The sequence below is a fragment of the Lacerta agilis genome, chromosome 10, assembly GCF_009819535.1.
Source record: "Lacerta agilis isolate rLacAgi1 chromosome 10, rLacAgi1.pri, whole genome shotgun sequence".
NCBI lineage: Eukaryota > Metazoa > Chordata > Lepidosauria > Squamata > Lacertidae > Lacerta > Lacerta agilis.
The window spans coordinates 27,847,332-27,900,825 of NC_046321.1; the positions used below are offsets into that span (position 1 = coordinate 27,847,332).

A 53,494-nucleotide genomic window follows, 5' to 3' on the forward strand; every position below is an offset into this window, starting at 1 on the left:
TCTTATGATCAAAACAAAAAACAACAACACAATTTCTACTGACCAAGCTTTCCTTAGGATGTGTGCTTATACCTTTATGGAAGTGGCATGCATGTTCTCCATATGATGTCTGGCCTGTGGTTACCCATTCATACATGACAGCCATCATTGGTGTTACAGTCCATACAGTGGTACCTTGGTTCTCGAACTTAATCCATTCTGGAAGTCCGTTTGACTCCTGAAACCTTTTGAAAACCAAGGCGTGGCTTCCAATTGACTGCAGGAGCTTCCTGCACTTAAGCAGAAGCTGCGTCAGACTTCAGCTCCTGAAAAACATTCACAAACTGGAACACTTCCAGGTTTGCGGCATTCGGGAGCCGATTTGTTTGACAACTAAGCCGTTCGAGAACCAAGGTACCACTGTATTTGTGCGCAGAAACCTGCAGGCATAAAAAGTACCTAAACTATATAGAAGCTTGCATCTATGGAAGTAATTATAGAGAAGACAGAGAGAAGTTGGGTGGGTGAGATAAAGTTGGCTTTGTACCTCCACCCCAGTGTATCGTCTTAGCTTTAATTCCCACCGTGACTGGGCTCACAGCCATCACTTTTTCCTTCACATTGTGATGGTTGAGCAGAACATTCATTAACTCATAGTGAGCAGGTCACCTAATTCATTAACTATGAACCAAAACATCCAGTTTTGGAATCTTTCAATGTGGGTTTGTGGTAGTAAGCAAATATAGCAAACTCTGTCTGTGCTAAAAACAAAATAAAGACAAGCCACATGCCATAAGAAGAGAGCTAACACAAGCCCAGCAGCCACATGTGAATCAATTATTTCATAGAAATTCAGATCAAAAACAAAGTGTAAAAAGAAAGGTGGCAACCCATGTCTAACTCAGCTGATGCAAACAATACACTTCTTTCTTTACTCATTCGGTTGTGCAGATAATTTTAATGCTTCCAGATGCTTGTGTCTAGCCTGTCCTGGTGAGAATGATCCCATGGAGAGGAAAAAGGAACAGGCCAGAGGTGGTAGCAAAACCAAGAGACCAACAGGCAGAAACTGCACATCACTTTTGCAGAGTTAGTTCAGAACCTTGGACAGGACCCAGAAAAGAAAGGACTTGTCCCAAGAAGGGCAGCTTGCTGCTAGGCCTGATTATCACCACCTTCTACCCTCTAGGGTCCACCTCCTTGCTGAAGAATGGAGGTCCTTAAAGGGGCAGCTCTCAAGCTTTCCATGATCACCTCTCTGCTCACTTTTGACAGGCACAGTGCTTGTGGTCACACACAGACTGAATAGTATGGGAGGAAGTTGGCCTCTCAGTGGGGTCTGATTGAGGGGCACATTCACTAGTTTTGGAAAGTCCCCAGTTGATGGGGTCCCTTCTTCCTCCAAGTGAGTTCCAAGTCACTGTTGGTCATGATGACACACTCTCTCCTGAATTTAATTCCAAGTTACACAATCTGGAGGGGGTAGTGACGGACCACTTACACATAGAGATTTATCATTGTATTTTTTAGCCTTTTCCACTGTAAATAAGCAACTAAAAACAAAGACAACTCACATAGTCAGCACCATCATGTGACCATAAAGCTGTCCTCAGTTCACCAGTAAGTTTTACACTGAGCAACAACAGTATACAAACAAAAGACAGCTTAGAGTTTATGCAGGATACCAGACCTCAATGCAATATCAGTAAGCGGGGAGGGGAGTTGTAAACACTTTTGTATTCCTCCTCCTCCTGCCCAAATCAATGGCAAACCAACATAAAGAGAAGAAGCCAGCATCAGATGGGTTCATCGTACAAATATGCCCTGCAACTAGCACAGATTAGCTGCTAGATACACCATTTGGAAAAGGACCAGAAGCATGGAACACCAAGATCCTTAATACTGTAGCTTAATAACTATTGAACGTAATTATTTTGGCCTTTACAACATTCTTCTGCAAACTCGGAGAAGAAAAGCTTCATATATCTACCTCAACAGCTCAGCTTGTCAACAGAGAAGCTATCAGGTGTTGGTTCATTTTGGCCCTCCAGATGTCTCAGGACTGAAACTTTTCACCTCTAAGAGGCTTGCTTCTTGATTAAGACCTTAATGGATGGAGCTAATGTCAAAGTGCACTTCATCTTAAAGACATCATTTGCTTTGTTATTCTTTCAAGCCCTATGAATCCCAGGCGGCTGGGCAAAGCAGACTGGTTGGACAACCCTTCCTACCTCCAGCCTTACTTTGCCAGCTGCTTGCTTTATTAAGAAGCATCGAATATTTTAGCACCTATGGATAAACCACCACAGACGGTGGCAGCAGCCGTTGCTAGGGAAACATTCCCAAAAATAGCCCCATTCCGCCAACCTTTCCTGCTGCTAATGTTGTGGGGATGGGGGAAGTGAAGGAATGGAGGAGAACTAGTAGCTCCACAGAACCTGTAAAAGAAGAATATCTCCATCAACCTGTCCTATGCTGGAATTGGAAGCTACCTTCCAACTTCTGACATGAGGAGACTTACTTAGAGATGGGAAGCAGATGTTAATGACAGTTTTAAGAGCTCAGGTTTTCTGCAAATGAGGCTACTTGAGTATTGCTTAGGTACTAGCTATACATTTACAGATTAAACTTTCCCCTTCAGAATCTCTTTGTGATTATCAACTTTTCCCTTGATAATCTCTTTACAGTCCTCAGTACTTCCTGGCTGGGAAGGTGGTTCAATTTTTGGTTTTCTCTCTGTCTCCTGGCTTTCCACAGTTCCTCTTCAGTTATAGAAATCAATAGAATGGGAAGGGACCAAGGGTTCATACACACAACCATCTGAGCACCTGGTAGTCATGTTGTTAATTACAACTCTTGCTGACTTGCAATGAGCTATGGTGGTGATGTGGCTGTCAGATGTTGCTGCCCACTGCACATTTTAGTGCAGTGTTTGGAAGTCAATCACAACCACAGCTTGTCAACACACTTTTTTGTGATCAACTGCAAAAAGCTACTGCATATGGTTCAGTTCATAATAAAGCAAGCTACAATGGTTGGTAATCACACAGCCATCTTCCTCCTTGACAGCACGGGTGAAGTCAGTATATGGACTACTAAAAACTGCAGCTGCTTTGTGTTAGACATTCATGTTATTGAATTCTTAGACCTTTTTTTAGAGGGCTCTGACCATTTTGGAGAACTACCATCCCTGGAATTCTCTACTTGGCATCCATGGCAATTAAACAGGTTTAAAACTAACTTGGGTATGTAGAGTAGGTAGACTAGTGCTTGCAAGAGGGGGAAAGTCTCCTAATAATTCTCAGCATCCTTAACAAACTACAGTTCTCAGGATTCTTTGGGGGCAGTTGTGGCTGTTTAAAGTGGTGTGATGCTTTAAATGTATAGTGCAGATGGATCCCTAGTCCTAGACCAGCCTTCCACAAACTGTGGTGCTAGCTAGAGCTGATGTGAGTTGCAGTGCAAAACATCTGGAGAGCACCAGGTGGGAAGGGCTGCCCTAAGCAGTTTAGGACCAGAAGAAGAAGAAGAGGAGGAGGAGGAGTTTGGATTTGATATCCCGCTTTATCACTACCCGAAGGAGTCTCAAAGCGGCTAACATTCTCCTTTCCCTTCCTCCCCCACAACAAACACTCTGTGAGGTGAGTGAGGCTGAGAGACTTCAAAGAAGTGTGACTAGCCCAAGGTCACCCAGCAGCTGCATGTGGAGGAGCGGAGATGCGAACCCGGTTCCCCAGATTACGAGACTACCGCTCTTAGCTCACATCTGCATCCCAGCAACAGAGGTACATCTGACTGGCGTGTGGAAGACAGCATTTTCCGTGGTCTAGCTCATGGAGCTTCCTTCCTAGGGAGTCATTGATGGTTAACAACATCAGAGGAGCTCACCAGATGAGACCAATGACCCATCTAGTCCAGCATCCTGTTTTCACAGTGGCAAAAAAATTGATGTTTCATTTTAGGGTTGTTGTTTTTTTTTGCCACCTCAAGAAGACCTTTTGTATTTCAGCAGGTATCTAGCCATCTGCTTGTTACTAGTGTTGTTGTTTGTTTGTTTTTGTTTTTTTTTTAAAAAAAAGTTATTGTGCCTGTAAGCCATTTGGATTTTCATCTGATGTATTTGTTTTTCATTCTAATTTATTTTAATGGTTTTGTCTTCTTAATTGTTAGCTGATTGTTATACTGAACTGTTGTAAGCTGCCTTACATGGCTCTTTTGAGATTAAAAAAAGTATACAATTCTTTAACTAGCTTGCTATTTAGCTAGTAGATAGTATAGGAGAACGATAGTCTCTATCTGTCTACTGGATTGGCCAACATATTGACTGACTGGCACTTGGTCTGATCCACCAGGGCTCTTACGTTCTCACAGGGACACTAGTAAGAATTCAGGAACGCTTGTTACATATGTTGGCAGACATCCTATTGATTTGCGGCATAAGTTTTTTGGCTAAAGTTTCACATGTCTCTGTCAGTTATAAAATATTATCTATTTGGTACTGAAAAACAAGAATGGGCCTAAAAAACTATTTGTGGAATTGAATTTACAGCTTGTCAAAAATCATTCTGTGATAGAGGATTGGACATCAGTTGAACCCTCTATTTCATATGCAGGTTATGAGTATTTATCTTGGTTTTGACTAGAAAAGTATTTTCTGGAAGAATTATGTCTTTAATTGTGAAAAGCTTGTAAGATAGATGCTTAATTGTCAGTGGATATCAAGGGAGATAAAGTATTGCCTCCCCCCCTTTTTTTCAAATTCTGGTACATAAGATAAAAGGCTCTTCCCTTTGAGATTTCTGGTGATGCCTGGCTTTAAACACTTTATCAGAATAGTAGTGATGTTTTATGTATTTACTTAGCACAATAATATATCTCCTTTCTTCTACCATAGATTTCAAGGTGGCATATACAATGTACTGTGGCTATCTCACATCCAAGCACTGCCCAGACCTTGCAAGGTAGCTGGCTGCATCTTGTGTTGTTGTTGTTCAGTCGTTCAGTCGTGTCCGACTCTTCGTGACCCCATGGACCAGAGCACGCCAAGCACCCCTATCCTCCACTGCCTCCCGCAGTTTGGCCAAACTCATGCCAGTTGCTTCGAGAACACTGTCCAACCATCTCATCCTCTGTCGTTCCCTTCTCCTTGTGCCCTCCATCTTTCCCAACATCAGGGTCTTTTCCAGGGAGTCTTCTCTTCTCATGAGGTGGCCAAAGTACTGGAGCCTCAACTTCAGGATCTGCCCTTCCAGTGAGCACTCAGGGCTGATTTCTTTAAGGATGGATAAGTTTGATCTTTTTGCAGTCCATGTGACTCTCAAGAGTCTTCTCCAGCACCAAAATTCAAAAGCATCAATTCTTCGGCAACCAGTCTTCTTTATGGTCCAGCTCTCACTTCCATACATTACTACTGGGAAAACCATAGCTTTAACTATACGGACCTTTGTCGGCAAGGTGATATCTCTGCTTTTTAAGATGCTGTCTAGGTTTGTCATTGCTTTCCTCCCAAGAAGCAGACGTCTTCAAATTTCGTGACTGCTGTCACCATCTGCAGTGATCATGGAGCCCAAGAAAGTAAAATCTCTCACTGCCTCCATTTCTTCCCCTTCTATTTGCCAGGAGGTGATGGGACCAGTGGCCATGATCTTAGTTTTTTTATGTTGAGAAGGAGAAGGAACTGGCAAGCCACTCCAGTATCCCTGCCAAGAAAACTCCATGGACAAAGACAACAGGCATCTTGTGTTAGGCAACCCCTATTCCTCTCACAGAGCTACAATTTCCAGATCAATCTCTCTTCCTAGGAAACTCTGAAATCTGTAGCTCTGTGAGAGGAATAAGGGTCTCCTAACTATTCTTGGCACCTTAGCAAACTACAGTTCCCAAGATTCTTTGGAGGAAGCCAAGGCTTTTTAAGTGGTATGATTCTGCTTTAAATGTATAGTACAGCAAAAAAAAACTCTGTACTCTGGAATGTATTCAGGTTGATACTGCAAACTAGAGGGCACCCTTGATCCACAAAGCCCAGTCAGCCCTTATTGTTGAACACAGGAATCTGCCTTATACGGGGTTAGAACTTTGGTCGATGATCTAATTCAATATTGTCTGTACACATGGGAGAGACCTCTTCACTGTTGGATTAGGATTGGCTGAGTGGTGCAAGACACCTGCCTAGTCAAAGAACAGCAGATTGGCATAAATGTTTGCAGAACTCCTCTAAGTTCAAACAGAAGTATAAAATGTGTGTAGGGAAAGAGTGTGTGGCTTTCAGATTTGGCAGGGGCAGTAACTTCTTGTCATTCCCCTTGGGAAGGCTGTGCCCCAGTAGCATCAGGGGACCAGCTTCCACTGACCTCATAAGAGGGAAGGCACCAGAGACAAACAGCTAGAGGTCTTTGTTCCAAAACTACTCTGGCATCTTACAGTTCTGGATTTTCACAGATGCATGCCAAAGAGGCTCAAATGCACTTCAAGTGTGAAATTGACCTACACGTAACTCATAAAGGGGAAACTAAAAGAGGGAGCACCGTGGTGGTGGTGCTGGTGGAGTCCTCCTATGGGGCCTGCCCTACCATTGCTGAGGAGAGACCAGTATCCCCCTTTCTTTCTTTCTTTCTTGCCCTCGCCTCAGTCTCATCAAAGCACTGCTGTGGTGGTGGAAAGGAGACCTGAAGGGACAACATTTTATGAAAATGATGAGGTCCCAACTTGGGGGCAGGGGGGAGAGAATAAGCAACTCTCTCAACTTGGAAAAAAATGCAATAAAACCACACAACAGAACAACTGATAATCAAGAACCCCTTCTATTTTTAAAAAAACATTTCTTTTCCTTGTCACCCTAGCGACATTGCTTGCAGTCACCATGGAAACCCAAGGCACTAGTGGGGTGGCGGGTTGGGTGGGGGCATCACAGGGAGAGAGAGAGAGAGACAGTAGAAGCATCTTGGATTATTTTAGGAGGCAGGGAGACACCTGGAGCGAGGCTTTTCAAGCTTATTTTGCAGCAAAGGAGGAGGTGGGGGGGATGAGGTTTATTTTTAATTGTTCCCACTTCATGTGCCAACTTTTTCTTTTTCAGTTATTCCAGATTTGGAAGCCTCTTCCCCCTTCTTTCAAGCCTCTCCTCACCCACATCCTCCCTCGACCATTTTGATGGCACATGGATGTCACATTCTGAGTATTCTCGTTGCTCATTCCCCAGCTACTTCCTCTGCATAAGGCCTCTCAGCCTGGCGAAAAGGGGTACGTTTGCATGGTGCTTTTCAAAGGCAATTATATGTGTGTGCCTTTTCACCTCATGCTGTTCTGCTGCACACTTGTCTGGTTCAAATTGCAGCTAGCAGCTGCAGGACTCTGTAGCATGCAGTGTTGGATTTACTTATAAGCTATAGCTTAGGGCCCCACTCTCTTGGGGGGCCCCAAAAAATTAAAAGAAAAAAAACATGGATGTACATATCCAAAATATAAAAGACAAATAAAATATAACCTACATACAGCAACAGTGTTTTGTGTTGTGTAGGCTCCTATGATGTAAGTACCGGTAATAGGCCCCACCAATTTCACTATTAATATACAATACTTCTTCTTAATTGTATTTCAGTTCAACGATTACTTTGATAAAATTCTTATTTTGTTATGTGCAAATGGCTTTAGATACCTATTAGGGAAGCAGAGCTGAGGGGCTGTGTCCGCTCAACTGCCATAGCTGTCAAATTTCCCTTTTTTTGCGGGAAATTCCCTTATTCCAGCGCCATTTCCCATTGCAAAAAAAGGGAAAGTTGACAGCTATGGCCATTTCCCAATGCCAAAAAAAGGAAGGTTGACAGCTCTGTCAACTGCCCACATTGGTGGACCTTGACTTGGATGCTCCTGGAACTCTATGGGACTGTGCTTTGGGTTTGACTCTGTACTGTATCCTGACAGCTGGACTTCAGACTTGGCCTACTTGGATTGACCCTGGATTGCATTTCCTGACCTTTGGACTTTGTTTGCATGGATTGACCCCTGGTCTTTGAACTTTTGACTTGTCGCCAGATAGGCCATGGTTTCATGACACTTACACTGAAACAAATTCGCCATTTTAATGCATGCTCATCCAATGAGCGTTTGTTCTGAATCTTTTACCACCCTGAATTCACTGGATGATCCCAGGTTCTAACATGTGGGACAGAATCAATATGAATTCTAGAATTGACAGTTTTACTTTAAAAAAAATGAAGAAGGGGAAACACATGGTTTTTATAAGTCTATCGAAGGTGCAGTAACATCTAGTTACGACATTGTAAGGCGTACATACACATTGACAGTTTAATGGCTCCTTTTTGGAGCTTGGCAAGGGTTCCTTGAACCCCGTTTAAAATTGGGAACTGTTTTAAATTCCCCTTCAGTTTCCTAGTTTAGTTGTGTGTGTGTGTGTGTTTGACAGCCCACATGGTTCCAGCACTTTCAAGAGGCTTTGTGGTTGTGTGTCATACTCCTTCACACTCATTTGTGCTCCTGGAAAAGCTGTGGGGGTGGCAGGAGGAATACATGTGCAGGGTGCAAAACAGGGGGAAGGTATATGAGTCCTAATAATGGACTCACCATAGGAGGCAGCTCAGAAGGGAACTTTGGCTGTCACAGAGTCAGACTCTATTGTGTTGCCATGACGCCAGTGTGGCTTAACTCATCTTGTGGAGCTAGCAGGACATCTCTTATTGGCGAGGCCAGGTCATGATGATCACGGGTACCTCAGTTAAAGCTACCAAGCTTGACTGGCCCTGTTCTAGAAGGTTCTACCTATTTACTCAGTCATGGTAAATGCCAGGAAAGTGAGGCCTAGTGCTAGCATGCCAAATGAGACATCTTTCACCCATATTTGGGTGGTGGGGAGGAGGGTGATATTAATATACATATGTGAATGTGTGTGCATGCCAATAAGTGAGCAAACGTGAAGCAGATAGTGAGAGACTGAGAGAACTCATGTTCAGATTTCCCCTGAGCTAAGAGTAAAGTGGGTGACACACCCATCCTTATCTGAAGGCTCAGTTCACTGGTGCGATAATACATGTGAAGGAGTGGGGGGGGGGAGTGTTCCTGGCAAGTCCCTCACGCTCTAGAACATCCCATTTCCCTTCCATAGACAAGTTGAAGGGCAGACGTCTGAAGCAAAGAGCCACAGCAAGTGCAAGTTGCTTGTTAAGGAACCTCATGTTCTTGTGGGGGGCTCCATGCGCAGTTTAGAGCCCTGGTCATGTCTCCACAAGAATAGGAGGGAAGCTTCCAATTTGATAACCTTGCCCTTAACTTGGAAGAGGGCTGTAAAGAACAGAAGGGGACACACTTCAGCAAGGTGGCAGCTGCACTGTGGACAAGCCGTTACAGTGGCCATCCTGAAACAAAAGCTCACTGAGGAGAAACTCACAAGTGAAAATGCTGAACAGTAACTTAGCAAAAAGTTCTGCTCTTTAAATTTGGGTTGGAATAGAAACAATGGTTTCCACTCTAGGTGTTAATTTATTCAGCTACAATAAGACAATTTTGTTCTCACCAATTACTGCTGCTGAGGTAATTTTCCATATATTTTTATTCTAACTGATTTTCCAGAGGCTGTGTACTTTCTGCATTCCATGGCCATTTAACTCTTTTACATTTGGTTACATTTCCCCACTTTGCCTGTGTGTGTCTGACAACCGAGGTTCATGCTCCCTGCATCTGGGCTCTAGTCAGTGAAAGTTGATGCCATTATAAAAAAAAAGTTGCCGGTTTATACGGTGCCACAAAACTCTTTTATGTCCCCAAAGCGACTTGAGCAAGGGGGAAATGCCTGGCAGAAATACTTCCTGACAACAAAAACTGGAACATAGTGAAGGAAAGCAAATTAAAATGAAGAAAGCAACCTGTGACCCTGGTCCTACAAATCTCTTTGCAGACTAAATAGGTCTGCAAAACAACACTGAGGGTTTGGCGACACTACCGGTACTTTGCGTTGGGGTCCTGAGTAAGGAATACATATTCTAACGGGCTCCCCCACCCCCCATCTCTGGAATCTGGAGCAATTCACATGAATTTCCCCCTCAAGCTGGCAAAGGGGTGTCTGCCCCTCTTAACTGTCTTTTCCTCTTTAACGACATTCAAGGTTGTAACTTGAGAAGTTGGAAGGATGCAGGAGAAAGTTTAACTGGGCCTAGTTGCTCCCGCCTCCTTCTCCACCCTCAGTACAAACAGCATCCACGCCACGTCACCCAGTGCCTGTGCTGGGACTGCAAAGCTTCGGCTGTGATGTTCTTCCACTCCTCTGTCAGAGGAAGCAGAACGACTTAGGAGGAGAGCCAGAGAACTAAAACTTCCCTTCAGACAAAGTGATCAAGAAGAAAAAGCAGAAGTGCACCAAAAAGTTCAAGTTCTAAGCTCATTGCAGAATCCTGGTGAAGACAAAGATAGGCAGTGTGAGTGTAATCCTTCCAAGAGAGAGTTAGCAGAATATACAATTGGAATAGAAAGGAATCATTTGGCTGTTGAAGAAAGAGGAAGAGAAACACCCTTATCCAAGTGAGGAATCAGAAAGCATTTACTAAGAAAAGCGAAGAGGCCTGCTGTAGGGCCACAATCCTTCTCAGGATATAAACTAGCTGGTTTTCCTTCAGGACTCTCTGGGACATTCTTTGGCCAGCATGAACATATTTCGGATCCTGGGTGATGTGTCTCACCTATTAGCCATGATCATGTTGCTGGGGAAGATCTGGAGATCAAAGTCATGTGCTGGTAAGTTCTTGTTCTCCTTCCCTCTTCATCCTGTTGACAAGGTGCTGGTGCAGAAACAATGCAGAAGGAAAAGAAGGGAGCAGACAAAGCTTCTGGGAGTTACTTATCACCAGAGCATAAACTGTGCCCCAGAGACTGAGGATTTGGGTTTGGCCTCAGTCTGCATGGGTCACACATCTGTCCTAAGGTGTGTTCACATTATCACTTTCAAGCGCAGTGAGTTTGTTCTCCCACCCCTGCATTTCACAACTCTTTGCCCCTCTAGCTGTTCACATCAGCACGACTTCATCAGTGTCAGATTTGTTGGTGTACACACCAGGGAGCACGGATGGGGCACCCTATGCAAAGGTGCTAACACATTTGCTAGAGATAAATTAGGAATGGTTTAAGGACTCAAATTGGACTGAGTAATAGCACATCCAACATTAGTATTTTGCAAGGAAGTATGGAATGCATATGCATTTTGGGTACCGGTAACTGTTGTGTGAGCACAGATTAAAAAAGCAGCACTGGAAACTGTGAGTGCACAGTAAGTGGGAGTGTGACCACAGCCTAGACTACTTGCCTAAGAAGCTGGATGTTTTAATCTTTCCCAGTAGCTTTGTAGGACAATGCAGCATAAATGAATTAACATGGAATACTGATAGGAAACAAGAGAACCAGCTATTAAAGCAAATAGCACTTGATAACTCACTGAGGTCAACACTTTCCCCATGTCTCATGCTAGACACCTGTCCATTGTCTTGACAGGCAACCAGGGACGTCTTAGCCATTGAGGCTACTGGCGCAAGGTGCCATGGCGCCACAGCCTGAGGAGGGCGCCTGTGCCCTCCAGCCCCACCAGCAGCGCCGCTCTCGCCCACCTCTTCTCGGGCTGCGGACGCGGGAAGGCCGTCAGTGAGCCTCCCATCAGCGCTGCAGCCAGGGCTCCCTGGACGGCAGCACCACACCGCCACTTCAGCCAAGCAGGCGGAGGTGGAGGTAGAGGTGGAGCACAGCTAGCAGTGTCCCCACCTGCCCCTCTGCGCCCTCCGGCTGCCCGCAGTGCCTGGCCCTGCCCGGCGGAATGTGATGGGCACTAGAGGGATCTTCGCGCCAGGGTGCCGGATTTACTTAAGACGGCCCTGCAGGCAACCCTGCCCAGATGAGGTCATTTCAATGTCACGTAAGGATGCTCCTACAATATCTCTTTATGCAATTTTCAGTCACCATTATTTTCTGCAAATTTTGAGATTTGTAGCCACTTGTGTGGGTTCCTTCTGGGCCTTTTCTGCCAACTAAAACACATTTTGTAAACCTGAGCAAAGTAAATGCCCTGGGGTGTGTGTATGTGTGTGTGTTTTTGTGTGTGTGTGTGGATAAGACAGGAATCCTTCTGCATTTCAGACAGATTATTTCCCCAGGGCAGAGGGGTGGGGGTGAGGGCTGGGAAGCACAATACAGCCAGAAAGCCTCTGCCCAAGGATTTAAGTAAACTGGTAAAGAACAAAGGAACCTTATGACAGGGAACAGAGAAATGGATTGCCCAGGACAACAACTAGTCCTTTCGCTCCCACACAGCACTCTTAAGTAAGTCTGCAATCCTATGGGTATTTACTTCGAAGTAAGCATAGGACACTTTTGAAGAAACATATAGGACAGTGCTGTGCGGAACTGAAAATGTGAAACTGCATGAAATGCAGAAAAACCAAAAGTGCTGTTTAGGAGGTGCATTTATGAACCCCCCATCCATGTCTCCTATATATCTAATCTTCTAAGTTTAGGTCCTTGTGGTATTAAAAAGCAACCACAACAAATGGTCTTAATATACACTGCTTGTTCTCAATTTAATCTTGATTGTGAACAACAGTGGGCCTTTTAATCTTCTTCCCCACCACCTCAAAGCCTGACTGTGTTCATGGAGAAAGCTTTTAAGAGTCCCAGAGTGTATGCTGCTAACTCCTTTTACTTTCTTGGTTTCCCCTCTCCCCACTCCTCTTCTGCGGCAGTATTTCCATGGCCTCTTGTTAAAAAGGCTCCTTCCATTCCTAGTTTCCTCCTTACAAGCCCATCCCACTCCATTAAACTCCCCCCCCTCCGCCCACTCTCTTTGTGGGTGGAATCCAAGATTCGTTTAGGAGTGGTGTTGTGATGTGGCAGTTGAAGTGGTATAGGCACATCACAGTCCCTGGCGTGGTGTATGTGTCTATCGACATATATGCTGGGGTATGGCGACTGTTTAAGTTAGTAGCAGGAGGAGGAATGAACTTTTGGAAACGGGTTTTGTTCTGTACGTTCAGCATAATTTCTATGCGTCCTGCCTTTTTGCACTACCCCCGTTGAGGCTGAAAAACAAGACGTATAGAAGCATCACTGTAAAAGGAAACTGCAGGGCCACACAATGCACTGCTGATTAAACACTGAGACAGGAATACTCATCTTTGGTCTCTTTCACCTAAAGATGCCTATGACTGTTAAATGTTTGCAACTGCCCACAACATTTATCCAATAAACAGCATAATTTTGCTTTCTCATTTTACTGCCTTGAAAGAAATAATGACAGAGGAGTGGAAAACTTTTGCTGAGTAGAGGGGAATTAACTGTGCACAGTAGAAAACTCTGGCAGCATTAAGATAAATTCAACATTTTAATATTTGAGTGATGTAAGATGGGAGAACTGACTTAAAATGGTTATAGTAAAATATGCAGGAATGATAGACAACTAAAATGAACCATGGATATTCTTGCTGATTTGTGTTCATGATAGTATTGGGGCATTTATACGCAGCTCTACTTTGAATACTGTTTGTGTCTTCCAAAGTTTGGGGGTGGACATAATACTTCGTTTCCAATCAGTGCATCACCCATACATAGATACCGGTAGCTTCGCACCATGGCAGTTCTGTCTGGCTTTTGTTGTGCTGTAGTGCAAGAGTGCCCCTCCAGATGGCAATAATGCCACCAACCGGTAAACCAACGATGACTCCCTAATCTACTTTTCTAGCTTTGATCTTCCAATCTGTTTAATCTTGTTTCTGTGCATTTGGGAACTTGTTGCACCCTCAACACAGAAGAGGCTGGTCCAGTGAATATTGCCATTTGAACTGTTCAAGGTGAATCAGTATGGAAAATGTTGAGGGCAGCAAAATGACTGAGCAAGGATTCGTCAACAGAGTCGTCAACAGGTTTTCCACACTTATCAGCCTATCACCCATTCCCACCACCCTTCTGAGTAAGGATCTGGTGACTTCTGTTTCAGTGTATCTGAAGAAGTGTGCATGCACACGAAAGCTCATACCAGGAACAAACTCAGTTGGTCTCTAAGGTGCTACTAGAAAGAATTTTCGATTTTGTTTTGACTATGGCAGACCAACACGGCTACCCACCTGTAACTGAGCAAGGATTGATAATGGTCTCTTAGTTTGGCAAGATACATTGATGCGAGCAGTTTGAATAAATCCAATTTTGGGGAAGGGGGGGGGAAAGAACAGCCATGCTGGCCTGAATTGCAAACACCCCTACCTCAAGTGACATGCCACATGTGTAACATGGAAAAACCAAGCACTTACAATTGCACACCATGCAATATTTGTCTTTTTAGCTGGGTGGGAAGAGGGTGATCTGAAAATGGGGGATATTGACATCAGTCCCATGTCATGGTCAGAGGACTTCTTGTTGAGCTTTAGGTTTTCAGCACCTTTCCCTCTCTGAAGAGGCGGGAGACCTTTTAGGATGGTCTACCCTCAGAGGTTGATGGATCCAAATGGTTTCCAGATGGCTGGGGGGGGGGCGGTTTGGCTGTTATGACCGGCACTCCTGTTAAATATCTGGATGGCTGGGCCTTTGACACAATCGCTCCCAAGTGCTTCGTAGAGCCTGTTTGGCTCTGTGGTATCCTACCAAACATAGGGCAAAGAAGCAAGCTGGGAGATAGCTTGAACACATGTGGATGGAAACTCCATACAAAACAACTGAACACTGGTGAGTGCACATTTTTTTAGCTTACTCAGTGGCAGAGATGGCAGGAAAGATGTATTTGCTACCTCCACTTCATCCTCACTGTGCTATCTGGCAGAGCTTTTCTGGTTACTGTGGGGCCTGTGGCAGACTGGCCCCAAAGAGGTGGCAGACTGGCCCCAAAGAGGTGGTTGAGAGATGTCCAGAACATTGTCAAAAACATTCCTCTTTATCCAGGCCTTTGACCATTAAGTAATCTATGGCTTGTTAAATGTGTGGGAGGGGACTGTTGTTGTGATTATTTTATCATTATGTGCATTGTTTTTATTGTACTGCGTAAATTATGTTCTTAATGTCATACACTGCCCTAGGATCTTTGGCTAAAGGGTGATATATAAATTTAATAAATAATACTAGTGTGTTCGCTAGCAGCGCTAGGGCTGAGAGGGTTAGCAGCGGCTATCTGTGAATCTTGCTCTGGCTTCCTCACTTCCCCACCTGCTGCCCCCCCCTTCCCACTTTGCTGCCTTTCTTTGAGCTCTACATAAGGGAGTATCATAGAGAAAAGCCTACAAACAAAATCCAGATGGTAGCCATGTTAGTCTCCTACAGGAAAAAGAGGCTTGTGGCTTCTTAAATGTTAACAGGCTTCTTGTGGCCTCCAGCTGTACAATAAATCTGTTAGTTTTCAAAGTACCAGAAGGCTCTTTTTGTGTTTCCATGAACAAAAACTGCTGCCACCTGGGCCTCAATTACCTTTCGCCTGCACTGCCCCCTGTCAGGAAACAGCCTACCTTCCAAGTAGGACCCTGCCAGAGACACATGCCCGACTGGCATGTTCCCTCCTTCCTGGATGATCGTTCGGGAGCTTCTTAAGCTTCTTCAGCCCAAACATCACTGCGACTGATGCCAGAAGACATCAGCATGCTCTTAGGATCCGCAGAGGTTTGCACAGTTGCATAACAGACCACAGCAACTCAGCATGTAAGCTAATCTAGTTTATTTACATATAATACACATGGAGCACTCCATCATGGCTCCCTCTCTTTCTAGCATCACACAGCAAAGAGAAATGACAAAGGACAAAAGTCCCACTTCAGGGAACACAGTAAGACAAACATCCTGTCTTCCATCACTTCCCACTCTGTGGAATGAAAACACCGTCATGTGAAAGACAATAAACCCATGACTGCACACAGGGAATGAATCTCCAATACCCCACACCCCCTTTTCTTTCATTACCATTTATTTTGTACATTCATTTTGTATATTTGCCTGAAGTTTCTAGACAATATACCGTAGGTCAGCTTGTCTTTCAGAAAAGAGAGGCAACACTGCTCACATCCGCACCACACATTTAAAGCACATGGCTTCCCCCAAAGAATCCTGAGAACTGTAGTCTACCTAAGGACTCTTGCTTATTTATTATGCCTGTGCCAAAGGCCCAGGCACTTCTCCCGCTTGTTTATTTTCCTTTATCATCTGCTCATTTAATTTCCCTTTTTGGCCTGCAGGTATCTCGGGAAAGAGCCAGATCCTTTTTGCACTTGTCTTCACAAGCCGTTACCTTGACCTGGTCACAAGCTTCATCTCCATCTATAATACTGTCATGAAGGTAAGGGCAAGAGTTCAAGTGCTCTCCATCTAGTCAGTCTGAGATGGGAACAATTCTGGTATGTTCAGACCCTTATTTATAACTTTTTTTAAAAGGCCATTTTCAGTGGAGGGTAGAGGGTTTTCTATTAATATTTTACTGAAAGAATTTCAATTATAAAGAAATAAAATGATAAATCACTCAGCATCTTGCTTCATTGAGATTGAACAAGGCAGTCCATTCCCATCCCAAAGCCACAATGAACTTGTTTATGAATGCAGAGCTACAGCGCTCAAGGCTCTTAATAGAATAGTGCCAGTGCACACTAGGTTTTTGTTGTACTGGGGAGGGAAAGCAGACTGTGTCAGAGAAAGATGACATTTTAAATATGTGCAGTGCAGCCTCTTCCCTGTTCCACCATTGCTTAAGCTAGAGCAGAGTGGTAATGACCCAGTGAGTCTGATTGGAACAAGTTGCACCAATTCTGAGGCTTGTAATGCCACTCTTACAGCAGGTTAAGCAAGGGTGGCTAGGGAAGAACAAGAAGAGATGTAGTTAATGGGCTTCCTACACGTACGTGTGTGTGTACATGCATATAATATAAAAAAATACATGCTGCTGCTTATCATCTTAAGAGTGCATTAAAGATGCCAAACCAGAGTACCTTAGGCAAAATATAAGGGAATGACAACAAATTGAATCTTGTCTGAAGTCAGCCAAAGAACAGCCAGCAAGCACTTAGGTTAGTGGGTTCTAGCAAAGGCATGGCTGTAAAAGTTTTAGCAGACCAATCCTCAAAGATTTGCACTATGAGAAAGAAAGTTGATTTTTGTATTCCTCTGCAGGTTGTTTTCTTAAGTTGTGCCTATGTTACCGTGTACCTGATCTATGGGAAATTCCGGAAAACCTTTGATAGTGAGAATGACTCTTTCCGCCTCGAATTCCTTTTAGTTCCAGTTACAGGCCTGTCGTTTTTAGAAAACCACAGTTTCACCCCATTAGAGGTAAGAAAGCCATTCATATTAAGTGGAAGAAGGTAGTAATTGCATCAAGTTTCCTTGAACCTTTGGTGTCTGGAACTGAACTTTATTTTGCCCAATGATGAAAGGTAAAGGTGGCCCAAAATAAAATTGTCATGTTTTTCTCTGGACCGATTCATGTACTACTAACATTTAATGTGGACTTACCTTTATTCTTTCCATAGATTCTCTGGACTTTCTCAATTTACCTGGAATCAGTGGCTATCCTTCCACAACTTTTCATGATTAGCAAAACAGGTGAAGCTGAAACTATCACGACACACTACCTTTTCTTCTTGGGCCTCTATCGCGCTCTCTACCTTGCAAACTGGATCTGGCGCTACCACACAGAGAACTTCTACGATCAAATTGCTGTGGTGTCTGGAGTAGTACAGACCATCTTCTACTGTGACTTTTTTTACCTCTATGTCACGAAAGGTAAGGATCACAGAATGCTGGCTAGTCAGTGGCTGAAGCTGACCAGAGTTGTGGCAGAGATTAGGCAGGTTAGCTATAGCTCTGCTCTCCCCACACACCCCGCTCCACAGAACCTTTTGGCTTTGTTTCTTTTCCAACCAAAAAAAATTAAAGAGTGGTTGTCTGAAAGACCACCACCTCGTCCTGTACAGATGGGCAAGAGCACTTAGGTCATATAGGAAAATTCTGATTGCGGTACTGCTGCTTGCAGAATACCATGGGACAGTGAGCTGCAAATTGGCATTCAAAAATGCAGCTTTGCACATTCTCCAGCGGGAGGGCCCCCAGCAGTAAAAAAACTCTCATAATTAAGTAGCAGTATATGCCATTCGTAAAGCAGCAACCATCAGTTGCTTTCCAAAATCTTGTAACTTCCCCCCTGACCGGTAAGATAGGGCCATTTTATGTGCTTGAAGCCTCTGAATTTTTATTTTATTTTTTAAAAATACTATTTTTATATTGTATACTACTTACAAATACTGGAAACTATGCAAAACACTCCAAAAACTATTGAGTATTTTAGCATAGGACTATTTTAATTATCTTTCACCATGTTACTGCTTTAAATGTTCTGAAATTCTAAGGCACTGTGACCCTACACGTGTAGGGTTTCTTGCTATTAGTAACAAAGATTTGTACACAGATGACAAGTTTATGGAATCTTCTCATCCTAAAGGGGTTGCATACAAAACGCTTATTGCTGTGTTAGGGTTTTTTGTAATTAATGAGCTAAAAGCACCATTAAAAATGTCACCATGGCAGCATGAATGCATTTGGTAGAGGCAAGGTGGCATTCTTTCTGCCAGAACAAACAGTTGAAGTCTTAATTCATTTTTCCCATTTAGTATTAAAAGGCAAGAAGCTGAGCCTCCCAATGCCTATCTGAAGACACACACAAGCGAAGCAAGCTCCTGAAGACCCTGCTCCAGGACTGGAGGATGTCCTCTTCAGCTTTTTTCCCATATGGCTCAGCTCACATTCAGAGAACTTACCTGCTTCTCTACACTGTGACTAGCAGACTGTGCCTGAGAGATTTGAGGTCCAGGTAGCTAACACTTTAGGCTTAACACATTCTAATTTAGTATTGGAATAGTATCTACGTTTTCTTTTGTATGGGGATGTTTGTTGATGTTTGAACTGTGCTTATAACAAATAAAATAGTGTGAAGTATCTTTTGGTATAATTTTTCTCACAATTATCTGTTTCTCTCTGTAGAATACTTGAATATGACTATCAAATCTCTTTTCCAGGCTAAACATTCCCAACTTCCTTAACCATTCCTCAGAAGGCTTGGCTTCCAGACCCTTGATAATCTTGGATACCCACCTCTGCACACATTCCAGCTTGTCAACAACCCTTTTAAATTGTGGCACCCAGAGCTGGACACAGTACTCCAGGTGGGGTATGACCAAGGCAAAGTAGAGCAGAACTATTACTTCCCTTGATCTGAACACTATACTTCTGTTGATGCAGCCTAGAATAGCAATAGCCTTTTTGGCTGCTGCATCACACTTGACCCATGTCAAGCTTATGGTCCACTAAGACCCCTAGACCTTTTTCACATGTACTAGTAAGTCAGGTGTCCCCCATCTTCTATTTGTGCAGCTTGTTCTTCCTGCCTAAGTGCACAACCTTACATTTGTCCCTCTTAAAATTCATTTTGTTAGTTTGGGCCCAGTTCTCCAATCTGTTATGATAATCTTGGATCCAGATTTTGTCTTCAGTAGCATTAGCTGCCCCTCCCAGTTTGATCCATCCAGGTCAGTTATAAAGCCCTTGAGCAACAATGGGGGCCCAGGAGAGAACCCTGTGGCACTCCACGCTGAGGAACCATTAGTGAGCACTCCTTGGGTTCAGCCAGTCAATCAGCTACAAATCCATTGCAGCCTACTATGGACAATAAAATGTTCATTCCTATACTTGTTGTATAGAGAAATTAGGTATTTCTTACTGGAAAAAGAGCATATGAGGTTCTACCTTTTAAATGAAAGAGAGTTCAGTATTTATTGACAAGTATTTTTATTCATACCTACAAAAGAAAACAAGATGGTATCAAAAGGACAATTTACAAACTAATAGTAACATAGCTTTTTAGTATGCTGTGCCTGAATACCAGAGCTATGAATCCTTCCATTCAAGTCTTTGTTAAGACAACAGGAATGTGTTCAAATACCAGTAAGGGTTGAAACAGAGCACTGATCCGACCCAAAAAGCCTCTAAAGTTTAGAGTTTAAATCATTCAACTTAAAGCCCACACTGTAATTTATTTGGAAGGGAAGATGCTGGACTGGCATTTTGACAAACGTTTACTGGAGAAACAATGGAAATCACCGCTTTGTCAACGGGGCTCTTTAGCTGGAAAGTGGAACCAAGCAGCACCAAGTGGGACATGGCCAGAACATACCAAGTATTCAATGGTTGTTAATATTCTGCATGAGCTAACAAGATATTCCATGATACGTTTTTTTAAATGAACGTTCATTTCTCATCTTTTTAGCATTGAAGCTTACTACTAGACTTCTTATTTCTCCAGTGTACAATTACAGAAGTCAAATGAAACAAGAGCTATTTGAACTGGCGATTTTCCCTCTCACAGTCTGTGCCAACAACCTACCTGTATGTTGTGTGCAGACACACAATTTTTTATCGATCCCCGGGCTGTTCTCTACTGAGGAATACAAATGTAACGGCCCCCTTTTAAAAAATAAACGAGCCCCACATTGCAATAAAGTAACTGGGCTGTTGTACTTATTTGAACTATGCATTTCCCATAACAGAAAACACTGTAGCACATATATTATGCCTCTCAATCAGTACAGTACACAAGTGATCTCCTGCCATGTTGTCTAAACATGGCAGGTGATACACTAAAAAAGCCAACTACTTGTCAACCCTTCTGCTAATAAGTCACAGGACATAAGCCTTAGTACTTGAAGAATTATATCCCACTCTCCCCACTCACTAACCTACAACCTTGCTCAGCCTGGGGGAAAAAAATCAACAAGATTGAATGGAACTGTTTACTAAAGTTCCATCCTTTCCTAAAATGCTACCTACCTGTAAAAGCTGAGTGTAAAAGACAGTTGAAGAAACTCACTCAAAAAGCCAAGGAAAGCCCTAGTCAGATCAGGATGTGAATGCAGCTCCAAGACTTACTAGCCATCTCTTCCTCCTCCCCACTAAAGAGGGGGTTAGATTACATTTGGCCTAACGTAAATCTTCAAAATTTGAAACAGAAAAACTGAACCATTTTACACAGTACAGCAGGATCCTGAAATCTGCCCAATGAGAAGCAATATTAAGGACATATACACCAAGTAAATGGTGACTGCTTAATTTTCCTCAGTATTTTCTGCTGAAGTGCAATTTGGAACTTGAGGTGGGGAGGCATAAGGTTTTATTATCATTGGGTGAAAAATCTAGCTGGTAGTAATTTGAGTACCACAGAGAAATCCAATTAACTATTAAGAATGAAATGATTTAGTTATGAAAACTGGGGTGAAGTACAGAAAAGAACACTCTTTTTCTAACACTCTTTCTTTAAATCCCTTACGCAAAGGGTTGATCAGACATCCAGGTGCTGCAAAAATGCTAGCCAAAATTAAATGGGTTCTTTTCCTGTCTGTAGAGTAGAGGTTTGGAACAACTGTAAGATGAGTCAAAACAGCTAATTATATTTTCAAAATCCACCTATGTCAAATCCAAGGACTTGGGTTCAATTGTCCTTGTGGAAAGTCTCAATTTTAATAGGCAAAAATTACACCATCTCAAATATTCTGTTAAGGAGCATTACACAACATCTTTCTTGTGGTCTATGTGATGGATAATTTGTTCCTCTCTGCAGCAAGTTTTCATACACAAGCCTCAGACACAATGACAATTGGGCTGGGACATATCTGCCCTGTAGGGGTTTTTTTTTGGGGGGGGGTGAGAAAAAAATATCATTTCAGGTTTCTTAACATGCAAGGCCAAAACATGTAAAGAGAAGTTAGTTTTCCAGTCAGCTCTAATTTTAAAAACAAAATCTGAAATGTAGACTGGGGCCAATGTTTATGGACAGTATCCGATAGTGAACTCTACATCTAACCTGCATTAAGGGAAAACACCACAATGGGGATGGCAGGAGTGGTGAGGGAAAGGGGAGAAGAGGTTCTTATTTGCAAGTCTTGACTGGTCACCGATAAACCAAATGGTCTCACTTGCGTGCAGGGGGAGGGGGTGGTGGAGGTGGTGGATACTGGTAGTTGGCAGTCTGTCCCATATAGCCCATCACGTTAGTGCCTGGAGGCTGAGGAAACTGTTGCGACATGAGAGGCTGAGGCTGCTGGCCGGAACGGCCCATTCCTGCATACTGCTGTTGGCCTGTGCTCTGTGAGTTTCTCCCGGCATTGGCAGCATTTGCTCCACCATAGCCAGCGGCACCATATTCTGCCCCATAGCCACTTGCACCGTAAGCAGCAGCTCCATAGGCTCCCTGGGCATAGCCATACTGGCCCTGCTGTGACCCAAACGCAGAATTTGCACTCCCATATGCACCACCGTAGGCCTTGTTGGCTCCATTTGCAAAGCTCTCGCCGCGTTCACGGTCTCGGAAGCTGCCCGAGTCTCTCCGGCCATCTTTAACACCCCGGAGCCGTCGTTCACACTCCTCCTGGTACATCAGATTAGGATTGTTGGAGGTGTTGCTCGTACGGTAACGAGAGCGACCGCCTGGTGGTACAGATGAATGAATATGGTGTCAAGCTTACTTAAATGCCCTCTAGATCAACTGAGCTTACACTATACACTTAACCTTATACATGAGTTTTTTGCATTTGCATGTAAGGGCAATGCCACAGCAGGGCCACACTTTCTGGCTCGCCTCACACTGACCGTGCATCAAGTGTTGTTATCTGCCAAGATAGCCCTATGAGGCAAGTGGTTGCTCATGCACAACGGCTCCTTGCAGATAACCACATCTTGGAGGTCAGAACTAGCACAGCAGTGTGGTGCCAGGCAAAGGACAGTAGACAAGGCATTGGGTACAGTGCTGGATAGCATTCGATTAAATGTAGCTGGCAAACTAAAGGCAACCAATATGGAAACTGCAAAAAACAAAACACGCACATGTAGAAAGAAGCCTCTTACCTCCTCCACCACCACCACCTCTATGGTCCACAAGCTGCATCAGTTTGGGATTGATAGCCTGATTGGCTTCCTCTAGGACTTTTATTAGCTCTCTAGCCTGCTTCAAATTCCCTGGTGTGAAGAATGTATAGGCAGTGCCTTTGTTGGTGCTACGGGCAGTACGGCCAATTCTGTGCACATAATCCTCCGAGCTGTTTGGATAGTCGTAGTTTATCACAAACTTGACGTCTTCCACATCTTTGTGAAGCAACCAAAGCACAGTGAGGGGTTGAGGACAGGATATGGTGGAAGGATGTGCCAACAGAAGGTGGGGAGCACAAATGCAGGTGACAGTAACAAGAAAAAAGAACAAAGTTAATAGTTGTAAAGAATAAAGACAGTACAGACTCTTCCCAACAGAGCGAAAGGCTAAATGGAGATATATGCCCATGGACATAATTTATGTTCAGAAAGTCAACAAGTCAAAGCAGTTCGTTCTTCCTCTAAAATTCATCCATCCTTTGCTGCAGGCATGCTATGAACACACACACACATAATATTAATCTCCAAACATTTCATTTGTGGAATTCAGGCAACTTTACACCAGCATGTCATCAAACAAATGTGCCATTCTTTTTACGGACACAGCAACTGGACTGGATGTAGGAGAGAACTGCCACATGCCTTTAACTCTGTTAGGAGAAGTCTACAAAGTCCAGCAACGCTGAAACCACTTACCTTCCAATCATTACAAAAATGGGGGGAAATGCTTTCCCCAAAAAATTGATAGCTTAGATATTTTATTCCCCCTCTTCCTGGTATCTATAAATTACCCGAGTTCTAAATTTGAAGTACAGTTTGGCCAATGGACATTCAGATCATTTTAATTCTCCTTTAAAAAGGTGTATCACACTAACATTTGATATCACCAAGACTATCTTGGTGAGATTTCTAGCATAAACTGCTCGCAGCTAACTTGAACAATGGGAATAACCCAATATTTAAACATTCAGAACCTTCGAGGAAACATTTTAAAGTTCACAGGTGCAAAAGGCAGAAAATAAGTAAATGTTAGTGTAATGCTTTGAAAAAAATTGCAATACATTTTAAAGAGCAAATTTACATTAAAACTTAACAGCTCTTACAAAAAAATCTGCATTTTACAGAGAATATTCAGATTATATCCAAGATAAAACACAGATTGACTTTTCTCGTAAAAATTAGAAACATTCCCTGTTTTGTTACCAGACCGATGCACACTCCCTCCTCCTGTGGGAAATCGCTGCAGACGATCCCGTCTCTTTGCCTTTTATTTTTGGCGGCCTCCTTTCGAAAACTCCGCCTTCTGACACGGGACCACTGGAGCGCGGGGAGCATGCATCAAGGGTCCATGGCAGCGAGAAGTCCCCACACACGCTCGCTCTGTGAACTGGCATGGATGCTTCTCTGTAGCCCCATTTGGCTGTCAAGCGCCTGAGAACCTGGGTTCACGTAAAGGTTTCAGGTCCTCCAACGCTTGTTGTCCCCTCACAGGGCTTAAAGGGGGCAACTGTCAAAAATGCAGATGCTAAAAATTACATCCAAAAGGTCAGGCTGCATCTATTGCCCAGACTGCATCAATTTCAAATAAAAGGATGGGGAGAGGGGCAAAAATAAAAGTGGGTTGTAGTGGTGGCAAAGGGGTTATTACGTCTGTTTCTTATTACACCAAGGGGGGGCTCCTCAATCTTTCCAGACTCCAAAGTCCTGAATCACACCAAAAAGTGAGAAGGCAAGATTTCACAGGGGGCAGCGCGAGTCTCCAGCTAGGGTCCTTGGTGCAAAGATCTCAAAGGGCAAGAGTTGGGTAAGGGCAGGGTAACACACCAAGTGCATTCACATCTTCATAGCTAGGATTTAACTGGAGTCTGACAAACAGCAGGCTATGGGACCTCAGCCAATCCCATTCTGTACATCCATTAGTTAGGTAGCCATAATGAATACCAGGACGCATATCCTTGTTAGATAGCAGAGACTGCCAGTTAACAATGAAGTTCTCAATGACTGGATTTTGGTGGAAATCCATGGAAGGGCAAGAAGGAAGAGAAAAGAGGTGGGGTCAATTTCTACCTTAAAAAGGTGTGTATCAGAGCCACATTATCTGAGTGGGGGAGGGGAGATAACATGCAGTAAAATGATTTCTTACTATTCTATCTTGCACTGATGTAAAATTGTGCTCATCACAGTATTTCTTCCAAGGAATTATAGAGATTCCATTCTTGATCATTCTAGAAAGGAATATGGCTACCTGGGGATGCATTCACACTGAGATGCCCCCGGAAAATGACTGGGCATTTAATTGGGAGGGGCAGAAACTAGCAAACACGCATCATCTAGAGAGCTGCTTCGACCACCAATGTAGATATGTCCCCAGACCTGCACTGAGTGATCGGCAGCTGATAAAGTTTCTGTTAAAGAAAACAAACAAAAAGAAATTTAATGATTTGACTTTAACAGAGTGAAGTGTTTAATGAAAAACAGTGCAGAGGGAAGTCTTCTCTCCTGGGGGTTATTCATAAAGAAGCCATTATGGGGGACTCAACTTACCTGGAAGGAGTTTTCTGAGACCAATGTTCCTTTGAGTAGAAGGAAAAACCCTGGTGACTCAGCCAAAAAGTGCGCGCCCCTGTTCTATGTTTTAGGTAGAAGCCTTCACTTTCCAGGAACTTGGAGGAATTCGTCCAGAGGTTTGCCAGCTACGTATTATTAAGCAGCAAACTCTGGGCCCCAAAACAAGCCAAGATGTTATTTAGTAACAAGAAACAGACTCTGGTACCTTTCCCCCCAGCCTCGGTGAAGTCGAGAAGGCAGAACGGGGAGACTGTTTTCCTTAAATAGTATCCAAATGAGTTGTTTTGGGGAAATATATATATATAAGGGCTGATTTTAAGTGTCTAGGCAAGATGCACAAAGAAGCTACCAGCACACAGCAAGCCTGTTTAAAAACCACTGCCAAAAAAAATCTGGCCTCACCCCTTCTCCTAACAGGCCCAAGTTCTACCTGCACAGGTCCAGACATGACCCCAGAGGACAGAGACTGAAATCCATATGAACACCTCTAGAGAAGTGTTTCCAATTTAGGGGATGGCATTTGAGAATGAAGGTTATGTGATTAAAGGCTACCAACTTTTTTAGTATGCTTATCACATTTGGGAACTAAGCATTTCAAGTGACAAAATTCTCTGTTTAAACAAAGTCACTCTGAACAACCTGAGGGATTGTTTTCATTGATTGGATACAAGATCTGCCACTGTGGGCCAGTCCACCAAATTCAACACTACTGAACAGCTCCCAGGAGTGGCCTCTTCCAGATTTCCAAGATATCTACAATATAAGGGAATCTGACATTTCTGGCCAATTGAGATGCAGAGCTTAATCACAATACAGATATTAAAGCGGGACTGTTTACCCAAGCATTCGGAAGCAGTCATTTTTACAGCACTGAAGAAAACTGAGATACATCACACTACAAGAAACCCCTTGTAGCTTTTACTATATAACCTCAGCAATCCAGTCCAGGTGGGAAAATGAGGGACAATGCTTGTGTGTTAAAATACAAGTTACGTTCATGTATGTGAAACAGTGCTCCATAGTAGTGGTGAGTCTCTAAGGTGCAATTACATTAGTAATGCATCTGGACAGAGAGGGATTTTTAAAAAGATGTTTGCTCTACCGTCTGGTAATTCTGAACTTAGTGGGTGTAGTCCAATCCTAGTCATCCAGCAACAAAGCTGAAGCTGGAATTGAGAGGGTGTGTGGAACAATTGGGCTTGAGTAATTGGACGTCTCTTCTCCCCACTGGCGATCGATTAGTCATGCCTAGGCCTTGCTGCAGACCAAAGCCTGTTGTTAGGAGCAGGAAGAGATTTTGAATATGAAAGAAAAAAAAAGATCAATGTTAAAAAAGGCATTTCACATGTGGGGGAAAGTCACGCTTTAAAATTCTTTGGAAAAAGTTTCAAATCTAAAGAAACGACCTGAGAAGCAGGCAGAGAAGCCCATGTGTACAAACCTAGCCCACGAGATGCAACATCCGTAGCAATGAGGATAGGAGCCTTCCCAGAACGGAACTCTGAAAGGAAAAAAGCCATAAGTCACAAAAACCACACATAAGAAACAGATCTTTCTTTCTCATGGTTCCAGAATTAGACTTGAAACCTTTACATCGACGACTCTAGGACAGCATGCACGTAATTTTATGTTTTGTTGCATTTCCATTATGAAAGCATGTAAGAATGCAAACTCAATACTGAAACTAACAAATAGCTAAAAATAAGCATGTTCAGCGTATAGATGAGATCAATAAGATTATGATTTTGTATTGTATTATACTTATGAGCAAGCTTTTCCTGCTACTCACCATTAAGCACCCAATCTCGTTCTGGTTGACTCTTGTCTCCATGAATACACATAGCTGGCCATCTACAAAGACAAAAGGTTTTCAACTGTTTAAAGGGGGACAATGTGCCCCTACAAAAGCTAGAGACTGCACCAGTGAATGTTCCAAGTGAGGGTGCCAACAACACACATTGGGGAACAATAGCATGTTCTTCAATATTATTTTACTTGCACGACTCAATTACTGTGTGTGTATTTCCAAAGTAAGAACACAATTATCTATGTGTCATACTTAAAGTGCTAGTGGTTAATTAATATCTCATTGCCTGAAGCTGCTTCAACAACCTACCTATCCCCTCAGATTCTGGAAGAGTAGTTTTCCCTTTTTATCTTATTGGCAATTGTTTTGATGAACATCTTTAAAACATGTACACTCTGGATTCTCAAATACAGTACAGCATCCATTAAGTTTCCAAGTAGGCAACCACACCATTCCTTCTGCAACCTGGATTTCATTGCAAGCTAAACATAGGAACATCTTTGCAGCAACAAAATTAAGCCCTATGCATCTTTAAGGCTTTTCATCTGCAACATTATCAGTTCAAATAAAGAGCAGAAGGCCTACCCATCTCTACGCATCCTTCGAGTTAGGTCATCACATCGTCTTTTTGTCTCCACAAATATAATTGTCTTATTCTCTTTTTCAGCCATGATTTCTTCCATCAGTTGGATTAGTCTTCAAATAAAAATAAAACACACACACACACACACACACAACAAATTATAAACATAAAAATAAGCTAATTTCATATCATTATTTGAGGCAAATCATTTACAGGAATATTCAATCCACTCAAAATTAATTATACACAGCATTTAAATGATGAGTAAAGAATCGCTTAGCTCAGTGGGTGTTTTATGGTTAAAGTAACGAACTATAGGTTTTTGGCCTTAATCACATGAACTATCATATCAAGGAGCACTGTTTTAACTGCTCTGAAAGTCCAATTGAGACCCAAAAGGCAGGATAAAAACAAATAAAAATCATTATATAGTTACATTTCCAGGGTCTGCCTGAATAACTAATTGCCTGACGCATACTTAAATAATGCTACTTTAAAGGGGAGAGGGGAGGGCTAATTAACAAGAAAATGTAGGGAACTACAGCAGCATCCATACTTGTGATCTTTTTCGCTCTCCATGCACACGTCCACTATTTGCAGGATATTATGATTGGCACTCAGCTCCAGGTTCCCCACATTGATCTGGACATAGTCATGCAAGAAATCCTCAGCAAGCTGGCGAACCTCCTTTGGCCAAGTGGCACTCCACATTAGAGTTTGCCTGTCAGGCTGAAAGAATATATGTTAAGCTGGGTGATATTCTTTAAAGGGGGGGATTAAGGAAAGCTAATACAGTGAAGGTTTACATACCCGTATCTGATCAACAATTTTACGAATCTGAGGTTCAAAACCCATATCCAGCATTCTGTCAGCTTCATCTAGCACAAGGTATGTACATCGGCGGAGATTAGTTTTCCCTGCTTCCAAGAAATCAATTAGACGTCCAGGTGTAGCAATGCAAATTTCAACACCTTCAGGGAATGAAGTTGGGGTGGGGATGAAAGTTAGCATAGAAGGGACTTAATATTAACCAAGGATTCAAATACTGAATTCAAAGATACAACCGTTATGTACACAGCCAACACTTTTATGTGCATCAAGTTAAATTGAAGCCCTTTTAGCCTAGGATTCTTAAAGAAGTTTAGAGATACTACTGCATACATTAAATTTGCAATCAATATTCTTCGCCAACAGTCTATACACAGTCTATGCATACAACTCTTTTTTTGTTTTTTTAATGAAGGCAGACAGAAATCTTCCAATTCAGGGCAATATTTAAAAGACTGCATGGTAAAGAAAAGCCTCACTAGTACAGCTCACAAGCTGTTCATGTAAGACTTATCCTAAGGCTTCAAATTTCTACTTCCTCAGCCTTTATAAATATTTCAATTGATTTTTAAAATACAGTAAGCCCACAACATAAGCAGGGGTTATGTTCCGGGGACCAGGCCTAAAGCCAAAATCACTTATCATCAAAACACATTGTGGTCAATGGTGGATGGAATTGCCAAAGTATTTTTTTTCCAGGACGCCCACCCCATTTCAATTGAGTTTTTCTTTTTTTGTCAAGCACAAAGCTAAATGCACACAAGTTAAATGTACGTAAGTTGCACGCTTACTGTAACAAATTTAGTAAAGAAGAAACAGAGGAAAGAAAGTGAAAGGGGGAAAAAACCCATCAACTTTCATTAAAAATACATTCACCTATGAGACAGCCAACATAATTTAAACATATTAATTGAAATATGCTACCAAGAAGGTATCCATACAAAGTTTTATTCACATATTGGGGTTGCACAATTAGTATGTTACACCCATCCTGCGTGAAGTGAGCCCACTGTTAATTACCTCTCTCCAAGTCTCTGATTTGAGGACCTTTGGGTGCTCCTCCGTATATACAGGTACTCTTCAGCCTTGAACATTTACCATAATCATCGGCTACCTGTTGGACTTGCTGGGCCAGCTCTCGGGTAGGAGCTAAAACCAAGCACTGCAAAGGAAGGCATCAAAGAATACTGTGTGATTAAACATCAGAGGCAAAGCTCACAGCTCTCTTTGATTTACTGAAATGTAATATGATAAAGCATAAAATGTATGTAAAAAAAGCACTGAAAAATATTTACTCACAATTGGACCATCCCCTCTTTCCAAGTATGGCTGGTGGTTGATATGAACAATTGCAGGCAGCAAGTACTGAAACAGGGATAAATCAAGATATTAAGGGACATGAAAATGAAAGTCACTTCTCAAATCTTACCTATATACTGCTTAAAGACACAAAGTGGATATACCAGCTGTCCAATTCACAAATGCATTTTAAGTTAAAAGTGAGATTTACAGCTTTCACCTCTCCATGTATCTGAGAACAGCCAACCTGGAGGTGAAAGGAGCAGTACACCAATACTGCAATGGGTCAACATGGTTCCCATAATCGTCAGACATGTACAGCTGCTGTACTCTCAAGTTTTAGTCACTGAACCAAGTGCAGAGAGGCAAGGATCAGCAACATCAAATGCTTCTGCCAGTAAGACAGTAATCATAGAAAGCCAAATACAGAAAGCTGAAAGTACTTCATCAGCTAAGTGAAGGATGCTTAGTGTAAGCTACAGCACAACTGAATAAAAGGCTCATGAACTATGACAATATTCCCCTCAGTGTGATGCTACTCGACATTACACAGCTGACTTCTTACAACCCCTCCAAGAACATACACCACAAAAGCCTAAATCTACTTACATGACATCAGCTTCACTTAACAACAATGGACCATGCCCAAATAAGCACTTAGTATTGCTGCTTTAGACTGATAACTTCCAGATAAGTGTCCTTTGTCTCAAAGGACAAAGTGAGACTTGCATTGCAGGGGGCTGGACTCACTAGAATGATCCACAGGCTCCCTTACGACTATGATTCTATGATACTTCTCAGTAAACATGCACAGGCTTAGGTGTCATGATACAAAATGTGAAAAAGTTAATCAAATATCACACCTTTACCTTATCCTTGTTTAATTTTAGATATCTATCTATCTTTACAAGATGGTCACAGTTTACTATAAAAGGAAAAATATGCCCAAATTCTGCACTTAGCCTTGGTGTACGGCTGAAGTAACTTGCAAAGTCACAGGAGAGGAGCAGCTTTGTTCTATTATTTTTTCATATGAATGATGCATAATGTCACTGTGATTGAAAGTAAGTGCTTTCCTCCCAAGGAATTTGGAGACAAAAATAATTCAACAAAAACTGAAAAATACATACTGCCAATGTTTTTCCAGAGCCAGTCTGTGCAATGCCCACCATATCATGACCACTAAGGGCCAATGGAAAGCCCTGGCACTGAATTGGAGTTGGTTCTGTAAAATGCTGGTCAATCAAGACATCCATTACATATTCTGAAAGTTAAAAACATAAATATAATCATACATTAAAATAGCACAGCATATATTCTGCATGAATTAAATTTTCACAGAGTGCAGTTTAACCAATGCTACATGTTAATATCACATTCTGGGGCCAAGCACTGAAGATTTATTCATTTTTATACAGTTTCAAAGGTAGTCCCAGAAAGAGTACATGACAGTAATTTACCGGTAGTCTTGAGGTAATCATCAATGACTGTGGCAAATAGAGGTGCAGCTAGCAAATGGCAAATCAGCTAAAGTTGTCTGGGAGAAACTCCAAGTTGTATACCTGGTCCTTCAACCTCACCCAACATATCCAGTTCAGCAGATTTCCCACCCTCAGTATTTCTGTCAATGAAGTTTCAGATTCTTCACCCTCTTTCATCCAAAAACTGATGTCATCCAAGATGTCCCATTAGCCACTGCTGCAAAGCAGAATACTTACGAGGAAAGTTACACTGGTGGAAGGCAAACACAGGTTTGGGGCAAACATCTGATCCTCTAACTGTAATCTCTTTCTTTCTTCTTAGCTCATCAACCTCATACTGTTTAGAGTAAAAAATGCACATAAATCTTGAGAAAATAAATAATTATATAACCTTCCATTGTTATGAAAAACATTACTGGCTGTCATGAAGAAGATAATCCCTTCATTTCTATCAGTGCATCATCATCCATTTGCACTTAAAGTAAAATGCTCTGCAGATTTAGCTTTATGTTCCAACAATCCTACCTGATAGACAACACATTTTTTAACCTCTGAAAGGCGGAATAAGAATGTTTTTTAAAATAAAATATTTCTCTCCATATTAGTTCCATTATGAAGAAAATATTGAAAGTACAGCTAAGCAGGTACTAGAATTCATGTCCAAAACTGCATCCACTTCAGGGGATCGCAAACCCCATGTAGTAAAAACAACAACCACACAAACCACCAAAAAACCTCTAGAGCTGCATTCCTGAATACAGTACATTTATCAGGAAGCAAATCCCACTGAATTCACCATCCAGAGTCTTATATAGCAACAAAGTTTTCTGAGGTGAATTCTTTGCCCAAACTGCAAGATGTTCAATATGCTACTAATCCAAAAATGAGACACTAGGAAGTCACATACACCATATCAAGAAATTTAACTCCTCATCTGCATCAATATTTCAATTTAGGTTAGATAAAGAATCTGGCAAGTTATTTTCCCCACTTGCTTTGTATCTGGTTGATGGTTTCCTTAAAAATGCTTTATTTGCATACTGGGTTAACTCGAAGAGTTGTGAATAATTTCAAGGAGCACTCGAGCAACTTAATTTCAGAACATTTATATGCCACATTTCCAAGTGATTTCCTTCCAAGGTGACTTGCATATTAAAAATTAAGACATACACAGTATCAACAAAAATAGTCAATTTGAGCGCATCCAATTCATAATACAAAACTGTAATTCCACAGAACCAGCATCTGACAGAGAACAAGTGAAGAAAAAAGGTTTCCTACCCAAAAGGGCACTGCCTATGTATAAATTACCTTTAAGTCTTCAGCACCTACAAAGATTGGAGCACAACAGTCTTCTGTGCTTGGATTGAAACAAGCCAGAAGAATTGATTTGCATTTAACACTTTCCTCCAGGCTTGGTAAACAGAGAAGTGGAGCAGGCAGGATTTAAGCAGCATGCACCACCATACTGCTTGGTCACAGTAAACCATACTTTGTAACTGTGGCTTACTGCGGGAGTAGAGAATTGTTTCTGGCCAGCCCACCTCTTATACTGGGCAAGCTTTATTATCCATGTACAGTATATAATTTTATCATCTTGGAGCAAAAACAGTTTGAAAATATTATCTTGAAGCCAAATTTATTCCAGAAGTTCATTTTTAACAAAATACATTGCAACTCAAAAAACATCCAGGCCACAGTTTTAAGGTAAAATCACCTATATAAACATATATAACAAGTTAGACTTGCATAGGCAAAACTGGCACCCAGGTAATCAGGAAGGGCAGATATAAAACAGAAGTTTGTTCTTGCTACCATTTAGGCCATTTGATGTGCTACAAATTACTAACTTAAGTATGTCTGGGCAAGTAGCTTAAAATACTTTTGTAGGCTTTTTTACAAGCCTTGTGTACTCACAGAGAAGATAGAAGTAACTTTATAAATTGCAGTAAGTGAATGAAAAGATTACCACTGCCAACATGCAGGCTGACAAAGCTACTGGCAGAAATAATTCTAGTTATTTTCATATATGTGTTAGCACTCAATGGGAAGCATTAAAGCTGGGAAAGTTTTCAAGTATACCAAGCACAAAAGGAAGAACAAATGAAACTTACTGGAGTGAGTCTGGCCACTTCTGGGTGTTCAGCATAGAAATTTTTTTCAAACTTAGGCAATTCATTCAGGTCCCATTTCTTCTTACGGAGACGTTCACCAGGGTTTCCAAATTTTTTAGGAGGAAGTGGACCGCCAAACCTGGAGGGGAGGGGGATTCCAGTTGAAGTTATTTTTCAAAGTATTTGACAAACATATGCTTGCATCTTTATTATTAAGCTAAGAAAACATTTCTGTAATGGGAAAAAGTGTCACCTATTTCATCTTACTGATATCCCACCCAATGAGTTAAGAACTTACATACATTGATTTCAATGGGCTTACTCTGAATCTCAGTGAAGTTATATTAAAGCAACATTTCCCCCCTCTGACCATTTGCTATACTATATCCTTAACCAACAAATAAACAAAATGAGACCTTGGGGCAATAGAAGTATTGTTGCTTATCAATAACACAACAACAACAGTTCAGCTTCAAGACACCAAGAATTGATAAAATGTGTATTCCAAGGATTGTCTTTATTCTGGATGGCGACCCCTGGCTTATTATATGTAATTTGTTTACTGTTGCAGGAAAGCAGCAAAAAAATATTCCAAGCAATTACTTTAATTTAAATGTTCTAGAAAGTATTATCAGCAAACACTGAAAAATTCTAAACATACCTCTAAATATGTTTTGCAAGTTTTTTTAACATTACTTTCTAACAAAACAGGGCATAACTTTCCATACATGAAAACAAAATGAAAAACAAGGGAAATTTATAATCAAACCATTTTATGCACAATTTAGCAAGAAGCTATGGGAAACATGCATATGTACTAGGATACAATTTTAACTGTCATTTATGACACTAACAGTGCAACATTAAGCACATTCACATATAAACTAGTCCTAGTGAGTTTAGGGGAGTTTACTCCAAAGTGTGCAAAGGTTTGCAACCAATACTTATATGGGAGCAAATCTAACTGAACAAAACTTACTTTTAAGCATATATGGACTGTGGTGTAGGCTGCCTAAAGCAAAGAGCTTATCAGCTGTATGAGCAATGGAACACTCAAAAATTACTTTATTCCAGATTTTCTCACTTACTGGAAGTAAGTCCCATTTAGCATAGTGGGCCTTACTTCTGAGTAAACAGGATTAGGATTGCAAAGCCAGGGTGTTTGGAACCTCAGTATCAGTGGTGGTGGTGATGATGATGATGATAATACAGTGGTACCCCGCAAGACGAATGCCTCGCACAACGAAAAACTCGCAAAACGAAAGGGTTTTGTGATTTTTTGGTTGACTCGCGAGACGAATTCGTCTATGGCCGTGCTTCGCCAGACGAATTCGTCTTGCGCAGTACCACTGTAAGCCGGCTGGAGCCGTGCCGCGTTTTAAAGCTGCAGCAAGCGAACAGCAGCGCTGCTGTTCGCTCGCTGCAGCCTTAAAACGCGGCACGGCTCCGGTGCCGGTAGGAAGGGGCGCGGGCCGATCGCGCCCGCCCTCTTGGGTGGACATGCGCATGTACTTTTTTCCCATAGGAACACATTAAATTTTAATGCGTTCCTATGGGAAACGGTGCCTCACAAGACGAAATTTCCACAAGACGAAAAGTCTTGCGGAACGAATTAATTTCGTCTTACGAGGCACCACTGTAATAATAATTTATTATTTGTACCCCACCCATCTGGCTGGGTCTCCCCGGCCACTCTGGGCGGCTTCCAACAAATATTAAAATACATTAGAATATCACAGATTAAAAACTTCCCTAAACAGGGCTGCCTTCAGGTATTTTCTAAATGTCAGGTAGTTGTTTATCTCTTTGACCTCTGACGGAAGGGCGTTATGTGGTCCCAGCGGCCACTCCCAGTCACCAGTCTAGCTGCCACATTCTGGATTAATTGCAGAGGTAGCCCCACGTAGAGCGCATTGCAGTAGTCCAAGCGGGAGATAACCAGAGCATGCACCACTCTGGCAAGACAGCCTGCGGGCAGGTAGGGTCTCAGCCTGCGTACCAGATGGAGCTGGTAGACAGCTGCCCTGGACACAGAATTAACCTGCGCCTCCATGGACAGCTGTGAGTCCAAAATGACTCCCAGGCTGCGCACCTTGCCCTTCAGGGGCACAGTTACCCCATTCAGGACCAGGGAGTCCCCCACACCTGCCTGCCCCCTTTCCCCCCAAAACAGTACTTCTTTCTTGACAGAATTCAACCTCAATCTGTTAGCCACCATCCATCCTCCAACCACCAGGCACTCACACAGGACCTTCACCGCCTTCACTGGTTCTGATTTGAAAGAGAGGTAGAGCTGGGTATCATCCGCATACTGATGAACACCCAGCCCAAACCCCCTGATGATCTCTCCCAGCGGCTTCATATAGATATTAAAAAGCATGGGGGAGAGGATGGAACCCTGAGGCACCCCACAAGTGAGAACCCAAGGGGTCTGAACACTCATCCCCCACCACCACTTTCTGAACACAGCCCAGGAGAAAGGAGCGGGACCACTGTATAACAGTGCCCCCAGCTCCCAACCCCTCTAGACGGCCCAGAAGGATGTTATGGTCAATGGTGTCAAAGGCCACTGAGAGATCCAGCAGAACTAGAAAACAGCTCTCACCTTTGTTCCTAGCCCGCCGGAGATCATCGACCAGCGCAACCAAGGCAGCTTCAGTCCCATGATGAGGCCCGAATCCCGACTGGAAGGGATCCAAGTGGTCCGCATCCTCCAGGTGTGCTTGGAGTTGTTCAGCAACCACCCGCTCAATCACCTTGCCCAAGAATGGTAGATTTGAGACTGGGCAATAGTTGGCCATATTGGTCGGGTCTAAAGATGTTTCTTTAAGAAGCGGTTTAATGACCGCTTCTTTCAGCGGGTCTGGGAAGACTCCCTCACAGAGGGAAGCATTCACCACCCCGCAAAGCCCATCGCCCAGCCCTTCCCAGCTCGCTTTTATTAGTCAGGATGGGCAAGGATCAAGGAGACAGGTGGTCGGTTTCACTCATCCAAGCAGCCTGTCCACATCATCGGACACTGAATCAGCAAGTCACACATCTATAAACTGTGGTAAAGGTAAAGGTAAATGGACCCCTGACCATTAGGTCCAGTCACAGACGACTCTGGGGTTGCGGTGCTCATCTCGCTTTATTGGCCAAGGGAGCCGGCGTACAGCTTCCGGGTCATGTGGCCAGCATGACTAAGCCGCTTCTGGCGAACCAGAGCAGCGCACGCCCACGTCGTATACCTTCCCGCTGGAGCAGTACCTATTTATCTACTTGCACTTATCTACTTATCTACTTGCTTTCAAACTGCTAGGTGGGCAGGAGCTGGGACCGAGTAACGGTCCCGGGGATTCGAACCACTGACCTTCTGATCAGCAAGCCCTAGGCTCTGTGGTTTAACCCACAGTGCCACCCAATCCCCATGCAGTTCAATCAGACTAGTAATATCAGTATTGGCAGCACAGTGACAGCAGCACCAAAGCATCTACCACAGGTAATACACACATTAGTGTTTATAGTATCATTTTCAGTATCACCACAAGCTGTGTCAGCTAATCCCAATTCTTTCAAACTGAATGCTGATCCAAAGCATATTTACTTGCAAGTTGTCTCCTTGATTTGAACAGGGCTTATAACAAGCAAATGTGCTTAGGACCGCAGCATATGCTCCTCAAGTAACATAAGAAAATGATACTGTACTGATAATGATACATACGCTATCTGTTTATGCACTCTATAATTAGGTTTGCACTTAAATATCCCAAGAACATGACAAGGCACTGAACAAAAGCAATATACAGTCACAAGGAAATTCTCACAACTGAGCTTAGGTTGCAGTCATATTATTATAGAGCACCCCGTCTGATATGAACAAATTAACCCTGGGGTAAGGATTGCACTATGCCTATGCAGCTGTACTTTAGAATCTACAGTACTTTACTACTGCTGCAAAAGTGACACTGGCAGTCAGAGGAAATATGGTGTCCCACCTTAACCCAGAGGAAGAGGAGGAATGCGAAGTTGGGGATCAAATAAAGTGGTCAAAAAGTATAAAATCTGCGAGAGTTGGGACCGGTGTAAGATGTGTTCAGAGGCCTGCTGCCCTCCGATCAGTTAAGGGGAGAGAAGAGGAACACAAACGAACTTTGTCCAGGGAGCCTGTAAGTAGTAGTTCCCGCCTCCTAAGGCCTCGCATTTCCTACCCCAGATCTCCACCCCTCATGGGCCCACATTAAGCACCTCCCTGTCCCCACCTTGGACTCCATATTGTAACGCCATTTTCCATCCGCTTAGTTACATTCAGCAACCATATTGCAACGTTAAATTCCTGGCAAGAGAGAAGCCAGTACAGTACATAGTAGGTGAAGCTTTCCTTCACCCCCCCCCCGTTGCGGTGATGCAGAAAGCTTCACCTGTTGGATTACAAGAGCAGCTGTGTGAAAAACCAGTAAGCTTTGCTAACACACACACACGCAGCAGCTTTTAAAAACATTGTAGCCCCTTATGTTTACTCAGGATTACCACCCGAGATCAAATAAACTTATTCCCCGAAGAAGCGTGTTCATGAATTCCTCTAGCTCGCTTCCCCTCCGGCCTCTCTCCTCTAGTGGCGGGTCTCCTGTGCGGCAGCGACGAGGCAGGCAGAGGCCCAGCAGCTCATGAGCATTTCCCAGCGCAGGAGCATCGCCGTAGGGAAACGGCTCCTGGCGGCTTTCTGTCTGCCTGTCGCGAAGCCCAATACATTCGGGTTCCCCGGAGGAGGCCGCCCCGTTCCCTTCCCCGGCCCGGCCTTCCTTACCCGCCGCGGTCGCGGTCTCGGCCTCGGTCTCCAAAGCCTCGCATCCTCACAGGCCGAAGAAGTCCTCTGGCGCCAGGCTACGAGGGCAAGCAAAGCGACGACCGGAGTCCCAGCGCTGAGAGGACCCGAGCGCGGTTGTTGTTGTCCTGCTATATCCCTTCTTTCTCCCGCTAGGGCTCGATTCCCGCAGACTCCAGGCAGGCCGAATGGAAGCAGGAACCGCTCGGCGCGAAAGAGAACGCCGTCTTTCTTCTCCGACCTCCCGACACAAAATGGCCGCCGCCAACCTAGCTTCCCGCCTCTTACGTTGTCGGTCTGGCCGACTGTTGCGTAGACTACGGCCCTGAATAGCCGTGTGGGACAGAGATGGAACGGGTGCCTGCGCTTATTCTCGAAAAACGCAACGTCGGTCCTGTTGTAAAGGGCAGGTTCAAAAAGATCCTGCTACCGTGCGCGGCACAGAAAATACGTAGGCGTAGCCTTGGATTCGTTTAGCTCCTTGCGTCGGGGAGCCAACTTGTGCCCATTCTTGAAAGTCACCTGCGCAAAGATCCTGTCCTACGAGTCAAAAGAAAGCTCTAATCGAGGTAACACAGATAAAATTCCCTCCGTAATTTACGTAACTGGTGTCAGTGCTGCTACGTCGCGAGACTGTATGTGAGAAAGCTACGTACCCATCTTTCGTAGAAACTACTGGGTTATAGCAGAGCCACGCACACTCTGTAACGTATAGTTTTCAGAGAATATCGCCTACCGACTATACAGGGGAAGCGAACCGCGCTTGTGAGACAATGAACTTCGTATGCCGCAACACGGATCCGGTTTTGCCAGCAACTTTCGCCCCTAACACTCCAAGACGCGGAACGCTCTCCGAAATTTCAGCTCGCTTCGCTGCTAGGAACCTATTACTACTACACGCCACGCCAATACATATACAGTACACGAGCAGTGTGGGATTGCCGGGCAGGCTTGCAGGCGGGCCTTAGCGCAGGGCTTCAGTTTTGTTTTGTTATTAGAATCAGTATTTTGGCTTGTGCACCACTTTGAGGTCCTCAGGGTTGTGAAGCAGGTTATAAACTTGTAAGCAAGCGAAGTACAACGTAACCGCAGAAATCGTTTAGTTGAGTGATAAGCTTGAGACCAGGCACCTTTGTAAGCACCTTGGGAGCCTTTGTTTCTATAGAGCAGGTTATAAGAACTTTTTTAAATGGTCTGCAGAATCAGACAAAATGTCCACTAGTGTAACATTCTGTTCTCACAGGAGATAGCTAGATGCCATAGGAACAATTTTAATTATAATAATAATTTTATTATTTATACCCACTTTGGGCGACTTCCAGCACATAATAAAACGTCAGACATTAGAAACTTCCCAATACAAAATAAAGCTACAGTCACCAATTTAGCTTGAAAAGAGGATTAAAGACACATTGGCTGTCAGTGGCTACTACGGTAGTTATGATGGACATCTCACTCCACTATCAGGCAGCATTCCTCTGAATGCAAGTTGTGGGTATAATATGAGAGTATAGTACCACCAAATTCATTACCTATTTGTTGGCTTTTGTCTGTTCAGGGGTGTGAAAACAAGTTGCAGTTGTCTGGTGCCAGCATAAACACTGAACCTACTCAAGGTATTGTCTGCTTTATAATTACTGTGTGTGTCCTAGGCCCAAATCCTTGAGTTAAAAGCAGCACAGGGGGCTAAACCTTGATTTATCTGAAGTAGGCAGCATCAGAAACCATGGTTTGATCTTGACTTGTTTGGATAAAAACCACAGGCAGTTTGCATGAATTAACAAATCGCAGTTAGTTTTAAAAGGAAGCAAATGCCCAATGAAGAGAAGAAAGGTGGGAAGCCCACAAGCCTAAGGTTAAAAAATGTAATGCTATCAGCCCTCCTCCCTTTGTGTTCAGGGATGTTCAACATCACCTTTTGATTATGTTTGGCATTGCTGGATGCAGAGAGTTCCTTGACACATATGCTGTCAGTGGCACAGATTGCATAGGAAGAATAAGACAATTAGAATAAACTTATTGGGAGGCAGTTTCCACTTGTTACCCACATAACAAATGAAAAAAAGTAGTTTAATGCATTTCATGGATGAAAAAGCTAGCAACTGCTACATTTTATTAAAAATGCAAGTATGAACAATTTAGTTTCAGTTAAATAGAGCTGTCAAGACTCATAAAAACAACTTTATAAACAATTCTACTATTCCTCTAGCAGAAACCATTTCCATTTTTCTACACCAGCTTGTGCTTTATCTGGAGGCTCCAGTGACAAGCATACTTTTTAAAATGCTGGGTAGTTAATAAATACTATTTTATTCTCAGTAGCATTCCATGCTATTATATTCCATTCTACATGCAAATATTGTAAGACTGCAAGAACATAAGTAGGCAGCCCTTGGCAGTGAAAACAGTGTTGGGTGTTATGTCTTTGAGGTGGAATGTGATTTTTTTTTTTGCAACAGAAACATCAGTTTAAAAAAGAGCAACAAACAATTAACAACATCTGTTTAAAATAATTCCTAAGCATTTTGTAAGCCTTTATTCTCATACCCACTGGGTGCCTCTCAGCCTATTGAAATTGCTTTGTATTGACACCTAAGTTGTAGCAAGCCAGTTGCTACCCTGCACAAAATCTGTGTTGGAATGCAAAAAGCTCAACCAAACAGGTTTCAGAGGTTGATCATGACCAGTTTACTACCTTCATAGAGCCAACCTGCTCAACAATTCCAAAAGATCACACCATTCCCAGTGATAATGTTTGAAAATTAGAAATTAAAACACTCTGGATTTGGAACAAAAGTAACCAGGAACTGACTAACTTTAGACACGATTTAGCTTATGGACGTGCCTCCCGTTGTTCACCACCAAGTTCTGCCTATTCTTTGGCATCTCCAATTCCTCCGGCAGTTATTGCAAATGTGGCTTCATTCTCAGGCATTTCCGGGCTGAGAAAACACAGAATTTGAGTCCATTTTTAATTACATGCAGGCATTGATATGTAGAAGAGGGGAATCCAGTGCATACATTACTTTTATGGGGGTTTGGATAAAATTTGTTTTGACTTTCTCATTGAATTGATTTCTTTTTTTTACATGGTAGAAGCAATAGCCTTGATCATACATGGTTTTCAAGCATATTATTTTCAGATTTACTTGAATTCTGATTCAGATCATCATAAATGAATCAATATAAATACTCAGACTTGGTTACCATCCTCCTTAATATCAAACAGACACCCATAGGCCTGGCTAATTAGCAAGAACTGTTAATTACACATTTGGTTCTTTTGAAGGTGCCAAGGAGGAGAGAAGTTTAGTTCAGATTAGTAAGGGCAGTTTCCCCTCTTATTTGGAACCTGAATCTTAATTTCAAAATAGAGTGCCTCCTTCATTCACACTTCGCTTTTTATATACACCCATTCAGAAACAAAGTTAACTTGAAGCCAAATAAAACATAATAAGTCATTGGAACTATAGCATGCACTGTACCACACAACTTCTATATTACCTATCATATATCTTGGCAATACGCAACTCTCCTCTTCCTTTACGCAAACTAATTCTAGTTGTAGAAGCATGAGCGAGGATGTGGCCCCCAATGGGCTTTTTGGGATCAGCCTGAAAGCTAAAAAAAACAAACAAAAAGAGAATGATTGGATGAGAGCTATACGATAATTTAGGGTTGCCATATTTAAAAAAGTAGAAATCCAGACACAAAAGTTGTTGATAATTGATTTCATTTGATTTTAGGCCAGAGTTGTTGAGCTTTCTTTTTCTTTTTCTTTCTTTTTTTTAGTTTTGCCCAAATAAAAAATGAAGTGTTAAGGAAAATCACTATGTCTGGGAAATTTTGGACGTATGGCAGCCCTAAAATAATTGTGATGGGCAACATCCCTTCCATACATGGCAGAGCGATGATCACCAACTGCTTCAGATAGGGAATTTTAAAGGGATGCATAAAAGGTACATCACTTCTGGTTACAAACATAAAGATAATTGTAGTAAAGAATAGCTGTGGCTGTTATGGTATTTTGTTTAATTTCTATATTTTCTCTACTACTACAACCTTGAATGTGGTCCTTGAATGCTACCTTGAAATTGCTTAGGGCTTACCCACAAATGAATGCCCTAAGCAGAGAAGAAGAAAAAAGCACTCCGACAAAAAAGCATGAAGCAAAGGTAAGTGGCTCCCCAGAACTATTTATATCTGAAAGTGAAACTCTAGTGATCTCCAGCCTTCTCCTTAGAACTTCAACTGGCATATTCTGGAAGGGGCCACATTCTGAGAATGATGTTGATGGAGAGGGGCATGAGTTGCACCAATGGCTAACTGGTCCTTCTTTACCCACAGTTGCAGTGCACTCTTGGAGAAGTGAGAATGTAGAAAAACCTGTTTAACATTCTTCATAGATTATCCCACCTATCCTAGCCCTTTCCCCATACTATCTTACTTCCTATTTCTGTGGTTTATGAAAAATCGCAGTAAATTTCTAATAAATTGCTTACGTCATTGTTGCTCCTGGGTCAGCAGTCATCTGGTTAGTTACAAACACAGCCACATTATATTCTGCAGTGAAAACAAGGTCCAAGGGAAGATGATAAATATAAGGAGAAAATTCATTATGTTTCCTGCCAGAATGCTTTTAAGCATTTCTAGTATTAAATGGTGAACTATGCTTATTAAAGTTTCCATAATATTGAAAAATATTAACTGCGTTTTAAACAACTAGCACATTTTTGTTACATTTTATACTTGCTCTCCTGGCAGTATATTATTTGGTAAAAATGGTGGTGCTTAACAAAAAAAAAAAAAAGATAATAGGCTTGGGCTACACTAACACTTATTTTTCAGTCATCTGAAAGCATGGTACTCTGCCTGACATGCTTCTCCTACCTTCTGATATTTTTTGAAGCCTTGACAGCATCTGAGCAAGCTTCTGTTGCCTTTCAGCCAGTTCCCCCCGACCACTGAAGTCCACACGGAATAGTGCCATAATGGAATCAATTACCTGCAAAGAAATAGTAAAGAGGGAGAGGATGTGAAAGGATAAGAATTTACTTGGAAAATATTCAAGATATATAAATGAACAGCACAATCTTATACATGTCTACTCAGAATTGAGTCCCATTGGGTTTTCTGTGGGGTTTTTTTTTTTTGGAGCTGTTAAGGTGTTCTTTTATAGTACAGCAATGGATTTTAAATTATGGGACTTCTATTTTTATTTTTCTGTGTTTTACATGTTAGCTGCTTTGAGCTACTCCTTTGGGAGGGGGGTATTAGGTATACATTTTAGTATAAATGTAACATAAGTTGAGTTCAGTGGGGTTTATGTTAGTGGATACAGGGGTGTAGCTTATTATTTATAATTCTTTATTTATTAAATTTGTATACCACCCTATACTCATAGATCTCAGGGTGGTTCACAACATAACATTACAATATTAAACCCACAAAGTACATAATAAAAATAAGGAAAGCAGAGCAGATCACTAACATAATCATGAGAGTTATACCAGTAGTTTGAAAATGCCTGGCTCCTCGTGGAATTTGGCAGCAACATAATCAAGCAATTCCATCTGATGTTCACCTTGAAGCACCATGGAAGAATGATAAAAACAGGAAAAGCAGTTAGAAACCAACATGAAAGGGGGGAAGAAGTAAGTAGCTTGCTTAGAAAGTAGAAACTTGTGTTCCAGAGGATTTGGCAGAAGCATAGTTTTCCACCAACAAAAATATATTTTATCTTTCATCTCATGTAATAATGTCATGGATAAGGTTCCATCCACAAAACGTTTAAGATTTTTAAACATATTATGCTATACTGAAGCACTTGAAGTGGCTTTTGCACATCCAAAAAGAGCTTTTCACACAATTGTTTGTTGAAGAAGCAATGGAAACCAACCTCACATTTACAGCTTTAGTTGGCTTTGAGCAATGCTACTGTGGACTGTCTTCTGCATTTTTTTCTTGAGGTAACTGCTACGTTTTCTGCTTTAAGCAAAGGTGCCCTGTGGGCTCATCCCAATGCAGGTAAGCTTTATATCCCAAACTTAAATTTGTTCTGCTAAAACCTACCGTACTTTTACCCAATGTAAATTACCGTAGGTAAAATAATCATATACAGGAATGCATAAGGACCACAACAACAAAAATACAGAGTTCATATTTTAAAATGGTAATTCATAATATTCCTGATGGCCCCTTAGTACTGAGCTGAGAATTGTTTAATCTTAAAGTAGGGAGGATTTCCATGCAATCTTCAGTTGCAATCTTACTTGTATATGCCCGTGCATATAATACATTGTCAAGAACTGCATCATGGTCTGCATTGAAGCGATCAGCAATATCACGAAGACGGTCTGGACGGCTGGGGTGTTTCCTAGTTAAGGTATCTAGTTTCTAATCCAGTTTCTGAGATGTGGTAGCTGAATTCCCATACAAGCAAAAATTATTATCAGCAGTTCTTCATGCACTACAGTTAATTAAATGAATGGTATTCTCTACACACCCACCCATAAAACTAAAGGTTCATATAAATGGCTCTTCAAATCTTAACACCACAAAAAAAAATTTATTGTCACCATTAGGAAAATCTTCCAATTTATTCTGTTAAAGCTGTAATATCTCAAAAGAAAGGATACAAGGTGTTTTCTGTGTCAATGAAAATAATCTTCCCACCAGTATAGCCATCCATTCCAGGAAGCTGGGCTGTTACTATAAAACACACAATAAGGAGTGAACAAATTTAAGCCCTATTACATGCCATTTTAATACCTGGAATTTTTCATTATTGATAATCACTACCAACTTTATAGTAAGGCCTGTGTAAATCCTCAAGACTATTAGAAGTATCCCAAGTAATTTCTGTTCTTGACAAGCCCCCAAAGGCATGATCAAAAGCACACAACATGGAAAGAAGTTCCAAGTAAGTGGAGGAACTTCCCTTTCCATAGAGCATAGTAGAGTTCACTGGTTAATGACTCCGCCATTAGGGCCGCCATATGTCCGGATTTTCCTGGACATTCCTGGTGCTTTGTCCTGGGTTTTGTGTAAAAAAAACCTCAACAACTTTTGGGGTGTCTTGGTTTTTCCTCCTTGAAATATGGCAACCCATATTAGCTGAAGCAGAGAGCCTTTTGACCCTAGAAAACTGGGGAAAGGTCAATTTTGTTCTAGCTGTTGAATGAGATTGAGGGTGGTGTTTTCTCTTCATTGCCCCCCCCCCGTACTAGATGAGGAACCCAATGATATGACCCCTTGGGGGATCTGCAGACCTTTGAGTCCTGCCGGTTCTAAGCCTCCAGCACTCTACCCCAACTCTGTTGGTAGTAGGCTCCTGCCTGCTTGGGCATACCAGAAGCCTCAGCTGTGGCATTCCTCCCCATCTCAACAGCACTCCTCCTCTTCTTTGGCAGAGAGGTGAATATACACCATCCTAACTTCCCCCAGGCAACAATATTGGAGGGGTGGTTTTAGGATTGTACCCAAAGTTAAGTTAGATCTGGAAATTATAAATAACATTAAAATAGTAATCATAATTATTGGCAGTTTTTTCATTGGAAAAACTAATATACTTTTGGCCTTCATCCTCAAGATAGATTAATCTTGGTGCAGAAATATTTATATTAGTTATTATTTTAAAAGCAAATTACAAGTTTTTGGAAACAGAACATACAATTCTCAGGATGGGTGTCAAATACATACCACAAAGAGTATGGGAAAGCTGAGTTTTGCCGGTTCGGAATTCTAATAAAAATATAAAGAATTAAATTTGCTAGCCATATGAAACAATATAGTCAGTCCCCCCCCCCAACACACACACACACACACACAAATTATTTGGGCTGCTTTCTGCAGAAAGCAGAATTGAACTCCCCATGCATCAGCTGATGTTTAGGCAAGTTTGCCTGAACACCGCACAAAGCTGGATTACGTTTAAGAGAGGGCATAATTTAAACTGATCATGAAAAAAATATTTTTAAAAAATTACCCATTAACCCAAGCATAGGCAAACTCGGCCCTTCAGATGTTTTGGGACTACAGCTCCCATCATCCCTGACCACTGGTCCTGTTAGCTAGGGATGATGGGAGTTGTAGTCCCAAAACATCTGGAGGGCTGAGTTTGCCTATGCCTGCAACCCTTTTTACTCATTTATATGGCCCCACCAAAAACACTAATGGCAGACACCCCTAGCAAACACATGTACTACAAAAAATAGGGGTATGCCCCCCAAATATTTCTACAAACAAGCCAGAGTATCGTGTCACCCAAACACACATTTGTAATAGCTTAGGGAAGTGAACATGTTCTATGATATACTTTCACTCACCCCCAAAGGCTTCAGTAATTGCCATGCTTTCAATTCCACCACCCAAGAGTTTACTAGAAGTGCAGATAAGGGGAAGAAGTTATGCAAAACAGGTCACAAAGCCAAGAAAGCAATATGAAATAAACTTTTTGCTCTAAGGAAAGTGTGCCCATGTTGAAAGACCCTGCATGTGATTTTTATAGCATGTAGGGACAGCATGGGTTGTTGTTAGCTGGCTTTGAGCTTACAGGAAATTGCTATTCTTTTAGACCTCGAATATACACTATAGGGTTACTGTTGTGACATCAAATGACAACGTTTGTACAGTCATTCAAACAAGATATGGAAAAGCCTGTTGTCCACAGATGTAGCCCCTTGGCACAAGTTGGCAAATAAACCAGAAAATCTTCCATTAACTATTGTTTCCCATTTCATCTGAATCAGGAAGCTATAATTCACATCTTCGGAACAAGCCACAATATTAAGCTATGGTTTGAAGTTGGCTTAATAAACTTGATTGTTCTGAAGAAGCAGTAGAAGAGGAGGATATAAATAATTGGTTGATAGAGTTTATGATATTTAAATATTTTGGCCACAATCCAACATGGAGTTTGCTACACTTGTTCATTGAAATAAATGGGCTTAAACCTGCCAAACTGTGTTGGACTCTAACCTTTTATATTGATCTTTAGCCCACTTATTTGTACACTATTATTTTTTAAGGAAGTTTGTGCTTTAAATGTGGTTTTTACATATTTCCCCCTATCTACTAAATTGCCACCCATTTTGCCTAATAATATAATTGCCAACTGCTCTATCTTTCTTAAAGGATGGGGATTAACCAACATGGCTTGTCCTGTTATTTGACTTCATTCATCTGGGAAAGAGGACATCAACTGGGGATCCATTGCTCCTCCACCCCCACTACCATGCCAAGAATATGGACACCTGTCCAAGTCATCTCTTGTGCTGTAGGAGGTACTGCTTACAGAAAAGGGCAATGACCTTTCAAAAGAACAGACAGCATTTCACAGTGCTCATAGGCTGTTCAATCAGAAGACTCAGAAGGCTTCCGCATACTACTGAGGCAACAGCTCTCCCTACCCACCACTGGGTACTCTGAATTCTCCAGGGGATGAAAAGCTGCCTTGTGTTTTCTGCCTTCCTGGTTAGGTTTTGACAACTGCTCCAGATTTACAGAATGTGCAATCCTCCTGATGTTGCTAGAATACAACACCAACTTTCCTGCTCATTATCCAAGCTAGCTAGAGTTGATGGGAACTGTGGTACAACAACACCTAGAGGGACACAGGTTTCCCATCCCTAGCCTACCCTTACTGGACTGTCAGTTTTGACTCAGTTACTTGACTGGACTTCCTTTGCCTTGACCCTACTCTTGGGATTGCATCCTCTGTCTTATAAGGAGTGTCAGGACATCAACTTGGACTTCCCAGGGACCTTAAGTTGGGAGAAGAAAGGATAATGTCCCTGGCATCATTAGGTTTCAATCCTATATACACACTTGCCTGGGAGTAAGGTGCATTGAATTTAACAGGACTTGTTTCAGAGCAGCCATGCATAGTGTGACACTGTTAGCTGTTAAATTGGGTCTAGATATTGAACATGTTAGCAAACAAGCAAACAAAGAACAAAACAAGCAGCAATAACAAAAGCTTATTGAAATACTGAGTTGGCTGTTTACTAACTCAAATTCCTGACTTCCTGTGGTGATATGGAACACCATCCTACGTTTCTCACTGTACTCAGAAGCTGTCAAAAATCCTGGTTCCTGTAAGAAGCACAAAATAGTTGAAACCTTAATCAGCATAAACAATGAACAAGGATGAAGGGAGCTCTAGTCCCACAACATCTAGATGGCCACACATTCCCCAACCCTGGTCTGCACTAACTGGCAGCTGCAATCCTAGATTTCAGACAGGAGATGTCTCCCAGCCTTATCAGGATATACTGAAGATTGAACCTGGAACCTTTGGCATGCTAAGCATGTGCTGTAGCCATGATCCTTCCCTACTTAATAGAGAAAAGTCCTCTACTTGCAGGGCTGTCTGGTCCATAAAAATAAATAAATGTGGCAGTCAGCTGACTGTAAGGTTGTGTTCAGTGGAATGAAGAGAGAAGCAATTTTTCATGATTCCTCCCTTCCCCAAACTTCCAGATCTACCCCAGAGTGTTAGGAGAACCCCCTAGAGCAGATTTAGGAGGACACAGGAGGCTGCAGTGGAGAGGGGGAATAGCAGGAAATTGCTTCCCACCCAGTCCTGCTGATAGAAGTCAATCAACTGATCAGCATCATTGGATACATACAACACATTCTTTCTAAATTTCTACATATGAAGTAGCATATGCAGGCGTATGCCATATTTTGTCCTTTTTGTGATGCATTTCCTCTATTTCTGTGATAGTTGATGTCTGATTAGAAGGCAATTTCCAACTACTGAACTGGTGAATTAATTACATGTTTACTGCATGTTTTGACAATGATCTCTAAAACGTGAAGCAGTCACACATTTATTTCATGATGTGTTTACCATGAGTGCAAATTGCAGAAAGCCATGGTTCTCTTGCTGCATGATTTCAAATTTAATGTGGTGAAACAAATGCATTGAACTGCCTCGCAATGGCTCATCATAGAAAAATGCAGCTGCCATAATATGTGAAATCAACATCTAAGATAAGTGTTTTGGACAAGAAAGTGCTTAGCTAGGAATATACCAACAATTACTCCAAGACAGACAGACAGACAGACAGACAGATATGTACTGGATTGCCAACCATTCATGGGTGAAGTTATGATGGCTTGCCAGCCACATTAACTGGTACAAATATTTAATATGAGGGTTTCAATAAAGCAGTCATGATTATATTCTGTCTTATGCTACCAGTGGGAAATGACCCAAGGATGGAGTGCTAGAGTTTGCTTACTATAAGTTTGTTGGCTGCCTCTTTTATCTTCTCCACTTTGGCCTCTGAGAGTCCCTTAACACTGCATAGTGCTCGCCTAGTTGTCATCTGAATTCCTTTGATTGTACAAATTCCCACTGTTTTCAATTTTTTAATATCAGCCACATTCTGTGAAGAACATAAAAAAGGATTAGAACTCTTGATGTCTATGAGATGTTACATATATCAGGGAGGTTAATCAACCAAAATCTTGTTCCTCACTAAAATTAGGAGGGCTTATAAATGGTTTTTGGTGCAGGTTTTCTAATTATATTTATTTTTATCTCCTTTTAAACAGTAAATGTAAGTGATTTCTACTTTATGGTATGTGTGTGTTTTTAGTCAGGTCCTTTTCAGAAAGAAAGGCTGGATCAACATTATGAATATAAATTAACAGAATGAATGTGGTGCCTATATATTGTTTGGGTCTCCTTGTTTTCCTAAGCAGCAGGAAATCCAAGGCAAAATTGCACAATGGGGAAGAATGATGTATAACACAAATGGGGAACCTATAACCCTCCATGTTGCTGGACTACAACTCCTATCACCTGGCAGCAATGGATGGGAACTGAAGTCCAACATCTGGAGAGTCTCAGGTTCCCCCCATCCCTGATTTATAAGAATATTAAGCTGTACCATTTCTATATAATTTTCTGGTGATATCCAGATAGTACTTACACCCTGTAGTTCTCTAAGCATTCATTGTATTTTTTTCTGAATGTAGTGGACATTTAATAATTTCTCTGTGAAGGTAATAAAAGCAGTTCCAGTGCAGTAGATTATCAATGACACAAGCAATGGAACAGCTGAGTATCTTTTTGGGTACAGGCTGCATTCATGTTAATCATTACCTCTAGGATGGCCAGTTTTTTTAAAAGAGAGAGAGAGAGAGAGTTCTTGCAGCTTTGTAAGCTGTGTAGAAGAAGGAATTTCAGCAGACACAATGGTATTTTTCACCTGATCACCATAGCTAGTCTCAGTTTAACAGTAGTGTCTACATAGTTCAAGTAATCTTGATTATTATAAAAGACTGAAAATCATACGTTTTCTTGCTTGAAATTAAGGATGTGACGCCTGCTTCATAATAGCAGTCAGAGCTCAAACAGAGAATAGAAAGGCAGATAAGGATACAGATGCATTTTTAAAGTGTGCTTACAATTCCATGCTTCTGTAGCAGGTCAATGTCCTGGAAAAACGACTCCTAAAGGGATGCAAAAACAACAGCAACTACCAGAATCTTTGTTATTTTGATATTTATGCACACATCTCTCACTTTGGTCAAGCAACTAACTTTATGTTATCCCAGAGCAGGGATTACTTTTAGAGGGTTTTCTCCATGCTCAAGGGTACGCAGTACCAGGACCACTTTTTTTGGTTAAAAAGTGCGGTACTTACTGTAACAACTTTATGGTAAGTACCAGCACCTATTTTTCTAGAAAAAAAGCACTGGGGTTTCTTAATAGTGGCAATTATTTAATTGTAATGTATTAATTTGATTTTTTTACCCAACCTTCACCATATGGTCCCAGGCAATGTAAAAATACATTAAAATGAGTTAAAACAATTTACAATCAGAAGAATAGGGTAGGTCCTAAAACATGCATCTCAGGTGCTAAAGGCCAGGATAAAGAGAGGCGCATTTCAGCTTATGATGACAGCTATACTATAAAGGTGCCAGATGCACCTCTGTGGGCAGCTTAGGGACTGCCCTTGGAGAATGCCCCCTTTCAAGTTGCCACCCTGCAAAATTATATGAATATGCGCATCTTTTAAGTTTACTAAAAAATGAACCATTTTGTTTACTAAAAAATGAATGTTCCATTTTTATTCCATTTTGTATAATTTTCTTGAGGAATCCAGACAAAACAAACTTTGCATCTATACCTCATCATCCTGGAATCCTGGTTCTTCCTGCACAACTTGATCCTCCATGGACTTCATTGTAATATAAGATATAGTAAGATTTCAATCAGTGCTGCAGGAAGCAATTGGATAGTGTAAAAGCATATAAAGCAATAAGATATGCAACTCTTTTATGGATCTGGTGTGTGCACTTCATGTAAGACGGCAGCCTTCGTCACTTATATAGCATGACCAAGAAGGGACTAAGTATACTGAATAGTTTTATCATACATTTAAAAGAGAGTTGTTTGATTCCAACATGCTTGGAGACTTCCATTACACTGATGTAGCAATGGCTAATTCATTCAGCCTGGGTTGTGAGACTCTCATCTGTTATGGAGCAATGGAGCATTTGATATTAAATGAAAGCTATGGTGTAAAAGAGTCCCCACATAAAAATCTCCAGATTTACCATATAAAAGAAAATACAGATTTTGAAAGCTTTTTGTTTTTCTTTTCTGTTGTGATAATTTTGAAAATGTTCACATGAACCTCCTGCAAAGAGCTCCCCACATGAAAATGAGGCAATTAAGTCACCATACATAGACCTCAACACCTCAAAAATATGGGTTGGTCTTCAGTCTATGTTTTTCTCATGCTAAAACTGTAGAATGCTTGCAACTTGAAGAAAAGAATGGCATCTGCCATCCAAACACTCAGTTTCAATTCAACAATATGCTATTGAAGTGACAAGTGATTTAACAGTGAGAAAGTGAAAAACCACCAATTCGTAATCATCATGTTTCAAAATAACTTTAGGAAACTGTAAAAATATTTTACTGAGGTAACATAACCACCCGCTCCTCGGTAATGACAGATGGGAAACATCCAATTTAAAAGATGAAGGGCATGTTGTAACTCCTGTCTTTTTATATCATCTTGCCTACTTATTGAAGATCACATCATAGTTGCACATTGTTTTCTCATTGTTCCCAGCTTTCTTGACCATGATACCAGTTCAATTTAAAAAAATAATCATACAACTGTGTCCATTTTCATTTTTGGACGGTGGCGCTACGTATCAGGAAGAAGTGAGGCTATAAGTATGTTCTGTACCTCAGGTTCCAGTGCCGCAAACTGAAAATGGAAGAGGCCAGGAGACGACTCAGGTGACTGTTTTACTAATTGTGAGGTACTGTATATTTTTTTAGGTATGTGAGCTGAGAGCACTCGCCATGACTCACCTGTGTATCACTGAACCCATTTCAGTGCCATACAGTTCTCACCACATTACTAAAAGAAATCACCTGATGTTGAAAAAAACAGTAATGTGAACCCACCCATACTAGTATCTTTTTTGAGGTAAAATCTAGTGGCACTCTTCTAATATATGCAGTGCAAGGTCATGACCCTCTTTCTCATGTGTTTTCAGTATTTTTTTTTATTGTTTCTGACCCTCCAGCACTTTGACAGAAAGATAGTAAATATATACTAAAACTAGTAGAATGTGCCGGAAAAAGGGCAGTTTAAGCATTCAAGTGGCAGAGAAGGCTCAGAATAACGTATGTTGGGAAAGAGCACCCCCCCCCCCCCGGTGCTTCTAACTTTTTACCATGTCATTTACTTCTTCCTGGATGCCCTGAAAAGCAAACTAAAACCCTGAGACTTTGAGTCACATTTTGGATCAGATGCTAAAAAGGAGAAATGATGTATTACTTCAGATTGTGGTAGGATTAGGGTTAGAGTTTTTGAAAATGTTCAAATGTATCGATTTTTATGTTCAGCCTTTCCACCTCTCCTGCCCAACAAATCAAACCTTCCCCCAACCTCTGTAGTAACATATGACTGAGGCTGACTTGGTTTAAACAAGCAAGTCTGGTTCTGCTACGCACTCTGGGATTGACAATCCAGTGTTGAATGAAAAAAGATGTAAAAGCTGCTAGACAGAGCTGCCAGATCTGAGGAGAAAAATGAAGCCAAAATGGCTTCCAGGTATACTCTGGGTAGC

At 41.9% G+C, this 53,494-nt stretch overlaps 3 protein-coding genes and 1 long non-coding RNA gene across 4 annotated transcripts; 2 read left to right on the plus strand and 2 right to left on the minus strand.

Moving 5' to 3' along the window:
- The first annotated feature begins 10,093 nt into the window (after positions 1–10,093).
- Positions 10,094–18,915, plus strand: KDELR3 (KDEL endoplasmic reticulum protein retention receptor 3). The gene is made up of 5 exons (XM_033162969.1): positions 10,094–10,719; positions 16,170–16,270; positions 17,095–17,253; positions 17,454–17,706; positions 18,591–18,915. Exons 1-5 carry the CDS (start codon positions 10,629–10,631, stop codon positions 18,629–18,631), a joined length of 645 nt encoding a protein of 214 aa, XP_033018860.1. The 5' UTR covers positions 10,094–10,628; the 3' UTR covers positions 18,632–18,915.
- An 832-nt stretch (positions 18,916–19,747) lies between these two features.
- DDX17 (DEAD-box helicase 17) lies at positions 19,748–38,623 on the minus strand. Its single transcript, XM_033163363.1, has 13 exons — positions 38,360–38,623; positions 33,574–33,712; positions 31,697–31,796; positions 31,109–31,242; positions 29,979–30,044; positions 29,700–29,841; positions 28,662–28,822; positions 28,408–28,580; positions 27,854–27,964; positions 27,251–27,312; positions 26,903–26,962; positions 22,873–23,109; positions 19,748–22,455 (listed from the first exon to the last, which is right to left on the minus strand). Exons 1-13 carry the CDS (start codon positions 38,401–38,403, stop codon positions 21,941–21,943), a joined length of 1,944 nt encoding a protein of 647 aa, XP_033019254.1. The 5' UTR covers positions 38,404–38,623; the 3' UTR covers positions 19,748–21,940.
- Positions 38,624–39,930: 1,307 nt separating this feature from the next.
- On the plus strand, positions 39,931–43,488 carry LOC117054486. The gene is made up of 2 exons (XR_004427495.1): positions 39,931–39,993; positions 43,325–43,488. It is a non-coding gene; the product is annotated as an uncharacterized LOC117054486 (long non-coding RNA).
- DMC1 (DNA meiotic recombinase 1) lies at positions 41,146–51,600 on the minus strand. The gene is made up of 13 exons (XM_033163364.1): positions 51,529–51,600; positions 50,801–50,845; positions 49,627–49,773; positions 48,390–48,472; positions 46,705–46,757; positions 46,079–46,120; positions 45,016–45,088; positions 44,650–44,741; positions 43,888–43,961; positions 43,268–43,382; positions 42,880–42,940; positions 41,882–41,998; positions 41,146–41,319 (listed from the first exon to the last, which is right to left on the minus strand). Exons 1-13 carry the CDS (start codon positions 51,583–51,585, stop codon positions 41,250–41,252), a joined length of 1,029 nt encoding a protein of 342 aa, XP_033019255.1. The 5' UTR covers positions 51,586–51,600; the 3' UTR covers positions 41,146–41,249.
- Between the last annotated feature and the right edge of the window lie 1,894 nt (positions 51,601–53,494).

What these genes read in the sequence shown, in the direction of transcription:
- DDX17 (XM_033163363.1), bottom strand. Translation starts at nt 38,403, where the DNA reads ATGCGAGGCTTTGGAGACCGAGGCCGAGACCGCGACCGCGGCGG. An exon ending in AAATTGTTGATCAGATACGG is followed by an intron (nt 28,581 to 28,661) that starts GTATGTAAACCT and finishes ATATTCTTTCAG; the next exon opens with CCTGACAGGCAAACTCTAAT. An exon ending in TGTTGCATCTCGTGGGCTAG is followed by an intron (nt 23,110 to 26,902) that starts GTTTGTACACAT and finishes TGCTTCACAAAG; the next exon opens with ATGTGGAAGACGTCAAGTTT.
- KDELR3 (XM_033162969.1), top strand. Translation starts at nt 10,629, where the DNA reads ATGAACATATTTCGGATCCTGGGTGATGTGTCTCACCTATTAGCCATG. An exon ending in GAGATCAAAGTCATGTGCTG is followed by an intron (nt 10,720 to 16,169) that starts GTAAGTTCTTGT and finishes TTTGGCCTGCAG; the next exon opens with GTATCTCGGGAAAGAGCCAG. An exon ending in TTACCTCTATGTCACGAAAG is followed by an intron (nt 17,707 to 18,590) that starts GTAAGGATCACA and finishes TTTCCCATTTAG; the next exon opens with TATTAAAAGGCAAGAAGCTG.
- DMC1 (XM_033163364.1), bottom strand. Translation starts at nt 51,585, where the DNA reads ATGAAGTCCATGGAGGATCAAGTTGTGCAGGAAGAACCAGGATTCCAG. An exon ending in ATATGCACGGGCATATACAA is followed by an intron (nt 43,962 to 44,649) that starts GTAAGATTGCAA and finishes TGGTGCTTCAAG; the next exon opens with GTGAACATCAGATGGAATTG. An exon ending in GCTTCAAAAAATATCAGAAG is followed by an intron (nt 42,941 to 43,267) that starts GTAGGAGAAGCA and finishes TTTTCACTGCAG; the next exon opens with AATATAATGTGGCTGTGTTT.